Here is a 72089-nt window from a genome sequence, read left to right as displayed (position 1 = left end):
ACCTGCAGAAGCAGGGGAAAGAATTTGTGCTGTTCCCTTTCGCCCAGGAGGTGGAAAGAATAGAAAAAAAAGAGGAAGCAACGGATTGACGGAGTAATTGTATTCGTGTTCGTAAATGTGTAATTAATTTTGATCTCGGTGCGTAGTTAATTAGGAGAGAATTAGATTTGATGCCGGTAGTGGCTTCTCGTGACTCTCGCCGATCTGCAATTATGATTTCCCCCTACCTTGTGCCATTTTAAGTGTTCTTCCACCACAGCATCTTTAGGTATTCATCGAGGAAAGCGCTTTCGCCGATGGAGCCATAAACTGGAGAAAAGGTATGAGTGGACTTAAATTCTGTTATTAATAAAGTACAACTTGAAACAAGGGAATTAGGGCCGGTCGGTGAGTGGGAGGGAGAAGTGCCCACTCGAATTGGCTTCTTAACATTACGGAGTCAGCAAGCAAGTTAGTTTGTCCATTTCGGACTTATTTAGTATATCGTTTGTGTGACACATAGCCAAGTATTTGTAGGAATTTTATACATATATTTCATTTAGCTACTCTTTAAATGTGGGTGATTATATTATGGTATTTGCGGGTAATATTATTGTTTTAGCCAGTAAGTGAATAAACTTTATAATGTATTAATCTACCGTTTTGCTTACGCTGGAGAATTCCCCACGTAGGACGCCCCGGACAAAGGGGCCATTCCGTCATTAAATCGAACGGTTTGGAATGGCCATGGTAGGGTGGGCGACACGACCTCGACAACAACAGAGGCGGAGTTGAGATACCTTTCCAGCACACATCCACAATTCTATCCAGGGATAAACAGTGTCTCCCGGTTAAGCATTTTCGTCGTGACACGCTACTTCATTCGCGGTATAATGCGTATAGGCCACCAGCAGTAGGGGGGGGCAAGAACATCACTCCAATAGCCGACGAGCAGAGGCCGGAAACACAAAGCGTGTGCTCCCCTTCGCTGAATAACAGCTAGCCTGGCAGGATTTATATACACAGACGTGCGTAGGTGACACGTTACAACCTACAGTAAAATTTGTAACGTTTTCCGAAATAATTAATTTGTGAAATTTTTTAACAATTGTAGTCTGCGAAAAAGTTCGTTGTCTCAACAACGCTAAGGGTTAAGAATATATACAAAAATTCGTCAGTGAACAACCTTCCGCATCCACTGACGATAGCGGACAACACGAACGAACTTCGGCTCCCGACGAAAACACCTTATATTATTCCATCATGGGCAGAATCAGATTGCAGGTGCGTAACTTTTCGGCTGATCTAATTGCTGAAAGCTGAAAGCTCTTGCCACCCTTTATCTCTCTCCTTAAGTGGCATCAAATCTTATCATTATAATTATTATTATTAATTAATTATAACATCACTACAAGTACAGTAGCCAAGCGGAGGTTTTTTTAATTTTTTTTCCGTGTATTTCAACCACATTTTTGTTGTGTATTTTATTCGTATTACTTCTATTTTATGAAATATTATTATATTTTTTAATTATTAATTTTTTTTTAATAAAAAACATTGTGTTGTCTTTCGAGCGTTTACTGTACTTGGGGACATAGTATACTATATTTGTTTGAGATGCCAAGCTTTTTTGGCACCTATGTATTTCACAATAAAAAGAGATTTGGGTTAAACTTTATAATATATAATATATTTAATCTTGGTGGCTTAGCGGAAGCCGATTGCTTGCTATTGCCAGATGTACTTTATGCGAGATCGATATGCAACCAATGCGCAGAGGGGTTAGCATAGAACTAAACTATAGACGACGGCGTTAGATCAAAGTGACTGCCGAAGTGGCGGCAGCAGATCAAAGTAGTTGCCGAAGTGGCGGCGGCAGAGAGCCCCTTTAGCGAGAGAGCGCAGCAGCTCTGCAGAAAGTCAACGTTTTACAACATATGTAGGCGGCTCTCTATGCTCATACAATAATAATGCTAAAGTTACGGTTATTCCTCAGCGGCTGGCCCGAACATACTCCCCCCGTTGGGAGCTAGTCTCTCAACAGATTCCTTAAGGGGCAGCAAACATAGCCGAGTGACGGCCCTCCTGATGTTTCCTGAGGATGTCTTCAGGTCAGCGACGCGACACACTCCGTCCTTGCCGAAAACGACATCGACCACTCTAGCCAGTGGCCAACGCATTGGAGGAAGATTTTCGTCCTTCACCAGAACGAGGTCGTTCTTGCAGATGTTTTGCGCGGGGGTGCGCCACTTCGCGCGCTCTTGCAAAAGAGTGAGATACTCTTCGCGCCAACGGCTCCAAAATATTTGTTGTAGTTGGGTGACCCGCTGCCAGCCATCCAGACGATTGTAGTTCAGCTTCGTTAGGTCAGGCTCGAGGATTTGCTCATGGGGGCCGCCTAAAAGCAGATGAGCAGGAGTCAAAACGTCTAAATCATCAGGATTTTCTGAAAGCGAGAGCAAAGGGCGAGAGTTAACAATTGCAGTGATCTGACAGATCAGAGTGCGCAGCTCTTCAAAGCTAAGCACAGATGGTCCAACTGAGCGGTACAGGTGATATTTTGCGGTCTTCACGGCCGCTTCCCACAACCCGCCAAAATGCGGAGAGCGAGGTGGAATGAAACGCCAGTCGATCGAGTCAGCCAAGCAGGATTCGTGGACCTCCTTCATATGCGGTTCGCTCAGACAGAGCTTCTTTAGCTCCAGAAGCTCGTTCTTGGCGCCAACGAAGTTTGTCGCATTATCCGACCAAATTTGACTTGGCCTTCCTCGAGTGGAAGTAAAACGCTTTAGTGCGCCTAGAAACGATGCAGTGGTCAAATCCTTTACGAGCTCCATGTGTATAGCCTTGGAAGTGAAGCAGATGAATACGCTAATGTAGCACTTGATCGGAGGCCTTGTGCGGATTTCTGATCGGTAGAAAAAAGGTCCACAGTAATCTACTCCAGTGACTTCAAAAGCTCGAGATCCTTCCAAACGCTCCTTAGGTAGGTCTCCCATGATGTGTTCGACCATGCGCGGCCTAGTCCTGAAGCATCTCACACATCTGCTGACGACCCTTGACACTGCCTTGACACCTCCAATGGGCCAATATTCCAGCCGAATTTTGGATAGCAAGGCGCGAGGTCCGGCATGGAGGTTTCTTTCATGGTAATGTCTTATCAGCGCAAAGGTAATGGAATGTCCCTTTGGCAGAATGAGCGGGTGCTGAGCATCAAATCCTAGCGATGAGTTGCCAAGACGACCTCCAACTCTAAGTAGTCCAGAATGATCGATGAAAGGGTTGAGCGAACTAATAGAACTGGATTTAATGACTTGACCATTGCGCCGAATCTCCTTTATGTCCATCCACAAATTTGCCAGCTGAATGTGTCGAATTAGAAGATGCGTTCCTTGCCGAATATCAGAAACGGTGAGTCCTGGATGCCTAAGACGATGTATAAATTTATGCATGTAGGCGAATGTGCGCTGCATGCGAAAGAATGAATTCGCAAATTTGCATCCGGACGTGAGATCGGCATGTGGAGACGTGATTAGCAATCCTCTCTTGCGAAGCTCCAAAGTTGCTATGTTGTTAGATGGAGATACAGGCCACTTATCCTTGGAGCATAGCAAAAAGGATGGGCCGTGAAACCATAGCTCTGACTGGATAAGATGGTTGGGAAGCGAGCCTCTCGAGAGAATATCAGCAGGATTTAAAGATGTGGGAACATAGCGCCATTCCATGTCTGCCGTCAACTCCTGAATTGATGCCACTCGATTTGCCACGAAAACTTGAAATTTAGCTGGCTCGTCCCTAATCCAAGATAATGCTGTTGACGAATCCGACCAGCAATAGAACCGACCTGTAAAGATTCCCATGTCCTTTACATTCTGCATGATTTTCGCAAGCAAATGGGCTCCACTTAATTCCAGCTTAGGAATCGATATAGTCTTTAGCGGCGCCACTCGCGACTTTGAGCACAAAACGTGGCTCGAAGACTGGGCTTCCCTGGACACGATATACACGCAAGCGCCATATGCTTCTAAGCTGGCATCACAGAATCCGTGAACTTCTGTAGCCACACTAGAACGAAGAACCAAGCGAGGAAATGAGATCCGAGAAATGCTTGCCAAACTATTTCTCAAGTCCATCCAAGTTGAATGCAACGCTGAGGGTAGGCTTTCATCCCAATCCAAATTTTCTCTCCAAAGCTGCTGAAGGAAGATTTTGCACCTGACAATGACTGGATTTATCAATCCAAGAGGGTCGTAGAACCGCGCAATCGTAGATAAAACCGACCGCTTTGATGGCTTTGAGGTTGCGTCCAGTGCGGACAAGGCAAAAAGCAGCTGATCCGAAGCAGGGTCCCACGCTAAGCCGAGAGTTTTGGCTATGTCGCTTCCATCATTAAACTTTAGGAACTTCTCTATGTCATCTTCAGGGGTTCCCTCAAGTACTTCCTGGTGACTGGAGCACCATTTCCTAAGTCTAAAGTTACCACGGGACAGTAAAGCTGATGTTTGGTGCATCTTTTCCATGACCTGTGCGACCGAATTACCGCCCGAAATAAGGTCATCCACGTAAAACTCCTGCCGCAGAGCAGCTGAGCCAAGAGGGTAGGATTCACCTTCGTCGATGGCCAGCTGGTGCATTGCGCGGACCGCTAAAAATGATGCAGCCCTCGTCCCGTATGTGACGGTGTCTAATGTGTAGACTTGAACCTCGGACTCGATGGAATCTCGCCATAGGATGCACTGATACAAATTGTCGGGTGGAGACACTCGTACGCAGCGGTACATTTTACAAATGTCCCCAGTGAGAGCGACTGGATATGTTCGAAAGCGAATCAATATGTTGAACAATGCAGGCTGAATAACAGGGCCTGTCATCATCACATCATTTAGAGAATATCCAGTTGATGTAGCTGCGGATCCATCGAAAACGACACGGAGTTTTGTCGTCGTACTGTCCTCCTTTAGGACACAGTGATGAGGCAAGAAATATTTGCAGAGGCTACGGGAATCAGGGTTGACTTGGTGCATATGATGCAAATCAATATACTCCCTCATAAAGGCGGAATACCGCTCCTTGAGTGTAGGATTACGCTCCAGTTTTCGCTCCAGACTGATGAACCGTCGATAAGCCTGAGCATAAGATTCTCCCAAACGATCAGAATTGTTATTTAGCGGTAGACGAACTGCATACTCCCCGGATGGCAACCGTGAAAGGTGGCTTACGAAATGTGCTTCACAATCGTCTTCTTCTTTGGTATTCAACCCAGCCTCCACACAATCCTCGACTTCCCAAAACATACGAAGAGTTTTATCCAACCTTGCTTCCATCTCAGCTATCGAATCTGGACAATTGTGCGTGGCCAAAAGCGCCGAGCTTGATACCTTCTGTCCACCACCAGATACGATCCACCCAAGCCGGGTCTTCTGCAGAAGAGGCAGTCCATCAGTGAGTTTGATTTGCCCTACGCAGAGGAGATCATAAAAAACGCTCGCACCAATGAGAAGATCAACCCGTTGAGGATTGAAAAATGCAGGATCAGCGAGCTGAATGTTAGATGGAATACGCCAATCGGATACATTTACTGCCATACTTGGTTGAGAATCGGTAATCGTGGGGGCGATGAGAGCAGTAAGTGTAGTTGTGTAAGCAGAGGTGCGAGAATGCATACAAATGCTTATGGTGGATCCCTCAGTAGAAACGCTGGTATCGCCCAGCCCAGACACAAGTGCAGACGATTGAGTTCTCCTAAGCTGAAGCTGCTGGGCGAACCTGGATGTGACGAGATGCAGCTGCGATCCTGAATCTAAGATGGCACGACAAGGAACTAAAACGCCAGACCGATTCTTCACGAGAACCACGGCTGTAGCCAGAAGCACGACATCAGAGTGAAGACCTTGGGCAGCAAGAGAGGTAGACGAAGGTAGAGACGAGCTGCTAGCAGAATTTTGAGCAACGGAAAGAGTGTCCGGTTGAACGGCCAGATCGGGAGGAGTAATACCTGGGCAGCCTTGTGTTGTGGGCTGCATACTAACGAAGTGCAACAAACTATGATGCCTACCGCCGCATACTCGACATTTTCCACTATTGCATGCGCGGGTCCGGTGCCCCGGTTTTAGGCAATTGAAGCATAGGGAAAGCTTCTTCACTTCTTTGTGGCGCAGCAACGGTGAGAGATTTTCGAATATCTTGCACGAGTATATTCCATGGCCCGCTGAGTGGCAAAAGACGCATACAGACGGGTCGGCGGAAGAGTTGGAAGCTACAAACGTTTTCTTAACATGCGTATATGAATGGTTTTTTCCCACCTGATCGCTACTAGCGTGTGTCGCTGTAGCATATTCCAATCGCTCCATTTTCTGGCAGCGTTGCTGCAAGAATTCGAAGAATTCCTCTGCGGTAGGTATAGCATCCGACGATGTGTGCTCCTCCCATTTGGTTTGCGTCTTCGAATCCAACTTCTGCAGCAGCATGTTGATAACCATGAATCCCGAAATCTCCTCAGCAGTTCCCAATGTCTGCAACGCTCGCATGTGTAAATTGACTGCATCCGAAAACTCCCGAAGCCTTTTAGCAGAAGGCGATACCCTCTTTAGCCCAAGAATCTTCTTGATGTGTGCCTGGAAAACAAGTCTTTTGTTATTAAAGCGTTTATTAAGTATATCCAGAGCCGCACGATAATTGGCACTGGAGAGCTCCAACGATCGAACCGAATCCAAAGCCGCATCAGCGAGGCAAGAGCGAAGGTGCTGGAATTTCTCGATGTCACTGAGATCCGCATCCGCTTCAATCACCGATTTGAACATTGCCATAAAATCCGAGAACTCGACGTATCCACCAGAAAACTTCGGCACCTTCAGCTCAGGAAGTCGCTGCTTGTGAGCCATGATGATGGTACTATGTCCGGAATGGCTTGGCAGAGTCGTAGAATTGGCAGCGGCGTGTGACTGGCCTACTTCAACAGCAGCCAGCAACTCAGCTTTCAACGATATGAAAAGAGTATCGAAGATTTCGCGCAGCTCACTCCCAATCTCGTTTTGATCGAGAGCCTCCAACTCATTATGGGCCTTATTAAATTCCGCTCGAATTTCTGCCAACATATCAAGGCGCACCTCGACTTCCGCGGCGGTCAGCTTGTCGATTTTATTCCCCGCGAAGGATTCGCCAAGCCTGTGCAATCGATCATATAATGACTGACTTTTACGTTTATACAGACTCAGTCTGGAATCAGCCACCACAATATTTCCGCCCGCGCCTGTATTTGGATCGTTGTCCATGTTAACCGTTGTGCAATCGACACAACAACGGAAAATGAAATACCGCTTAAGCGACGATGTATAGACGCGAGAGCGAGAATGCAAGACACGAAAAGTCAAGAACCGCGGCTGTAGCTGCGCAGAGAATGAGAGATTCGACGCTTAAAGTACCGGAATTTGTCTATAAATATTCCAGCCGCACTCTCACTGAATTTGCACTTTAAACTGTTTTTAATGTGCACACAAATGTATTTGTTGGTAGTTAAACTACCCAACAACACAATATTGTATAATTAATAAGTGTTTTAACGGAACGCGATTAAGCAATGGTTTTATATCACGTCGGGGGGTCACCAATGTTTGAGATGCCAAGCTTTTTTGGCACCTATGTATTTCACAATAAAAAGAGATTTGGGTTAAACTTTATAATATATAATATATTTAATCTTGGTGGCTTAGCGGAAGCCGATTGCTTGCTATTGCCAGATGTACTTTATGCGAGATCGATATGCAACCAATGCGCAGAGGGGTTAGCATAGAACTAAACTATAGACGACGGCGTTAGATCAAAGTGACTGCCGAAGTGGCGGCAGCAGATCAAAGTAGTTGCCGAAGTGGCGGCGGCAGAGAGCCCCTTTAGCGAGAGAGCGCAGCAGCTCTGCAGAAAGTCAACGTTTTACAACATATGTAGGCGGCTCTCTATGCTCATACAATAATAATGCTAAAGTTACGGTTATTCCTCAGCGGCTGGCCCGAACAATATTTATTATTGACATATAAAAAAGGTCAATAATAAAACTTTTTTCCCAATTTATCTGATATTGCCTTCCAGAAAATAAATTATAAATTAAACGATTTGAATGAATTTAAATAAACCTGCTTATTTCCCCAAAATCAGCAAACAGCTTGCTGAAAAAACAAACATGCTTGATCGATCAAACTAAGCTGAGCTAATTTCAGCGAGCTTTTTCAGCTTCCAGTTCAGCTCGGTCTGCAATGTGCGCACTTGCATCGGTGCTAGTGTTGTGTTGCTCATGAGTGAGTGAACAAAAAAGAGTTGTTCACTTAAGTGAGCAACTGAACATGTTCCTTCCAAGTTGTTCTTTTTTGTTCACTTGTTCTTTGTTGTTCACTTGTTCTTTTTTGTTCACTTGTTCTTTTTTGTTCACTTGCTCTTTTTTGTTCACTTGTTCTTTGTTGTTCACTTGTTCTTTTTTGTTCACTTGTTCTTTGTTGTTCACTTGTTCTTTTTTGCTCACTTGTTCTTTGTTGTTCACTTGTTCATTTTTACTCACTTGTTCATTTTTACTCACTTTTTGCGCAATTTTACTCCTCAAAGGGCTTTTTGCGATCTGGTAGCTTTGCTTATATTTGCGTTTACTTCACACTTTTTATATTACGGGCAAAGCTGTTTACAATTTTGAAAAATTCACTATGTCGCTAATTCGGAAGTACAGTGAGATTTGGAACCATTTCGAGGAAGTTGGAAGCCAGGAAGCCAAGTGCAAGTATTGCAAATCAATTTTGAGTTGCAAATCTTAAAGCAACTTAAGCCGCCATTTAAAGAGCAAGCACCCGGCGTCTATGGAGCCCGTTATCCGGCAAAACACCGATGGCCCGATTTTTGTGCAAAGTGCGCAACCAAAAATAACAAGCTTTGCTGAAAGGCCTGTACCAGCGAGCAAAGCGCAGCAGATTGATCTGCAACTTGTACGGATGATCGCCAAGGGTCATCACGCCTTGCGCTTGGTCGAAGAACCAGAATTTAAAAAATTTATTCACGATGTGTCGCACGCCCCAAACTATAAGCTTCCGACGAGGAAAACATTAACCAGCTCCTTGATTCCCAAAATTCGTGACGAGTACAATGGGACGATAATAGAAGAACTACGTGCGGCCACAGCGGTGTGCTTAACTACGACGGTTGGACATCTATAACCAACGAAAGTTATCTGGATGTCACAGTACATTTTATCGATGAGGAATCAACGATGCTGACCTCCTATAAAATTGCTTGTCAGGCCTTTGAAGCGTCGCACACTGCTGCGAATCTGTGCAGCTTTTTGGAAAAAATTGTGAATGAATGGGATCTCAAAAACAAAGTCGCAGCAATAGCATCCGATAATGCACACAACATTGCTCTTGCTATTAGAACCGGCAATTGGAGTCATATACGGTGTTTTGCTCATACCCTAAATCTAATTGTCCAAAAAGCTCTAGATAAAATGAGCAGTGTGCGCAGAAAAGCTAAAGCTATATGCGAATATTTTCATCGCAGCTCATCAGGCTTAAAAAAGCTTAAAGATATGCAAGCGCTGCTTAAGTTGGCTGACCTCAAACTAACACAGGATGTGCCAACACGTTGGAACTCAACGTACAAAATGTTTGAACGGCTGTCTATCCTGAAGGAGGCAGTCGTGGCAGCTCTGTCAACAAGGACAGATTTAATTTTGTCACCAGAAGACTGGGATGTCATTGATGGAGTGCTTACCGTATTAAAGCCATTTTATGAAGTTACAGAAGAGATCTCAGCTGAAATAAACGTAACATTATCAAAAATAATTGCTTTGACTGGATTACTTCAAAGAAAAATGGCTCAAATATATCCAACAGTTAAAAATAACCTAGTTGCCGAAGTAATCAATGAAATCATAAACGAGATGGACGGCAGGTTTAACGATTTCGAGGCTAATATTTTGTATGCGGAGAGCACTGTTCTGGATCCCAGGTTCAAAGGACGCGCATTTAAATCTGCGGAGGCCTTTAAAAAGTCAGTAGCGGATATCAACAAAAAATTGGCTCAAACGATACGGTCACTCCCAGAACCTCCACAAGAAGCTATAAGCAACAAAAAACAAGAAGAGGACACAATATGGGCTGAATTTGACACCACTTTTCAGCAAGTAAGCCAACCCACCAACAATACGGCAGCATCCATAAGAGAAATGGATAAGTACCTGGCTGAGGAGTACATCAGCCGAAAAGATGATCCATTGGTATGGTGGAATCAGCGGAAAGCGCAATACCCGCTACTTTATACCTATATGCTGAAGCGCCTCTGCTTAGTCGCCACCTCAGTGCCATGCGAGCGCATATTTTCAAGTGCAGGCGAAACCATACGTAAAAGGCGATCCCTTTTAAAGTCAACAACCGTTGAAAATTTAATTTTTTTGCATAACAACATGCAAATCGGAATGCTTGTTTGCTTGATTAACATTTTTTTCTCTTATAGCGCTAAAATGAAGAAAACGAAAAGTATAAGAATTCCTATTAAAGGATCCTTATTTTTATGTTAGTATAAGAATTCCTATGAAAGGAAATAAAAAGTTTGTTTTTTTGTTATATACATTTTTTGTTTGTTTTTAGTTATGAATCTTTGATGAATATTGAAATGTAACGTATTTTATTTGTTTAAAAGTCTGTGGTGCTTAGGGTTCTGTGCATGAATAGTGAACAACTGAGCAAGTCAGCAACTGAGCAAGTGAACAACTGAGCAAATGAACAAGTGAGTAACTGAGCAAGTGAACAACTGAGCAAGTGAACAAGTGAGTAACTGAGCAAGTGAAGAACTGAGCAAGTGAACAAGTGAGTAACTGAGCAATCTAAGAGAGCAAGTGAGCAATATGAGTGAGTTGACTCACTTACTAAAAAAGAACAAGTGAACATGTTCACCAAAATGAGCAATGTTTACGCAACACTACAGACGACTGACAACATAGAACAAATATTTCTATGCTCTGTAAATGCTTTATGTTATGCATAATTTATTCTTCAATAATGAGTTTTTTGCGGACATTATGGAGTTGGATCTGGATGGATCATGTAGCTCCAGTACCTTTTCTGGCAACAAGGGCCCCGCCACAGCGAACCAAAAAAGACGACACTTCTTGGATGGCAGAGATAGCCAGAGAGCGACTCGAAGAGCAGAAGGACCTTCAAAGGATGAAGGAAGAACATGAAATGAGGCAGGAAAAGATGGTCGAGGACCTCATCAGCACGCAAATTTGTTTGCATATTTTGCTGTTGAACCACGGCCGAAATAACTGCTAGATCTTCATCATCCATTATAAGAACAAAAATTAATAAATCTTCCGCGCAAATTTGATGCACTTGTTATTGGCATCAGCTGTTTTTGACGGATGGTGGATGGTGCCAGTGTGAATCGGAGTTTCACATCTGTCAAAAAATCCCACCACTTCCCCGGGATGGGCTCAGTGTGCACAGCCTATTAGCTAATACCAGATTAAATTATTTAATTAAGAACATGTTGAATTAAAATCGTTTATAGCGGGATTTAACAGGGAGCCTTATTTTACGAAGACCATTTTATGTATCGCAAAGTAAAAATTGCACTACGTCACTTATCAGTTGACATCAAGGTCAGTGATGATCGACAACTATATATACATACATATATATATGTACATACAGTGGGGAGAAAAAGTGAATATGTACTCATAATCACTGACTTTAGCCGCCCATAACAAACAAACGAACAAAACCAAGCAAACCAATTTTTTTCCCCATATAAATACTTGTATTCTTAACAAAATAAACAATAATTACAAGAATGAATAAGAATTTTTCAAAGAAATAAAAACAAAAAAACTCGCATGTACTTTGCACTTTTTATAAAAATTTAAGTAAATCTTAATATTAACATTTTGTGCATAGACCCATATTAGGTATTACGTATTGAATACGGTTTGGAATTCTCTATCAAATTCCCAAAAATATCTTTTGGAGTACGATTGCATTTCGCATCTACATGTCTTCAGAGATCGCCGAGGTTAGATGGTGCTGATTACTTCTGCCCAAGCCGTCGTTTCACGATTGACCTTAGATTTTCAATCGGATTAAGTTCGGTTCTTTGAGATGGCCACTCCATCAACTTCGGATCCCTGTCTTGTTAAAAAGTTATTTAAATTCGGGATAAATGCACAAAATGTTAATATTAAGATTTACTCAAATTTTTATAAAAAGTGCAAAGTACATGCGAGTTTTTTGTTTTTATTTCTTTGAAAAATTCTTATTCGTTCTTGTAATTATATATGATTTTATGATTTTCTTTAATTTTTTCTATAAAGTGCAAAAGTAGTGAGTATTTATATGGGGAAAAAATTTGGTTTGCTTGGCTTTAGTCAGTAGCGAAAGTCAGTGATTATGAGTATGTACTCAATTTTGCTCCCCACTGTTCATATGTACCTACATACATATGTATGTTGTATATATACGATTGTGTGTTTAGAAAGACGTGAACACCGGGAGTGATCGACGTAGTAACATTAAAAATTGTGCGCTAGACTCGCGAGGTGGCTTTTTAAAGAGTGATTCGAGTGATCGCGAAAAAATGTCCGAGTTTGATTTAAACAATCTTAATGAATGCTTGGAGAAGTACTTGCCAATTGATAAACTAACCGAGGTCAAACGAATTTTGTATGGTCTTGAAGAAGAGTGAGTACATCTTAAAAACAAACCTTTTAAGCAGGACGAAAATAAATTAGACGAGTACATCTTGAAAAAAAACAGGATGAAAATAAATACAGTGAAAAATAGTGCATAAACTGTTTCCTCCAAAAATATTTAGGCGTTAAAGTAATTTACATATGTACATGTTACGTCCAGATTTTTTTGATTTCAAACTTACATACATCTATACATGTACATACATACATAAATATACATATGCCACAGATAGGCATTCCAACTGTAGTTCGTTCTGTGCAACCCCCGCATATGTATCTTTATAAATAGAGATGTGTACAACATAATTTTAATTATAGAACTAGCATAAACGTATGTACATATGTACATATGTAGATAGTTGGATTTGTTCGTAAGTATACACATATGTATGTACATACATATCATATATAAATACAGTAACGAACTTAAGTATTAGCACAGCAATACAATTTTTTTTACTGCTGTTTTAATAGCTTTCTCTAGCAGACTCCGGTTTTCACTTACTATTGAGTTCGGCGGTTTCCGCCACAACCAATCGATATTTTTTTAATATATCATCATATCTTGCAAAGAAAAACATCCGACTCCGTTGTTTCGTAAAAATCCAGAAAACGGCCAAAACGAGCTTTAATTTTTTGAACTGCTTGTTTTGAAGCAAAACGACAAGACATCTCATATGCAACATCTGTGTGTTTAGCATGTCTGGCCAACGTGTGAAACAGTTGAAAATTAAATTGCTGATGGTATGAAAATTAATTTTTTGCACTTACATTTTGAATTAAATATGGCGGGAAACAGCTGTCTTTACCCAGTTATTCTGTTTCACGCATGTCACGAGAAAAATCTGAGCTCTTACGAGCACACTTGTGCTGTTATGAACAAAATTCAGAGCCAAATTTAAGAGGGAGCCTGATGTAGCGAAATAAAAAAGTAGCTTACAAATGTAAATGGAAATAAATATTCTAAAATTAAAATAAAATTGGTCTTTAGGTAGAGAAGGAATAAAAGAAGTTCAAGAATTTACCTTAGAACATAGGTTCCTCTCTTTCTCTTCAGCTTACAAGCTGAAAATTAAGGTTACGTTGGCTGTGGTACGAAAAATCTCAACTCCCCAAATTAAACAAACTAAAAGTTTACCAGAGCTTACTCAGAGTCCGTCAGACCTGTTTTGGCTGAACACGTAATTCGTAAAAGTAAGTGAAAACCGGAGCCTGCCAATTTTTATATGTTACATCAATTCATATACCGAACAACCGTTTGACCAAACCTCTTAGGGCTCGCGCACACTGTAGCTGAAAGCGGAGCTGAAATCAAAGCTGAAAGCTCAGCTGATCTGAGAGCTTTTCTCAGGCAGAATCAGCTTGCAGGTGCGTACATTGTCGGCTGATCCGATTGCTGAAAGCTGAAAACCACTGCCTCCCTTTGTCTATCTCCTTAAGTGGCATCAATAGATATCATTATAATTATTATTGTTATTTTGTAAATGAATTATTACTTCACAGCACGTACAGTAGCCAGACGTACAGTAGCCAGACGGAAGTTTTCGTATTACTTTTTTTTTTACGAATTATTACATTTTTACATTACATTGGTAATGGTAAATATTAAAACTGTTTTGCCCAATTTATCGCCTTCATAGAAATTATAGAAATAAAACTATTATTCAAATATTTTTAATAGTCCCGCTTATTCCCTAGCGATGGGTTAACCGTAATTTCGCTTAAAAATGTTTTGCAGCCCATTTTCGATCACTTATGAACCAATACACTTGAACAAAATCAGCAATCAGCTTGCTGAAAAAACAAACATGCTTGATCGATCAAACTAAGCTGAGCTGATTTGAGCGAGCTTTTTCAGCTTTCAGCTCAGCTCAGTCTGCAATGTGCGCACTTGCACCGGTGCAGTGTGTTTGTTTTTTCAGAGCTGAAAAATAAGCTTTCAGCTCCGCTTTCAGCAACAGTGTGCGCGAGCCCTTAATGCCGCATTTTGCCGTTAAATTCCATTTAGTTCTTTGCCAAATGCCATTTTACCGTTAAAGACTAATTATTTAAATACAAACTTATGGTTATTTTTGTATAAAATGAAAGGGCTGTATTTCGAGTAGCGGAATTTTATCCATACATTTTTACAAAAAATACTTTAAAGACTATTGAATGTACCTGTACATATACACCAAAAACACAAGGAATGAATAAATAAAAAAAAAAATAAATAAATAAACCAGATTTTAAACATTTTTTTCAAATAAACTAAACCTTGAAAAAAAAGGTAATACAAAATTTTAAAAAACCAAATCTATAAAAATAAGTCTCTTTGCTTCACAGCGTCAAAAATAAGTTCAATTTTCTAAGTTCAATTGCCTAATTGTAATTTGTGTCATTGCACACTGGGCGGAATTCCCAAATAAGTGGCATAAAGTCGAATAAAGCAGATATCGAGCTGAAACTTGGTGTATTTAATAAATATAGCACTCTAAATATTTGAACAAAATTTTAAGTTCATCTGATCACGCCTACCGCAATAGCCAATATATGGCAACAAGGCGTATACGTGATCACAAGGGAAAGTCATGAGAGCTATAAAAAAGTACTAAAATTTTAAAGGAATTTATTATTCTGTTGTAATTTTGATGTAATAGTGGTAAATATAAAAATATAAAACAAATTTGTTGATAAACAATTCTTATTATGATAAAATTCTTTTTGTACTATTTAACTATTTCTAACAATTTAGCTGATCTAAAAGTTCAAAGTACCGCCAGAGCCGCAAAAAGCCGCAAACCGGATTATTACTTTATTTTTCTACTTTATTTTAACATACATTACATAACGCACAAACACGCAGAAGGTTAGTTTTTACTCCACACAAGACGAACTCATTGGTTTGGTTTTCTTTTTTTTTGGACAATACAAAACAATTAACCTATATAACATATAACACATTTTAACACAAAATGTTTTTTGTTATTCAATCTACATACCCTGGCCTTTAAAATCCATATTTCACAATATTTTATTTTTGCAATGTGTGAATTTGCCAAGCGCTCAAAGTGAATAAAAATTTCCCGCCAATTTTGTCGCAGGAATCATCTGACTAATCAACTGACTTTGAAGTTTGATCAGAATGACAGGGTTGCATTTTTAGCAAAAAAATTTATTGATTTGTAATATATAGGGATTCTACTTTCAATATTTTGAAATATAATTAATTCGCTTCTAGCTCTTGCTTAAGCCGGTTGTGTTTTTTTTCTTGCTCCCGCATTCTCCGCCCTTTGCCTAAATATCATACAACATTGTTGTGACTTTGTTTTGATATATTATCGCATCTCTTTAATTTGATTCTACTTTGTGTTAACCACCAGTGTTTTGTTAGTAAACAAGTGTTTAATATAAATTCAATATTGCAATCGTAACGCATCGGACTCGTGCAGGCAATTTGTTATTGTTTTTTTGCTCAGTCTGCTTTTCGTTATCGCTTCTTCGGTGTGCACTGTTCTCGCGCATCAGCGTTTGCATCGCCCACACTCTCTCGTGAGCATAAGCGGGCTGCTCGCATTGTTGCTCTCCCTCTCTGTGGACTTTTCTTTTGTGTCTCTGCTTTGGTGAGTTTACTGCTCGTTTTCTGCACTTCGTTGGATCATCTGTTTTGAATTATTGCTGCTGCAGCTGATTGTCTGGCTCGCTCTGCTGTCTGCTCTCCTACTTTACCTGCGATCTAACTCCGCTCTTTTATTATTCGTGCACAGTGATTCTACTGCTGTCAATAATGGCAATCGTTTGTAGTGCAAAGAAATGTGAATTCGGTGGTGTTATCATTGGTGATTCATTTCTTAGCTGCTGGCTGTGCGACAATTTTGCCCACATAAAATGTGCTGGTGGTGGAAATTTTGGCCGGTTGAATGATCTAATCTCGAAACGCATGGGCCTATCTTGGTCATGTCTGGCTTGTCGGGAGATTGAGGCCGAAATGCGCACATTTATGAGACAGACTCGAACTGGGTTTCTGGATGTCCGGAAACAATTTGTTGCTCTCAACGAGAATTTTCTTGCCCTTGAATCACAGTTTCTTGGGCTCAAACTCTTGAGCGAATCGCCTAGACGGAAAATTCCGCATAATGATACCAATCTCTTGCAATCTAATCCGATTGGTACGCCTGCCTCCCACCTTAATCCATCGGCAGCATTTCCGTGTAGTCATGCCACGCCGTTGTCTGTAAATCCGCCAACGGTGGCTCCGGAGTTCTTTACACCGAGCAATGTGGCCGTCATTTCTGACGCGGTGAGTGCTCCTAGTGCGGGTGTGCTGGTTGCTGACGACGTCTTGCCAACTCCTGCTCCAATTCCTGCTCCAATTCCTGTTCCAATTCCTGCTCCAATTCCTGCTCCAATTTCTGCTCCAATTCCTGCTACAACCATTGCTGCCAATTCCTCTGCCCTTGGACCGAGATCTCTTTTAGGAGTGGCTCCACCATCTCGATCTCGCTCGGGACTTCAACTTAGAGCAGTGGTCCCTCGGAAAGCAATATTTGTTTCTCGTCTTATTCCTGAGGCTACAACAGAGGATGTTAAACAACATCTCTCCTCTAAACTTAACACCTCGCCTGTTGATATAGTTGTGACTAAATTTACATTTAAACATAAGCGCAACATATCATCATTTAAAATTCTTCTCCCTGATTCTTTACTATCCAGTTCTCTAAAACCGTCAATATGGCCTGAGCATACAATTGTGCATGAGTTCCTTCTCAAAGATTCGAACTCGAATCCTAGAATAACTGAACATGCTCCAAAAAACTGAAGTACTATTTTTCCATGCACTATCAGAACGTTCGCAGTTTGCTGGGAAAATTGCGTCAAATTCATACTAATAGCGCGTCCTTTGATTTCGATGCCATCGCGTTTACCGAAACCTGTCTTAACTCCTCTGTCAATGATCATGAAATTTTCATTGATAGTTACACTATTTATAGAATGGACCGCCCATCTTTTGCAGGTGGGGTTCTGATTGCAGTTAAATCTGTTTTCTCATCTGAGTTATTCCCATTTAATAACATTCACGGAATTGAATTTGTTGCAGTAAAAGTTCGTGTTGGCTCCGCATTTTTCTATTTAACCTGCTCTTACATTCCTCCCAGGTCTGATGCTGAGCTTTACTTACACCACCTCTCAGCAATTAATATTGTTGTTTCTGCATTAGGGTGCCATGATCGAATTATTGTCATGGGGGACTTTAACCTCCCATTTCTTTCTTGGCTGCCTTGTGATGACGCTAACCTATTGTTTCCCAATTGCCATAATGACTTTATCAATGGGCTAACGGATAGTTCCCTTGTCCAAATTAATGCCGTTAAAAACATGAGGGACAGACTTCTTGACCTCGTTTTTGTTAACGATGGTTCTCTTGCTACGGTATCTAGAGCAAGTCCAATATCTCTCCCTGAAGATCCTTACCATCCAACTTTGTTGATATCACTGGAGCGTACACAATCTGGATGTGTTGACAGTTCCATGGCTCCTTGTCACATAAAGTGTTTTCGCAAAACAAACTTTATCGATTTAGATCTACATCTCTCGCGTGTTGATTGGTCGTTTCTTTATTCATTACCGAACATAGATGCAACTGTTGACTCGTTTTATAGTTCTATTTACTCCGCCCTAAATACGTTTGTTCCTGATATCACTGTACCTGTATCGTCCAAGCCTCCTTGGTTCTCCAAGTATTTATCATACTTAAAAAATAATAAATCCCGGCTCTATAAAAAGTACCAGAAGTCGGGCTCCACGTTGGCTTTAGCTCTATACTCCTCCGCTCGCTCTCTGTTCCTTGCCGTCAATAGTCAGTGTTATAATCATTACCTTTCACAATGTAGTAGAAACTTTCGTAGTGATCCTAAAAAATTCTATTCGTTCGTTAACTCTAAGCGCAAGTCAAACGTTTTTCCTCCGTCCCTTCATTACCAGAACAAAACAGAAGCTTCTGCTGTTGGTATTGCAAATTTATTCGCTAACTTTTTCCAAACAACGTACTCGTCTCATATTTACAACGCATCCACTCCGTATCCGTACCAGCTACCTCAAGCTAACAGCATTTTTCTGCCCTTTTTCGAGGAAAGCGTTGTTCTGGAAGGTTTGTCATCTATGGACATATCGTTTTCTGCGGGTCCAGATAAGGTACCAAGTTGCATCTTAAAACACTGTGCCCAGTCCCTTTATAAACCCTTGACCTTTCTCTTCAACCTCTCTTTGGAACAGTCTTGTCTCCCAGTAATTTGGAATGAGTCCTATATCATTCCGCTTCACAAAAAAGGTTCAAGATCAAACATTGAAAACTATCGTGGTATCGCAAAGCTTTCCGCCATCCCGAAGCTTCTTGAGTTCCTGGTCACCCGGCAACTGCAACATCTTTGTTGCAGCCTGATATCTCCGTCGCAACACGGTTTTTTCAGACATCGTTCAACATCGACTAACCTTCTTGAGTTTTCTAACCTAATCCACCGTGGTTTTCAAATTGGTTCGCAGACGGATGTAGTTTTTAATGACTTCAGCAAGGCATTCGATTCTGTGAACCATGCTCTGCTTATTCACAAGCTCTCTTTATTAGGGTTCCCAACGAATCTTCTAGATTGGATTTTGTCCTATCTCTCTAACCGCACTCAACGTGTTTTGTTTTCTAACGTGTTGTCAAATACTGTAAATGTTACTTCAGGTGTGCCACAGGGAAGTCATCTGGGCCCGCTTCTGTTCATTTTATTTGTGAATGACCTTCCTCAAGTCATAACATACTCTACTGCACTAATGTATGCTGATGATGTCAAAATCTGTCTTTCTTACTCTGATTGGTATTTGCACACACGCCTTCAACTTGATCTAAATGAACTACTATTGTGGTGTTCAACTAATCTTCTTTTTCTGAACCTTTCCAAATGCAAACTTATGACATTTTATCGTCGCGCTCCTCATTTTGTCCCATATGTTCTAGGAAATCATGTCCTTGAACGAATTTCGAGTTCAAATGACCTCGGAGTCCTTTTTGATCATAAGATGTGTTTTAACGCCCATATAGCTGCAACTGTAAATAAAGCTAAGGGTGTTTTAGCGTTCATCAAGCGTTGGTCCAAGGAGTTTGACGACCCGTACGTTACAAAACAACTGTACATCTCGTTAGTACGTCCTATATTGGAGTATTGTTCTTGTGTGTGGAGCCCGCAGTATAAAGAACAGCAGGCTGTTATTGAATCCGTGCAAAAGCAATTTTTAAATTTTGCCCTTCGGAACTTTAACTGGGACTCAGGTAGAATCTTGCCACCCTACCGGTCTAGGCTAAATCTTATTGACCTGCCGTCGTTGCACCATCGCAGAATATGCAATGGCGTAATGTTCGTGCACAAGCTCCTTCTTGGGACTGTTGACTCCCAAACTCTCTTGGGTCAGATTGACTTGGCCGTTCCATCTAGACCTACCCGTACTTTTAGGCCTATCCGTCTACCCATATGTAGATCTAATTATGCTGATCATGAACCTTTTAGGGTTTTATGCCATAATTATAACTCCCTCTGTCAAACCCTATCCCCTGAACTGTCTCTTAAACTAATTGCATGCAATATTTATAATCATTTAAATTTAGCTAACTTTTAACTTATCTTTTTCCGCCTTTAGTAACTAAGTACCATTATTAACAGATAATTGTTAATTAAATAAATAAATAAATAAATAAATAAATAAATAAATAAATAAATATTTGCTTCGACAGAATTTTCGACTTTATGCCACTTATTTGGGAATTCCGCCCAGTGTGCATTGGTCAGTACAATAACATATTGCGTTTTCCTGGCAACAGCTGACCCAGCCCTATTGTACTTATAACATGCGCGTAACAGAACTTATGGGTAAAGGCAAATGTTTCCCTCCAGCTTCAAAATGCAACAAATTTATTTTTTAACCATTAGCAATTCACGATGATAATGATAAAATTAAACATATTGATGACAAAACTTTGTGAAAACAGAAGCACCTAAATATGAAAACGAAACGTTTTGACTGTAAACGCAAAATGCAAAAGTAAGTATAAAACCAGAGCCTGCCTGATTATGTCATTAATATGGAAATCATCTATTTTTATTATCTAGTGTTGTGGGCCATTGTGATAGTCAGCAATTACACCAGTTTTTTGAGGAACAATCGCATTTTCAGAACAATTCGGTTATTATTGACTCAGCTTTAGAGCTGTGTGTATAGTGTGTTCTGTTAAATGGGAAACCTTTCTTATTTTCGTAATATAACTTACATATGTATAATTCTGTCACTGAATATTTACTGCATAGGCATTAATCTGATAGTGCCGCACTGTGATGAGATGGTATGGCAACTCTTGATGATTGATTGAAGATAGTCTGATGTCTGGTTCTTCTGTTGCAACATTGGTGGCTCCGGTGATGTCACCGAATCGAATGGATTTAACTCACTGATTTTGATGCTGGTAGTTGACGAAACTCACGCAAAATTCGCTGGCTTTTCGGTACTCGGGAAACGTATTGCATACGTATTTGCATTACAGTTGTGAAGCATGCCGATGGTCATATTTATGGGGCAGACACGAAGGGGCTTTAATGAGCTGACCGTTGGCTTCAAAAACCAATACGATCGGCTCTTAGCCACGGATACCTATTTTAGCGATTTTTAACTGCTGATCTGCAAATGCTAACAGTCACTCAACCGCTCGTTGCCGTAAAACTGACTGCGACCAATCAAAGTGTGCAGCAGCTGATGTCGTTTGCCACTCCAAGGGCAACGACAGATGATACAAATACGGTAGCCGACTTCATCACCTCGGCAGCATGCACACAGAAACGTCATTAGCGTCCGTGTCCGTCAAGTCCGCCAACTCCATAACTCTCCCATATTAAAATAAGACAAATGTGCCATCCTCATTTTCCCGTGCTACTTTCACCAGTTCAAAAAACTAACTTCCTCTCTTGTTGTACCTTTTCAGAATGGTAGAGGATTACGCAGTAAGCTCAGCACTCTTTTTCGGGAAAGTGTCGCATTTTCATCCCACGTTATTGTCCGAAGTTTTGGCAGGTCACAACTTTTAGAAATGAACGTTCGACTCGACGTGCTGGAGGGGTTATCATTAAAGTGAACTTAAGCTTTACGTCAGAACATTTCACAGTCCAGGCTAACAAAAAACTGGAATTCCTGTGTGTACGATTGATTCATTATTTGCTCGTATACCACCTTCAATTTCTTCTCAATTTCTCAACCTTCTCAACTTACGAGCAGCATCTGTTTGTTTTAATAACTGTTTCTTCCCCGCTATCAGGTAAAGGTCATATGATAGTTCTTGGTGACTTCAGCTTGCCAAGTACTGTTTGGTCTAAACGAGTCTAATAACCTAGTGCCCTTTTCACGATATGACTTTGTTGACGGCTTGCTTGACCTGTCCATGTCTCAAGTCAACCATTTAACAAATTCTTTGGGTCGATTGCTTGATCTGTGCTTTGTATCGGATACTTCCATAGTGTCGCTCACCGGAGCCCTTCCGCTCAATATATCAAAGACGCCTACCATTCTACTTTTAAAGTATCGCTTGATAAAGGACCAACTGTATTGGATCGGTCGAGTAGGCTATCTGAACGTGTCCGCCGCTTTCGTAAGCTCGAAGCTTAATAAGCTTAATGTGAAACTTAATAACTTTATTACGGATTTTTATTTGTCCGATCTGTACTCGTGTACTGATGTTTAGAGAGGCACACACAATTTTTACAGTGTACTTAACACATTTTTGTGTCCCGCTTTACTGCTCGACTAGATTTGGAAAACCCTCTACACCAAAGAGTAATCCAGTCTAAAAAACTTAAAATCGAGACTATCTCGCTATATAAAAGCTCGGTCAGACTTTTCAGTTCTTAGTGCTCAATGCTATAAGAACTACCTATATCGATGCAGGGTAAGTTTTTCACAGTACCCAAAACAGCTATTGCCGCGCCGGGCAACGCCTTCGAATCCGGGGCCGTACGTTTGATAAGCCTCCCGCGTTTATTCTTCAAGTTTAGCTTTATTCAGGTGTTTCATTTACAAGAATCGGGGTAGGGGTATTAAAGTGTGGGGAGAGCGAGCTAAAAAACTTTTCGCCGCTTCCTCTCTTTTCGTTCTTGTTCTTCCTTGCCTTGCTTATGTCTGCCATTCGTCCACATTAACTTTGCTTAGTGCTGTGAATGTATGTGCTTACTCTAGTACTCTAGTAGACTGCTATTAGTAAACCTCCCATCCTTAGTTAATCGTAGAAAAATGCTTGGTGTTATATTATGCACTTGTTCAGGGGTGACATAGACAGCCCTGATCTGTTGAGCAGCATAAACTTCATGGTTCATATTAGACTTACTAGAAATTTTACACCGTTGTTCCTTCCGCTTTGTAGATCGAATTATTCCTTGCATGAACCGTTTAGGGTCTCATGCTCGGATGATAATTCCCTCTAGCTTATTATATCCACCACTTAATCTCTTCCTCTTATTAAATTACTGATCCTTACACACCTTCCTAGAAATTAGTATTTGTAGTGGTATTTGTATTTTGAATGCATGCCTAGTTCTCTTATTAATTTTAGTGCTAATTTTCCTCGAATATTAGTTAAATAGCTATCTTTCCTGCATACTGCCTTCTGTGCAGTAATTGCATCGCCTCTTGCAAGATGCAGTCTGACTAATGTAACAAAGCGTAGATATACGAATTTGAGCCTTTAAGAGATACTTCCTTCTGAGTTCCAAAGTATTCGTCTTCATAAACACTATTCAGTAAGCAAAGTTTGTTTTTTCATTGTTGGGACAGAAATATAAATAGCAACTTTGTGAAATAGGAAGGCCGTCGGAATCGGCCGATTATATAGCCATATCATATAGGTTCTACCTTTTTCCTGATATATATATCATGCTCTAAATTTATTCAGACTTAACTAACTTAAACAATTGATATATCATTTTGTTAAATTTGATGTAAAAACTATTATTGCCGCGCTGGGCAACGCCTCCAAATCTTGGGCCGTACGTTTGTTAAGCCTCCCGCGTTTAATAGGCCTCCCGTTGTTTATTCCTCAAGTCTTGGTTTTATTCAGGTGTGTTCAGTTACAAATATCGGGGCAGGGTATTAAATTAGCGGGGGAAGCGGGCTAAAAAACTAGTACCGCTTCAGTTTAGCTTTTCGCCGCTGCCTTTCTTTTCGTTCTTGTTCTTCCTTGCCTTGTCTATGGCTACCATTCGCCATGGTTAAGCCTTTGCTGAGTGCTATTAATGTTTGTGCTGTTAGGCGCAGTGATATTTAGAGCTGCCACTGCGGTTTCTGCCGTAACATTCCCCCCTTCGCAAACTTCGTCGCTTTTCGTGATGTTTGCCAAACTTCTGGTTAAGCCTTGGTTCATGGGTGGATTCGTTGTCTTCACGTCTAAATTGGAATGTTTAACTATCTGGACTGTTAGATGCAGTGCGGATTACCACGCTGCGGACGATCCCGTCCTTGGCTACTCGAAGGTCCATCATGATGCCTTTCCTCCACTGCACCTTGGGGCTTGTTTCGTCCGCTAGAACTACGACATCTCCGAGTTGGCTAGGGTTGATTGGAGATCCGTGCCATTTGGTTCGTGGCGTCAGGCACGGTAGGTATGCCATCAGCCATCGTTTTCTGAAGCTGTCCACGATCTGCCTTGCACGTTGTCGGACACGATTCTCTTGGGGACTCCTCGACGGGCATGAAGGCGTCTGTTGACTGGGAGTTTGCCAGCTCGATGTGTACTGCTCGCACGGTGAGGCACGTGAATAGTACTTCCCATCGTTTTTCGCGTGGTCTTCTTACGTTTACCTGCAGTGTTCCAAAGTAGTCGATACCTGTGTTCGTGAATGACAGTGTTAAGACCTTAAAAGAAAAGTTTAGAAATTTGTGAGTTAAGTTGTAAATTCAAACTAAATTGTATTCTTAAAATCAGAGGTAGGAGGTACAATTTGGTAGTCTATAATTATCGTTAGACCTACGCAGAGGATACACTTTACTGAGGGTGTCTATTTGAGTACATGCTTACATTAATTTTATTTTAGGACCGCATTTGTTAAGTGTTTTCTCCACTTGTGTTTTGTTGTCGTATTAATGGGTTACAGATCTCTGTTTACACCAGTGCAGTCATAACTTGTCTACTTTATGTTATTTCTTTAGAGATCGGTGTAGTTACATGAGTTTATGTGTACAATAATCTATTTATATTTAAACGTTCTGCAAGGGGCCGAAAGTGGCATTGTATTGACGATATGTTCATGTTTGAACATTCTGCAAAGGGCCGAAAGTGGCATTGTTTGTATTTTGATTCTTGTGAACCTTTTTGTGCACATTTTCTTTATAGCTATAATTACAATTAAAGATAATCATTTACAGTCTATTACAGTGGGTAGGGAAGTGCTATCGCTTGCAGTCTTCGTGCTACTTTAATTCTTCTTATGGCATAGATTATTAATATTATCATTATTATGATTCCGATAATCAAGGCCGCATGTCCAGATACATGATGGAACTTAAGTCCTTTTAAGTCATGATGACCTTCTTTTAACAATTTTATTTCGTTTCTTAACTTATCCATTTCTTCTGTATGGTTAATTAATGGTACTGTTAATGGATTCCAAACAATTTTTTTACTTATATAAAGGATGAAATTGGCTCGTAGCTTTCTGTTTAAATACTGTGATGAGGTACTAGTAGCCCATAAACTCATAGCCCATAAACTCATAGCCCATAAACTCAAATGGTGCTCGCTTCTTTCTTTTATTATCCTGAGTCATGAAAAGTTTGTTATTTTCCTCCAGGTCTGCAATTTGTCTTTCCGTATTATCTAAGACATTATTGCATTGATCTTCAAAAGTATAAAGTTTACAACACACAACTCTCATTTTCCCAATCAATTCTTTCCTCTTTTTTAACATTTGGAAATACGGGTCCATGTTATAATAAACAATTAAATCCCAGGATGAGGCGACTATTTCAACATCCCCCATCGGGTCCAAATATATCGAAGTGAAACTGTTCATTTTTATAATTGACCACTTCGCCGTTCCTCTAGCAGCAATGTTTGCATTTGAAACTTGGCAACATAACACAAGCATTAACAATGCTGCCATCAGTCCTAGCTTGGACATTCGAGGTCTACTACGCGTACTTCTGGTCTCTTTTGGAGTCATTCCTGAGTCTTGCTCTTCAGACTCAATTCCAGCTAATGGACAAATTTTAGTTATAGGTCGTTTTATCAACCCGTCTTGATGTTTTATAGTTACTACTCTGACTCTATCGTCCCTACCTTTATGTATTTCTTCTATTTTTCCCAAGGGCCATCTAGCTGGGTGACAGGTTTCATCTTTTATTAATACAATCTGTCCTGTTTTAATATTCTGCATTCCTATTTTCCATTTATTTCTTTGTTGCAGTGTGTGCAAATAATCTTCTTTCCATTTAATCCAAAATTCTCTTTTCATTTTCTGAATTAATCTCCATCTATCCAGATTCCCGATTTTTTCCTCTGAAATTGTCTCCATCGGGCCAAATATTGGCCTTCCAATTATAAAATGACCTGGTGTTAATACATCCAGATCGTCAATATCATTTGTAGCTGTATACAAAGGGCGTGAATTTAGTACCGCTTCAATTTGACATAATAGAGTTGCCATTTCCTCATAGGTCAAATTATTGTCCCCAATTACCCTTTTTAAGTGATATTTCACTGATTTTACCCCAGCTTCCCAAATACCTCCGAAGTGAGGTCCTGCCGGGGGAATAAAATGCCACTCGATCTGTTCTCTTTCCAATATTGGAACCACTTTTATGTTGTCTTTGAGGGCTTTTTGGTAATTAATTTTCTTGATAATTAAAGACGTCAAGTGACACTTATCTAAAATCAAGGGATGTTTAATCTCAAATTCCGCGTTGGAGTTTTGCAATCTACCTCCAACTCGTAACAATCCGTCTTTATCTATGAACGGATTTAAGCTTAATAGTTTATTTTTTTAACCGATACTCAAAATGAGTATTGGGGTATATTAGATTTGTGGTAAAAGTGGATGTGTGTAACGTCCAGAAGGAATCGTTTCCGACCCCATAAAGTATATATATTCTTTATCAGCATCAATAGCCGAGTCGATTGAGCCATGTCTGTCTGTCCGTCTGTCCGTCCCCTTCAGCGCCTAATGCTCAAAGACTATAAGAGCTAGAGCAACGATGTTTTGGATCCAGACTTCTGTGATATGTCGCTGCTACAAAAATATTTCAAAACTTCGCACCGCCCACTTCCGCCCCCACAAAGTGCGAAAATCTGTGGCATCCACAATTTTAAAGATCTGAATTGGATCGTATTATTATTATAGCCAGCATCAAGAAAACAATTTCATTTTTTCTCGCCCTGTCTCTCTCTAACACACACGTGGCATAGGCGTCTTTGCTTAGAGTAAAACATTAGCGCCTAGATCTCAGAGACTATAAAAGCTAGAGCAACCAAATTTGGTATCCACACTCCTAATATATGGGACCGAGACGAGTTTGTTTCAAAATTTCGCCACACCCCCTTCCGCCCCTGCAAAGGAAATTCTTTCTTTTTTGTAATAATTCACAAAAAATGTTATTTTTTGCTATTACCATTGTTGTGCCAACAACTAATTTTTCTTAAATTTCCTCTTTTGGCCAATGTTCCTTAGATTTCGCCAACCATTGAGGCCCTTTCCACCAAATCTTAAAATCTTTTAGCTTATCTGCACTAATGCCCCTTGATGCTACATCTGCTGGATTGTCTTCAGTTCTAACGTGTCCCCATTTAGTTTCTTTAATCTTTCTTACTTCGTTAGTTCGACGCCTGATAAACTTGTCTTTATTGGCTCCATTCTTAATCCAGGCTAGAGTAATAGTAGAATCACTCCAGGCATAACACTCTACATTACTTCCAACCGCTACTTTCACCCGTTGAATTAATTTTTTCCAGAAGATGTGTTGCACAAAGTTCTAATTTTGGAATAGTTTTCCGATTCTTCTTTGGATTAACTTTGCTTTTGCTGGCTATTATAATTGTAGAACTATCTACCTTGGCATACACTACGGAAGCATAAGCCTTTTCGGATGCACCGGCAAACCCATGAATTTGCATCGACTTATTGTGCTGAGAATTTAGCCATCTCGGTATCCGAATGCTCTCTAACTCTGTTAAACTATTTTTAAACGAATTCCATTCCTGGAATGGATATCCTGTTCTGATAATTCTTCATCCCAATTGTTGTCTGCTAGCCAAAGTTTTTGAATAAACAATTTTCCGACAAGTGTCACTGGAGACAACCAGCCTAAGGGGTCATATATGTTGGCTAAGGTAGATAATACTATTCTTTTGTTATTTTTCTTAATTGGTTCATAGTGGAAATTGAACCTAAACTCGTCTTTAACCGGTTCCCATTGTAGTCCTAATGTTTTGACGGATTCATTCTCCTCAATGGTTAATACTTTATTTTCTTGGTCATCTCTAATACCTTCTATAATTTCTGGGATATTTGTTATCCACTTTCTCAAGTTAAACCCAACCTTATTAAACTCCCGGGTAACTTCCTTTCCATGCTTTTTAGCATCCAGTATCGTGTCGGCACCTGTCATCAGGTCGTCCATATAAAAATCATTCTTTATGATTTCCCTAATTGCTGGATTTTTGCAATTATCTGCTATTGCAACAAGCACCCTGGTTGCTAAGTAGGGTGCTGAAGCTGTACCGTACGTAACGGTTGTAAGTTTATAATCTTTTAACTTTTCTTTTGGATTATCTCTCCAAATTATATGCAAATATTGTTGATCGTCTTTATCAACATTAATTTGCCGGTACATTTTTTCAATGTCCGCAGATATTACAAATGGCCATTTACGCCATTTCACCATAATATCGAAGATATCTTTTTGGACCCTTGGTCCAACCCACATGATATCATTTAAACTTTTATTGTTTGTGGTTTTTGCTGAAGCATCGAAAACCACCCTCAGCTTTGTCGTTAGACTGGAATCTCTTATGACTCCTTGATGGGGTAAATAATATTTCCCATCTTCTTTGGACTCTACCATATGTCCTAAGATTTTATATTCATGCATGAACTTTACATAATTTTCTTTTAATGTTTTATTATTGCTGAGCTTTCTTTCTAAACTATAAAATCGCGCTATAGCTTGGGGTTTTGAATCTCCTAGATCCTTTTCTTTTTTAACTACATATTTTTATTATTATTATTTTAACTACATACCTACCATTCTCATCTATTCTTGTTGTTTCCAAGAAATGCTCCTCGCACACATCTTCTTCTACGTCATTCTTTTCACTTTCCAATTCCCAGAACCGCTCTAAGTCCCCAACTTCAATTGTTGTCGCCACAATAAATTGATCACCTTTTGATTTGGTGCAACCGGATATAATTCATCCGAATTCTGTATTTTGTCCAAGTAGACCGTCTATTTTTACTACTCCGTCTTTTAAAATATGGGTATACAAATCTATCCCAATTATTACATCTACCCTACTTGGTTTGTTAAAGTTAGGGTCTGCCAACACATAATCTTTCCACTTAGTTTTATCAATATTGAAAGACTTTAATGGTAAAGCTTTCATCAATTTCTGAAGAATAATCGCTTCAACATTTAGAGGACCTTTATTATAATTACGAGTTTTTACCGATAAAGTAACTTTGTACTTTGTCGTACTAAGTTTAATATTTGCGCAGCTTCTTCTGAAATTATGGTAAATTCGACCCACAATCAATGAGAGCTCTAAGGTTTTGATAGCCACCATTCCTTGCCCTTACTTTTATAAGTGCTGTGGCTAAGAACGCTTGTTCTTTTGTCAAGCAAGTGTTAACATTTTCCCTCTTTTCGTAGGGAATATGGAGCATCGTATGATGAGGTTTTTTACAAATCCCACATACAATTTCAGAAAAGCATTTCTTATACATATCATGCCTACAGCATTTTGTGCAAAGGCGCTGTTTTTTAATAAACTGGCCTCTATCTATCGGACTCATTCCCTTAAACTTATAGCAGTGAATTATGGTATGTCCTGCCATTTTACATAACGGACAATTTTCTTTTATTTTACCATATTGCACTACTTTTTTCAACGGTTTCCACTCTTTATCCTGCGACGTGTAACGAGAAGTGTACTGTTGTTCTAAAAATTCCATCACATCTGGCAATGCTTGGATCTGTTTTGTCCTTTTTATATGACTTTCATATAATTGTAAGGTATCTTTGTTGAATTTTTTCAACACAATGTGCGCGAAAATCACATCAACTTCTTCTGTTAAATGTGACTTTAATTTAATTAAATGTATTGAATCATTTATAGAATCAGAAAACCATTTAATATGTTTCGCTGAATCGTGATCTAGCATTGGTAAGTCTAGTAAACGATTCAGCTGATCCGAAAAAATGTTTCGCTTATTTTCATACCGCTTGGTCAACAATTCCCAAGCGGCATTATAATTCTCCAGCGGCCCAGTTAAAAGGTGAGCTACCATACTGCGTGCCTCACCCTTTATCGCGATTTTCAAATAATTCAATTTTAGAAATGTACTCAGACTATCTCTGTTATGAATTAATTCACAAAATATTTGTGAAAAGCCGTCCCACTCTTTTTCTTCGCCTGAGAATGTGGGTACCTCCACTTTCGAAAGATCAGGCAAATCGATATCTTCTTTTTTTACCGTTGCCCTTTTAGTATCCATGCTGTTTTCTTCAGCAAATAGGTTGCTCAACATGCTTTGAATATCAAATTCCAAATCTCCGATCTGATTGTCGAAGCTGTCGTTTGTTTCATAGCTATGATAATACTCCTCAATTTTTGAGCTCAGTCTTTTACTGAGGAACCCATTTTTTTCTTTTCTCATTCTACACTCTCCCATTTTAGCCTGATCAAACCTCTGCATGGTTTGCTCTAAATATGTCCTCAGGTTTTCCAATATTCTGACGATTTCCTCAGATACTTTTTCTATGCTATTGTTAATTTTGGGCTCTATGTCTTCCTTCAAAGTTCCAGTCTCCACTGATTGTAACTTTGTTTTTTCTACCTTCCCTTTCGTTAATGTTTCATTATTTTTTGACTCTACATACTTTTTATGTATGTCCTCTATATTTTTAATCATTTTTTCGTACTGCTGTCTCTTATTGTAGTCATGATCGACTACTCCATATGTTAACAGTGCAGTATTATTGCCTGTAACTTTGTTTTTAAGGTCTCCTAACTTTTGGATTACATCGCTGGTCAAATGACCAGCTTCAATCTTTTTAATCTCCCTTGATATCGCTGCTTGAGCCTCTAATAGCTTAATTATTTGTTCCGACAACATCTTAGTTTAATTTTTTTTTTACTTTTACTTAATTAGGCTTAAAAACAATTTGAAATATGAGACTTAGCTGATGAATTCTGCTTCTGCTGTTGTTGTTACTGCTGCCTCTGAAGTCGCTGCTGCTGATACCGCTGTTGCTGCTGCTGGTGTTGCCTCTGCTTAAGTCGCTGCTGCTGATATCGCTGTCGCTGCAGTTGTTGATGCTGGCACAATGGGCACACACACAATGGGCACCATTTATATATTTCTTTTTTCACAGTCACAGTTATTTGCCACTTTTTTTTTTCAAGTCTAGCCATTAAGCACTTTCGATGTTTCGGATTATTTTTTTTTTTTCTCTTTCGATGTTCCGGCCTCGAAAACGCCACCGTCGCGAAAAATTTTTATTTTTCAATTACAATAGATATACATATTTCGTTATCTATTAAAATACAGCCTGTACAGCTCGTATTTTTCAAAATTATTAATTGAAACTTTCGTTTCATTAATTTATTTTATACTCTGTTCCTTCCTATAGGAGGGAAATCAAAGTTTTTTATTTTGCTACCTTTAGCTGTCAGTGGACTAGACACTTGTTCAGTCTCAAGGAAGCTGGTTTAACTCCGTGCTCTTACCACAGGGGGGAAACAACGGAGAGTCTCGAAGGACCAAAATGTTAAGACCTTAAAAGAAAAGTCTAGATATTTTCGAGTTGAGTTGTAAATTCAAACTAAATTTTATTCTTAAAATCAGAGTCTTATATGTGATTTGACAATGAGGTAGGAGGTACAATTTGGTAGTCTATAATTATCGTTAGACCTACGCAGAGGATACACTTTACTGAGGGTGTCTATTTGAGTACATGCTTACATTAGTTTTATTTTAGGACCGCATTTGTTAAGTGTTTTCTCCACTTGTGTTTTGTTGTCGTATTAATGGGTTACAGATCTCTGTTTACACCAGTGCAGTCATAACTTGTCTACTTTATGTTATTTCTTTAGAGATCGGTGTTGTTACATGAGTTTATGTGTACAATAATCTATTTATATTTAAACATTCTGCAAGGGGCCGAAAGTGGCATTGTATTGACGATAATATGTTCATGTTTGAACACCAATATAATTTTTTGCGTCAGACTTGCTACCCTTTTTATGGAGAGGAATTATAAACGATTCCTTCCAGATGGGGGGGAAGCAAGAAGAATCAGTGGGCAGGGTGAATAGTTTAAGTAAGGGTCCACACAGAACATCGGCGAAGTACCTGAGTACACAACATGGAACCCCGTCTGGGCCCGGTGAGAGCACCGGCTTAGCTAGTAAAAGATCATGAAGTAGAGAACATTCATTTAACAAGGGACTGAAAATGCCGTTCGACCTCGGTAAACCGTGGGAGTACGTTTGTTCAGAGTAGCTTTCCTCAGAATATGTGGTTTGAAAAAATTGAGCAAAAATGTGAAATTGAAAAGTACCTTCTTGAAATTTTGTAGAAAGCCTTGATTTTAAGTTTTTTAGACTGGATAACTTTTTGTTTAACCATGGGGGCTTTCCAGATCTATTCGCAGAAGAAAGCGGGCACAAGCGGGGAATTCTAGTTGCTGTTGAAGTTACTGTTACAAAAGTATTTCACAATTTCGCCCCACCCCCTTCCTTCTGTAGCACCTACAACTTTGAAAAAAAGAACAATTTAATTTGCAGTGGCTACGCCGCGCAACTCCCGCACACAACGTTCCCCCTCGTTTTTAAATTGAATAGGTACTCGTCGCGAACGTACGATTTTTCAAAGTTTTTTTTGTTTATTTTGATCTCCTAACATTCTAACATAAATCCGAACAAATTTGTTTAAAAACAAGTTAGTTGGCTTTTAAGAGAGACTTGTAGGAAAAACTTTTATAAAGAATCATCTTTCTTATTGGAGTAAGTAGTTAAGGAACCCATGACTATAAAAATACCGAAAAAGCGATCTTTTGATCGTTATGTGGTTATGAATTAGTGGACTGTATAATCGTTTATATTTTGAGCTTATTTAGTTTTATTGATTATTTAATATTGGTGGTTATAGTACAATTATATTACAAGAACATCGGGGGGTTCGATTCTGCGGCGGTACAAAGTATGCGTGCGGGCGGCTTCGTCTAGAAGGTTCTACTGACTCAACTCCGCGAAAAGAAGTCGAGCAAAAGGGAATTGGAAGATCACGCGATCCGACTCGACGCGACGGTCTCAATGCAAAACAACGGAACGCATCGCTGTGGGCGTGTGCAGCTGCGGGTCTGGCCATGCGTGTGAGAACATTACAGCTATGTTCTGGAAACGAGCAAACAACAACACAGCTATGCGTGTAAAAATAGTTACTTAAGCGGTGTACTACAATCATGAGCGTGTAAATAGGTCAATCGCAATATACATGAACATTGGATTAAAAACTACGAGGCTCATTTCTCAACAAGATGTAATATATATAATATAATATAAGAATATAGTATAAAATTATGTGTTTTTATTGACTTTTAATTTTTTTTCCTCGGTTGACATTTCCATGGAATATTTCCTGTATATAGAAATATGCATGTGCCTTAGAAAAAAATATCAAAAAATCTAGCTGTTAGAAAAACGATAATAGACAAACTTTTTTAATTTGAATTAAACTCAACAGTATCATGTCTTTTCCACAGATTACACTAATTTTATAAATAATTGTTTGGCCCAGGAACCATTGATCCGCAAGGGTATCAGAGGCCGGGTCCGAAGCTGGTTTTCCTTTTTTTTATGATTTTAAATTCACTGTTGCCTCTACGTCATATGCATCCTAATTATTTCTTATAGCCAAATACTTGATCTGTCCGATAGTGCAACAGCAATAGCACAGAAGCATGGATTTGAAATTAAGGGCTATCGGTTTACGGCACGAGAGGAGCAAATACGTAAGCCACGGGTGGTGCGAGTCGGCGCCATTCAGAATTCAATAGTGTTGCCCACTACAGCACCGATTGAAGATCAACGCACTGCGATCTGGAACAAGGTGACAACAATGATAAAAGCGGCAGCAGCGGCTGGATGTAATATTGTGTGTACCCAAGAAGCTTGGAGTAAGTATCTAATCGAATCTTTAGCTAATTCAAGGACTGCCACTATTTTAGTTTTGTGCAGCAATGCCGTTTGCCTTCTGCACACGTGAAAAATTTCCCTGGTGTGAATTCGCCGAAGAGGCTGAGCATGGCCCGACGACAAAGATGCTCGCTGAGCTGGCTAAATCCCACAATATGGTTATTATTCACTCAATCCTGGAACGAGACATAGAACATGGTGAGACCATTTGGAATACGGCCGTAGTTATCTCAAACAACGGACGATACTTGGGGAAGCATCGTAAGAACCACATTCCCCGAGTGGGAGACTTCAATGAGTCGACCTACTATATGGAAGGTAATACCTTTCATCCGGTGTTCGAAACCGAGTTCGGAAAGCTGGCTGTCAACATCTGTTATGGGCGCCATCATCCACAGAACTGGATGATGTTTGGCTTAAATGGCGCAGAGATTGTGTTCAATCCCTCTGCTACAATCGGTAGACTCTCTGAGCCACTATGGAGTATTGAGGCACGGAATGCAGCAATTGCCAATAGTTACTTCACGGTTCCGATCAACCGAGTCGGCACAGAGAAGTTTCCCAACGAGTACACGTCGGGAGACGGTACCACAGCTCACAAAGAGTTTGGTCCCTTTTACGGTTCATCGTATGTTGCTGCGCCGGACGGCTCCAGAACACCGGTAGGTCATATCAAAAAAAAACTTCGTCATTATCATAACAACATTTTTACAGAGTTTATCGCGAGACAAAGATGGCTTGCTGGTGACTGAGCTTGATCTCAACCTCTGCCGTCAGATTAAGGACTTCTGGGGATTCCGAATGACACAACGCCTTTCCCTTTACGCAGAATCTTTTCAAAGAGCATCGAAGTCGGACTTCAAGCCGCAAATTATCAAAGAGTCTTCAAAATTAAAAGATTAAAGAGACTAAAAAGATATTCTTTGGGATGTGAAAGGTGACTAGCGCAATAAACATAAGTGTAAACTTGTAACGCTAGGATAAAGCATGAAAAAAAAAGAAGGAATCAAAAGCTGATTTCATGGGTTTTCCTATTCATCCAATTTATTTTTGTCAGTGTGAAATTTAAGCACATTGGTTAGTCTACGTCTTACATCTTTTAGTCGGTGCTTTGTACAAAAAATACGCGGTATTTTCTTTACTCTTAAACAATTTTTCTATTTGGCTTTTGAAATTTTTTTTTTCTAATCGGGTTCAAGTCATTTTTTTTGTACATGTGCTGCGGCAAGTTCAGATGCTTCGATATCTGCTGGAGCAATATATTAACTATAAACTATAATTTTATACTGTTCATTAAATTAAATTATTTTTATATTGTTGATTAAATTAAATTTTTTGTAATTGTGTTTGTTTACAGCTTCAAGATTCCCTTATATAATTTAACAGAGCACATCTAGATGTGCTTTACAATCAAATGTAAGCGTTTCCGTCGAAACGTATATACTGTTACTGATGACAGCTATTATACTGTTTAGAAGCAAAGCTATGATCGTAGCGGACGCTCAGGAGGAGGGCGACTGTTGGAAGCTGCCGAGCTTTTTCGGCAACTTTGACTCCTCATTTACAAATTATAAAATTTCTCCGTTGTTAAGGTTAAAATTTTGCGTTTATTGTTCGATGTTGTCTGTCTGATTTTGCTAGAAGCCGTGGCCGTGAACTTAGATTTAGGTGTTAGGCAATTCGGCGATGAAGAGGACTGTCCGACTGACTGACGGAATGCTCAAAGCAGTGGACTATAAGTAGTATCAAAGACTATAGAATACGAAGATGTTTTAATGAGCGACCAAAAAGCTGTTCTATGGCGGGTCCTAACATTAGAACCCAAAAGGCACGAGGGAGCGCGCGGGGTTTCAATTCCCTTTTCGCCTGTACTTCGTCTCTACCGCGACCCCGCTGCCCATCGGTTTCGTCTGTTCGGCAATTCTGGACTCTCGAGCCTCAGCATCGTCGAAGCGGTGGTCGCGGATCGCCGATGTCTTTGGAGCGGCACAGTGGGACCTTTGGCCGTCTCAGCTTGCTAAATTAGTTAGTGAATATGAGTTCAATAAATATTTGCATTGAGTACTTACATATATATAAACTTTGAGTGCTTATATCTCCTAAACTAAAACTATCTTGAAAATTTTATTGGAAAATTCTCTATTAGATGCGTACATTAAATTTATCTAAAGCACTCATACAATTTTTTTACTATTTCGTCCCCACTGTGCCGCGCCAAAGACATCGCGACTACGCTGCCCTACGGTTTCGGCACGCAGACGATTCATATTTTGTTTTTGTATTCTTTCTCTCGAGACACACCGACTCGACGCTGACCGAGGCATTGACGAAGCCGCGTAGCGTAAAAGAGAATTGAAGTAATAGCCCCGCGCGCCCGTACCATGAAGCGTCAAACGAAAATTGAAAAAGAATTTGTTCCTCATGCAACATCTTGGTATTGTATAGTCTTTGGTAGTATGAACGTTAAATATGTGTATGCGCTTATTCACTGAGAGCGTACATGGGATGAGCGCGATAATAAACAACTTAAGAGGGAAGTTCTTGACGTGACTTATTATTAACGACTAGCTATTAACGACTGCTGTTCCGAGCAGCGACGCAGCATAATAAAGTCACTTATAATCAAAGCTCGCAAATAACTGTTGACACTTTCGGCGTTTTTGATAAAAACCTCTCATTGACGGACACATTGAGAAAATGGACTGAAAAGACCCGATCAAATCTGTTTTTGCTATACTCGCCCTTCGCTCAAGCAAAGACCGATTTTTTCACTTCTCTTTGGTTCCTGTTTTTCACTGAGCATCTTGTCGCGAGCGAACGAACAAAGTGTCTTTTGTGTCTGTATGCGTGCTTGTACGTGTGATGCTTATGGCAACTATCAATTTTTGTAAATTCTATAAGGTTTGACTATTGGAGCTTAAAATTAATCGTGAAAAGCAAAACGAAAACGTCCGTTTGCCAATTTCGCAAATAAATATACATATTACAATACAATAGCCCAAAAGATGCGGAAAACATGAATAAATAAACATATACACGAAAAAAAACTAAAAACACTTTACTCAGACACTTTTTGGTTCTGCTCATCTAAAGACACTTTTGCTGTGAGCGCTTGAGCAAAGTGTCTCTCTAAGTTGTTATTGTTAGACACGATCGTGTGTCGGGCTCACCCGAAAACCCGAAACACATAACAGAAGCGAAGAGACAAAAAGTGTTCTGCTCAGTGAGAGACCGTGTCTTTGTGGTCTTTTTCGGTTTTGTCAGTGACGAGACAGCAAAGGAAAAAAGTGTTGACCGTCGTTTGCGAGCTATGCTTATAATTGAAAGTCAAAGTTGCGCACAAGTGTTTTCCGTCGGTCTATCCGGTTTTCTTGAGTCCCGCTTTCTTGTCCGATTAGATTTGGAAAATCCCCTTGGTTTACCAAAGAGTTATGCAGTCTAAGAAACTTAAAATCAAGACATACAAATTTCACGAAGTTGGTTCTCCTACTTCTCAATCTCGCTATATAACAGCTCGGACAAACTTTTCAGTTCTTAATGCCCAATGCTATGAGAACTACCTATCTCGATGCAGGATACGTTTGTCTCAGCTTCGTAAACAGTAAGCGTAGAACGTCCGCACACCCATCCTCGCTATCATTTCGTAATACGTCGGCAAAAAATGATCAGGCAATTGCCGATCTTTTTGCCCAATTTTTCCAAACCACCTATTCTGAGGAAAGCTACTCTGGTCATCCCTACCCATACGGTATACCGAAGTCGAACGGCATTTTCAGTCCCTTGTTAAATGAATATTCCCTACTTCAAGATCTTCGACTAGTTAAGCCGGTGTTTTCACCGGGTCCAGACGGGGTTCCAGGTTGTGTACTCAGGTACTTCGCCGAGGCCCTGTGTGGACCCTTGCTTAAACTATTCACCCTGTCCATTGATTCTTCTTGCTTCCACGCGATCTGGAAGGAATCGTTTATAATTATAGAGGTATAGAAAAGTCATCCGCTATTCCCAAAATTTTTGAGAAGGTTGTAATTCCGCACTTGCCAAGTCTCTGCAAGTCACTTATATCTCTAGCTCAGTATCGATTTGTAAAGCGGCGACCCACCCCCACGAACCAACATCCTGAGATGGATTTCTAGTTATCTTTGTTCCAGGTCTCAAAGAGTCCTCATCAAAAACTGCCTCTCTTCACCACTAAAGGTTTCATCGGGAGTACCACAGGGTAGCCATCTAGGCCACTTACTCTTCAAACTCTTCAACATACTCTCGAGTACTTATATATGCGGATGATGCTAAACTTTGTGGCCAATTGAAGGACATTTCATTTCATTCTCGCTTGCAATCCGATATCAATAACTTTCAGTCATGGTGTTCTGCAAACTTGTTACACCTTAATGCCTCGAAATACAAAGTAATGACGTTTCATCGTTCTAGCCCCTTGTTTGCCCCGTATACCCTATGTTGTGGTTTCCTTGAGAGAATTACCCTGGTGGATGATCTTGGTGTTATATTAAACGCCAAGCTAAAGTTTTCTGAACATTGCTACCATGGTAAATAAGGCCATGGGCGTGCTTGGGTTTATAAAGAGGTGGTCAAAGGAATTTGACGGCGCTTTTATAACAAAACCCCTATACCTCGCTAGTTTATCCGATCTTAGAATACGGAGAATGTGTATGGTGCCCTCAGTACAAAGTACACCAGGTACACACCACCACCGTATAAAATCAGTACAGAAAAACTTTACTCTTTGCTCTGCGGCGCCTTACTTTAGTACACTGCTATTAGTAAACCTCCCTTAGTTAACCGTAGAAAAATGCTTGGGGTGATTTTTGTGCAAAACTGGATCAGGGGTGACATAGACAGCCCTGATCTGTTGAGCCTGTAACGAACCTAAAAGGGTTCGATGCAATCCTTCCCCAAACGTATAATAATCATAAACATACTACTAAGTTACAACGCCTCTCCCAACATAGATTAATGCGTATATTACTTACACACGAACACCCCCCCTCCACACATAACTACTCGAGACGCGCCGACTCCAACAACGCTGACCAAACCAGGTCACGCGGACTTCCCCCACTCCAGACCAAGCGCCCGATCCGGTGCCATCGACCAAGAAAAGATGACACTGCGGAAGCTCGCGACGAACGCCAACGGCAAATACGCCAAGTAGCCAAACCACAAGAAGTAACGCCAGCTCAAACCACGATCGCCGAATCGGCGAAAAGCGAGCCCTACGTGGAAGTGCATTTTGGATCCCGCTAACAAAGCAATAACAGGCGTATAAATAGACGCCGGCCAGAACCAGAAACCCGACTTCGAGTACGGACGTTGGATTGACCCCTGGACGTGACTGAGCTTACCTCAGCCTGAAATAGGACCATCACAAATGGCGCCCAAGCAGGGACCTGAGGAAACGTCGACAAGGGTTTGTGGACTAAAGACCCACGGCCGCTAGAGTACCAAGAAAACAACACGAAAAAAACCCCGACCTCGCGCAATTTTCAGCAGTGCGGGTTGCGTAACGAGCCTACGAAAGCGCGGCGTAGCGACAGAGAAATTCGAAACGACCGTAGCGATGCTCGACCCAGTGCCTCAGTGCCGGAAAAGCGCAAGCCAAACGAAATAGCAAACGCGAGTAATAAGCGGAGAAATGGAATCCTATATAGAGGAACAGCCCGGCGAGTACTACCCCGGAGAATTTTTCGCTAACCCTGGGGTGAGTACCGGCTGGATACATAAACGGCGCCGAGTGGAGCTAGAGTCCTTCGCGGATGAATTCGGATTCAGCGGAGAAGCTGACCTCGCCTGGCCGACGGTTCAGCACGCGATATAGCTCAGATCTTGCTATCGCGCGTACGACTAGACGAGCGGAAGGTGCAGATGCCGCTCTTAGTATTACCGAATATGCTAGAGCAAGTCATCGTGGGGATGGATTTCCTATGCGCCATCGACACAACGATACAGTGTGGCAAGACACGCCTCCATCTTCAAGGTCACCAACGCCCCCAAACGCGCCGGTGATCACAGCCAGCCAAGTACACGCCCCCAGGACCCACGAACTCGAGACCCCGCCGCCAACGAATCCTCCGACACGACACGAGCACAACGAACAAAGGACACAGAACCCACGGCCACGACGAGGACCAGCCTCCGGCCCACACCCAGAAACCCAAAACCAAGCAACGCAACGAAGAAAGCGAGCTGGTCCTCTGAGGGCACCGACGCGGTTCCACCAACGAAGGGAAAGGAACCCAGGTCGCCCCTCCAGAAGACGGTACGGCCCCACCGGTAACAACCGCCACGCAGCAGCCAGACGCTCGAGGTACCAACTCCGACCGCCACCCTGGCCCAGGACTGCAACGACAACGCCATTGACACAAGTACGACCTCTACGACGGATTCCGACCAGCTGCTCCCGCGTCCTCTCAGGCAGGAACCGGGAAAGGCGACCAACTCCACACGAGGCGCCAATCGGAACCCCGATGCACCTGGAGCTAACACGCCATCGATCGTCGCCGACATCATGGAACGCCTCCCAGGCAACCCCTCGCTCAGCGCAGGAATGCGGACCAGCCTGGAGCCATGTCCGAAACTTTCATCGCCCAAACTAGCCGTCGCTTCAACACTAGGATCACCACCGAGACCCACACGGGCACCCCACCCATGGTCGACAAACCCGCGGTAGCCACCCACATAAGCGAATACACTCGCGATGTCGAGCGCACTCGACACAACGATTCTCCCCGAGAACCCCGACAGCACTAGTAACCTAGGAATTGACAAACAGCACGAAAATGATCCGGAACGAGTCCCCGACCCGTGGCTTCCCGACATCGCGCCAGGAATTCAGGAATGTCTGGACGAGGCGAGCCAACACTCGCAGACCTTCGACAGAGGCTCAGCTTACCATTATTACGAGAATTGAGCTTGAAGAATATCACCCACATCAACGACCTGAGGGAATTCCGCGATCACGAGCAAGAAGATCCCAGTGACCTACCAAACAGCGCTGACGCCAGCAAGAGAAGTAACTTAACGCTCACTTGACGTCACGACCACTCGCCCCACAAATTAGCTGACGAAGCGAAGAGAACGCGAAAACCCCAACGCAGACCACAGAAGAAACATGACACCGAGCCACAACGAAGCCTTCTTTTTAAAACAAGAAAAGGTCACGCGGATGACCCAACGTCGCACCCATAATGCGACGTGGAAGAAAAGCTTGCTTCGCAAGTATAGACTCGAAAGGCGATTTCATTGATCATGTTACGTTCGCCCTCACTAGAAAAAACTACCAGAGCCCGACCAACAGCCCACGAGTCTTCGTAACTCTCGCCGGGGAAGAAAGGGGAGGGTGTAACGACCCTAAAAGGGTTTGTTACAATCCTTCCCCCAACGTATAACAAGCATAAACCTACTACCAAGTTACAACGGCTCTCCCAACATAGATTAACGCGTATATTACTTACACATGAACACTCCCCCCACACATAACTACTCGAGACGCGCCGACTCCAACAACGCTGACCAAACCAGGTCACGCGGACTTCCCCCACTCCAGACCAAGCGCCCGATCCGGTGCCATCGACCAAGAAAAGATGACACTGCGGAAGCTCGCGACGAACGCCAACGGCAAATACGCCAAGTAGCCAAACCACAAGAAGTAAGGCCAGCTCAAACCACGATCGCCGAATCGGCGAAAAGCGAGCCCTACGTGGAAGTGCATTTTGGATCCCGCTAACAAAGCAATAACAGGCGTATAAATAGACGCCGGCCAGAACCAGAAACCCGACTTCGAGTACGGACGTTGGATTGACCCCTGGACGTGACTGAGCTTACCTCAGCCTGAAATAGGACCATCACAAATGGCGCCCAAGCAGGGACCTGAGGAAACGTCGACAAGGGTTTGTGGACTAAAGACCCACGGCCGCTAGAGTACCAAGAAAACAACACGAAAAAAACCCCGACCTCGCGCAATTTTCAGCAGTGCGGGTTGCGTAACGAGCCTACGAAAGCGCGGCGTAGCGACAGAGAAATTCGAAACGACCGTAGCGATGCTCGACCCAGTGCCTCAGTGCCGGAAAAGCGCAAGCCAAACGAAATAGCAAACGCGAGTAATAAGCGGAGAAATGGAATCCTATATAGAGGAACAGCCCGTTGAGTACTACCCCGGAGAATTTTTCGCTAACCCTGGGGTGAGTACCGGCTGGATACATAAACGGCGCCGAGTGGAGCTAGAGTCCTTCGCGGATGAATTCGGATTCAGCGGAGAAGCTGACCTCGCCTGGCCGACGGTTCAGCACGCGATATAGCTCAGATCTTGCTATCGCGCGTACGACTAGACGAGCGGAAGGTGCAGATGCCGCTCTTAGTATTACCGAATATGCTAGAGCAAGTCATCGTGGGGATGGATTTCCTATGCGCCATCGACACAACGATACAGTGTGGCAAGACACGCCTCCATCTTCAAGGTCACCAACGCCCCCAAACGCGCCGGTGATCACAGCCAGCCAAGTACACGCCCCCAGGACCCACGAACTCGAGACCCCGCCGCCAACGAATCCTCCGACACGACACGAGCACAACGAACAAAGGACACAGAACCCACGGCCACGACGAGGACCAGCCTCCGGCCCACACCCAGAAACCCAAAACCAAGCAACGCAACGAAGAAAGCGAGCTGGTCCTCTGAGGGCACCGACGCGGTTCCACCAACGAAGGGTAAGGAACCCAGGTCGCCCCTCCAGAAGACGGTACGGCCCCACCGGTAACAACCGCCACGCAGCAGCCAGACGCTCGAGGTACCAACTCCGACCGCCACCCTGGCCCAGGACTGCAACGACAACGCCATTGACACAAGTACGACCTCTACGACGGATTCCGACCAGCTGCTCCCGCGTCCTCTCAGGCAGGAACCGGGAAAGGCGACCAACTCCACACGAGGCGCCAATCGGAACCCCGATGCACCTGGAGCCAACACGCCATCGATCGTCGCCGACATCATGGAACGCCTCCCAGGCAACCCCTCGCTCAGCGCAGGAATGCGGACCAGCCTGGAGCCATGTCCGAAACTTTCATCGCCCAAACTAGCCGTCGCTTCAACACTAGGATCACCACCGAGACCCACACGGGCACCCCACCCATGGTCGACAAACCCGCGGTAGCCACCCACATAAGCGAATACACTCGCGATGTCGAGCGCACTCGACACAACGATTCTCCCCGAGAACCCCGACAGCACTAGTAACCTAGGAATTGACAAACAGCACGAAAATGATCCGGAACGAGTCCCCGACCCGTGGCTTCCCGACATCGCGCCAGGAATTCAGGAATGTCTGGACGAGGCGAGCCAACACTCGCAGACCTTCGACAGAGGCTCAGCTTACCATTATTACGAGAATTGAGCTTGAAGAATATCACCCACATCAACGACCTGAGGGAATTCCGCGATCACGAGCAAGAAGATCCCAGTGACCTACCAAACAGCGCTGACGCCAGCAAGAGAAGTAACTTAACGCTCACTTGACGTCACGACCACTCGCCCCACAAATTAGCTGACGAAGCGAAGAGAACGCGAAAACCCCAACGCAGACCACAGAAGAAACATGACACCGAGCCACAACGAAGCCTTCTTTTTAAAACAAGAAAAGGTCACGCGGATGACCCAACGTCGCACCCATAATGCGACGTGGAAGAAAAGCTTGCTTCGCAAGTATAGACTCGAAAGGCGATTTCATTGATCATGTTACGTTCGCCCTCACTAGAAAAAACTACCAGAGCCCGACCAACAGCCCACGAGTCTTCGTAACTCTCGCCGGGGAAGAAAGGGGAGGGTGTAACGACCCTAAAAGGGTTTGTTACAATCCTTCCCCCAACGTATAACAAGCATAAACCTACTACCAAGTTACAACGGCTCTCCCAACATAGATTAACGCGTATATTACTTACACATGAACACTCCCCCCACACATAACTACTCGAGACGCGCCGACTCCAACAACGCTGACCAAACCAGGTCACGCGGACTTCCCCCACTCCAGACCAAGCGCCCGATCCGGTGCCATCGACCACGAAAAGATGACACCGCGGAAGCTCGCGACGAACGCCAACGGCAAATACGCCAAGTCGGCAAAACACAAGAAGTAACACCAGCTCAAACCACGATCGCCGAATCGGCGAAAAGCGAGCCCTACGTGGAAGTGCATTTTGGATCCCGCTGACACAGCAACAACAAGCGTGTAAATAGACGCCGGCCAGAACCAGGAGACAGCTTACCCGGCTCTGAGTACAGACGTTGTACCACAGCTTACGCACAAACCCGGCTCTGAGTACAGACGTCGTATTAATCTAAGAATTTAAAAGTGCTAAAGTATTTGTAATAAAGTGTCTAATTATCTAAACAGTATCAAACTGCGTAACTTCATTCCAAAAAGCCGAGAACCCGACACTACCCCACCCCGCATCCACATACACCATTTAATACATCACGAGCATCACTCGTCCTAGCCCCGATCCCGACGTCTCCCTCAAAGTTCCATATATTTCTATAATTTTTTTGTGGATTGACCCCTACGTGACTGAGCTTACCTCAGCCTGAAATAGGTCCATCATAAGCCTCATAAACTTCACGATTCCTATTAGACTCACTAGAAATTTTATACCCTTGCTCCTTTCTTTCGAATTATTCCTTGCATGAACCATTTAGGGTCTTATTGTTACATAAGTACGTATCGGCGACCATCTATTGTTAATAAGTTTAAAGACCCCGATCTGCAGTAGGTACAATCGTATCTTCCTGTCCCAATTTGTCTTCGCTTGTGTGAGCAAGTATGTGGTTGTGGTAGCTATTGTTTCTCTATCTAAATGTATTTGGGGAATGGATACACTTGCAAGTCTGCACCCATGTGCGAGAACGCATGTGTACCTTGAGACTCGACTTTCCTTTGAATGATTTCGAGCAGTGAGCGCAGGTGTCAGGTCGTTCACCTGTGTGACTACGGGTGTGTATAAGATATTTAGATTTATCGCTGAGAGATTGTATGCAAAAAGAACACTTATTCGGTCTTTCCTACGGAGTACGGATGTGTTCCTGGAGATGAGATATTTCTTGATATGACTGCGAGCAGTAGGTACACTTATATGGTGTTGATGGTCGTATTGGTATTTATTTATTTATTTCCAGAAAGTGGCGGTGCCATCCTGTTAGCGGGCACGGAAGATGGGTCCAGAGGAGGGTCAGCCACATCCAGCTGAGTCAGAGGAGCGAGGCCCATGCTTAGAGCCTGCCTAAGCTTCGAAGTCCGAATCAGTAGCACATCATACTCGTCCAGAAAATAGGGCAGGGAAGCAGCCGTGAGAGCCAATCTAGGCGACGACGCTGAAGAGAGTGTTCCACATAAGAGCGCACGACGGCCTGCTTACTCTTCCCAAATCTCGAGAGTAGCGACGCGTCGCTGGAGGCTGCGGACGTAGTGCTTCGACCAGACTTGTCAGAACCGCCGTTTGAGCTCTGAGAGCAGTTGCCACCTCTTGGTATAGGTGGTACCGTTGCTCCGTGCGTCTGCCTCGAACCCTTGCGGCAGCGAGCGAAGGGCCTGGCCGATCAGCAAGTAGCCTGGCGTGAGTACCTCTCCGTCGTTGGGATCTGTGCTGGCCAGAGTGAGTGGCCTGGAGTTCAGTATAGCCTCTGCTTCGGCCAGCACCGTCCGAAACTCGCTCTCCGTGAGCGCGGCGCGCAGTGGCGATTTCGACGAAAAGAGGTGGCAAAAGTCGGAGATTTTTTTTTTAGCGCTTTGGATGCAATGAATATAAGCATCTAATGGAAAACTTTCAAGAACTTTTAAAAATCAAACTTTCAAAAAATTCGGACTTTTAGTTTAGAAGATATTTATTTATAACATTATGAGCACTCAAAGTTGAAAATTGTTTCAGTGCGCACAATTGTTTTAACTTTTATTTAAATACTGCATCTTTCAGGTGGAAAAACGGTAAACTATGTAACGTATGATTCTGTTTTTGGTATCTTTTATTTGTTGCATTAATTCTTAAGAAAACTTTTTAAAAATATGGTCAGTTACATAGGCAGTTGTTTAGAAAAACTTGTTTTGCCAACCATCTAAAATTTATGCTATTTTTCAACTTTGACTGGACTTTTAAAAAATATATCCTTAAATTTTCCCGAGATTTTGTTTATATGTTCCTTGAACTATTTATTACCTAATTCTAAAAGCCCTTTCTGCGCTTCGGAGCCGTTTGGCTTCTATACCGATTTACCTGTCACAACCTCGCGCGAAACTGCAAGGAACAAAAAATACCCGCAGGTTTGGTGAATATGCCTCGAAGACTTCTGAGCTGTTACTGGAAAAATATCCTGAAAAGAAGCTAGCTCCCAAACTTCATAAAATTCTGGCACATGGTCAAATTTTAATAGAACATCAGAGCCTACCAATTGGAGAGATGTCAGAAGAAGCCCAGGAAAGGAGAAACAAAGATTACAAAAAATACAGGAATATGAATACGTGCAAGACATCACGAATTAAGACCATAACCAAGACCTTTTCAACATGTTGGCAGCCTCTTTAGATCCATATATTTCATCCATTAGATATGTGAGATCACAAATTAAATTGGAAAGTAGTTATTCTTCAGAAATGATAAGTTTATTAGATATTCCTCCCACTAACCAGGAAGTGGAGGAATTTTTTGCAGAAACAAAAAGAAAATTGTTTTTATTTAAATTTTTTAATATTAGGTTAAGTTAAAAATTAAATAAAAAAATAATATTTTATAGTAAAAGCCAGCATGATTGATAAAAATAAATAAAAATAGGAAAATATGCACCGGCAACAAAGTTCAACTTTAACTCATTATTGTGAAGTTTTAGACACTGTAGAATAATTGACTTAAGCACATTAAATTTTGAAAGATTTTTCTTTCAAACGCAGTTTGTTTCATAAAGATATCTTTATTTGTTCAGAAGTTATTAATTTAGCAAGCTGAAACGGCGGAATTCGCCACTGTGCGCCGTCGGCGATCTGCCGGACGACGATTTGTTTCGCCGACTTGACCGACCCCCCTCGCAGGGGAATGAATTTCCACTGCTGCTCCTCGAACGCTTCCTGCAGCTTCCTCAGCTCGTTCCGGGCCCCGACGAAGTTGGTCGATTTTGACGGGCGGACACGTCCTCGAATCCGAGGCAAGACGTTAATAGGACCACAAAAATCCACCCCACAAATCAGGAATGGAGGACCTTCTCTAAACCTGTCTGCCGGCAGATTTCCTATGATCTGACTCATCAATTTTGGTTTGTAGCGAAAACAATGGATGCATCTCCTAACTATCCGAGTACATTCCCGACGTGCATTTACAAGCCAAATCTCCTATAAATTCCTCAAAAACAGTTCGACTAAGTGACTTTTGGCGGGCAGTAGAATTGGAAACTTGGCCTCAAGTGGCACGGGCGCATGCAACAACCTGCCTCCCACCCTGATAAGCGAACAGATGTCTCTTTTTCGGACATCTTTTGGATATATTTGGCCATCATTTGCAGGCTTGGCGGCAGAGCCTGTCTCTTTTTCAACGGTTTAAACTCCTGCGGAAAGACATTTCGTTGAACCAGCTCCATCAATTTGAGGGAAGATTGCTGCAACAACTTTACAGTCAACTCCGTCGATGTTTAAAAATCGGTACACATAGGCAAATACGCGCAAACGAGCAAATATCTGATATCGGTGTCAGAAGAACTCTGCGTGGAGGTCAGGGATCTCGACAGCCTGGTCGAGAAGGAGGACATCGCAGCAGCGATAGCTGCATCGATAGACGCCCCCAGCGTGGACACCAGCGCCATAAAAAGCCTGAGGCCATCGTTCGCTGGTACGCAACTGGCAGTTGTGTGCCTGCCGCCCGTGCAGGCAAGAGCCCTGCTCATGGTGGGCAAACTTAAAGTCGGATGGACAAGCTGTAGGATCCGGGAGCGGACAGCTCAACGACGATGCTACAGGTGTCTGGAGTTTGGGCACCTAGCAATTAGGTGCAAGAGCGCGGTGGATCGCACCGGATGCTGCCTCAGATGCGGCGGGAACGGGCACAAGGCGGCAACCTGCCAAAGCGATCCGCGGTGTTTCATCTGCACCGCTAACAATAGCAATGAGACGAAACATTATGCGGGTAGCAGGAGATGTCCAGCAGCCAGGAGCGTGCCCAGCTTGACGGCCCTATAATGAAGGTTATGCAGCTCAACCTCAACCACTGCGCTGCGGCTCAAGACCTGCTGAGCCAATCCATAAGAGAATTGGCAATTGACCTAGCCATCCTCAGCGAGCCATATCAAACTAGGGAGTCCCCTGGGTTCATCTTGGATGCCACCAAAAAGGCCGCGATATGGCTATGCGGGGCCACGCCACTACAGCTTTCCCTCTCAAGCGCTGCTGCTGGGTTTGTGCGCGCCAAGGTCGGAGGTGTGTGGATTTATAGCGTCTACCTTGCCCCTAGCCTGACGCTCTCCGAGTTCGCAGGTACTCTAGACAACCTAGCGGCGGATGCTAGAGGACGTCACCCAGTAGCCATTGGGGGGGACTTCAACGCGTGGGCTGAAGAGTGGGGAAGCGTGGCGACGAATGCGAGAGGTAGAGCTCTGCTGGAGATCATTGCGCCCCTAGACATCGCGCTCCTCAACGAGGGAAACCAGCATACCTTCTCCAGAGCAGGAATAGGATCGGTCATCGACCTTACATTTGTCAGCAGCTCACTTTTTAATTCATCGGGCTGGAGCATCAGCAACATCTACACAGGGAGCGACCACAGGGCAATTATATGGGATACAGGCCAACAGATGTCTAGCGTAGAGTCAGCTGCGCCCAGATGGAGATGCTATCGCGCTGAAACGCTCAATACGGTCCTGTTCATGGAGCTTATGTCCAACCTCACGGCGAATGGAAATGCTGAATGCATGGCCAACCATGTCATGGAGCATCTGGAGGCAGCATGCAATGCCACCATGGCGCAGAGGAAGAACTACGGTCGCCACCACCAACCTGTGTTCTGGTGGAACGAGGACATTGCCGCGCTACGCCGGGAATGCAACCAAGCCCGACACCGCTACCAGCGCTCGCGCGGAAGCAATGCCTTTCCGCAATGGCAATCCACGTTTAGGGACTGCAGAAGGGCCCTCAAGGCGGCCATTAGGGATAGCAAGCGCCAGTGCTTTCTCAAGCTATGCGACTCTGCGGAGCAGGACCCATGGGGAAGGGCGTACAAGTTGGTGACGAACAAACTTTGAGCCAAGAGGCAGGCACCCCCATCGGACACCGACACGACACGATCCATCGTGGAGGAACTGTTTCCGCACAGGGCTGACCACATCGGGGATGCCCGTTGCCTCACACTGCAACCGCACAGTCAGGCACACATCGAGGAGGTGTCAATCGAGGAAGTCGAACGCGCAGCCAGGAGCATCAGCCCGAACAAGGCTCCTGGGCCGGACTCTATCCCGAACAGAGCCCTCTTGCTCGCCCTCTCCACGCGTCCGGACATCTTTGCGAAGCTGCTAAATCAGTGCCTTCGCGAAGGAGTGTTCCCTGTGAGGTGGAAAAGGCAGAAGCTAGTGCTTATTCCCAAGCCAGGCAAGCCGCCGGGGACAGCGTCGTCATATAGGCCTATCTGCCTGATCGACACCGCGGGTAAACTGCTTGAGAAGGTGATTTGCGCGCGACTGGAACGCTCCATCGCGGAGGCTGGCGACCTCTCACCGCACCAATACGGCTTTCGCAAGGCCCGATCCACAATAGACGCCGTTCGTAAGGTGGTGGACATTGCCTCCGGTGCAATTGCCGGCACTCGGTGGAAAGGCGGCGGGAAAGAGTATTGCCTAGTAGTCACTCTGGACATTAAGAACGCGTTCAACACGGCGAGGTGGAGCTGCATCCTAAGGGCGCTGGAGAGCTTCGACACACCCAGGTACCTGCAGCGGATGGTAAAAAGTTACTTTGAGAGAAGGCTGCTTTTGTACGACACGCAGGCTGGCACGGAGGAATACGAGGTATCGGCAGGCGTCCCGCAGGGTTCAGTGCTTGGCCCCACTCTGTGGAACGCAATGTATGACGGCATCTTGCGACTCAGCCTCCCCCACGGAGTACACATGGTGGGTTTTGCAGACGATGTGGCTGTCCTAGTGGTGGCAAAAGACCTGTCCGTCGTGGAAACGACCTGTAACCAAACGATAGCGCGCATTCAACAGTGGCTGGACCTGGTCGGGCTCGAACTCGCACCCCACAAAACAGAGGCAGTGTTGGTATCCAGCCGGAAGAAAGTTGAGACGGCCAACATCTCAGTGGCAGGTACCCTGGTCTCGTCTAAGCGCGCTATTAAATACCTTGGTGTCCTGGTGGACACACGTCTCTGCTTTCGGGAGCACTTGGCCTACATGGGCACGAAGGCGGCGACCACCAACGGTGCGCTCTCGAGGCTAATGCTGAACACCCGAGGACCAAAGCAATGGCGGCGACAACTGCTAACGAGTGTCACGAGATCGGTGATGTTATATGCGGCGCCAATCTGGGCAAAGGCCCTTCGAACAGCGAGCTACGCACGGGGTCTGGCAGCCACGCACCGCCTCTCTTCGATTCGGATCACCAGTGCCTTCCGAACGGTCTCGGACGAGGCAGCACACGTGATCGCGGGCATAGCACCCCTGGAATTCCTGGCGGAGGAACGGTCCACATACTACCAGGAAACACATGGCAGAGGAATGGACGCGGCGGCGAAAAGGCAGATACGCTCGGCGTGCAGACAGGAGAGTCTCAGAAGGTGGCAACAGCGCTGGGACGCGACCACTAAGGGGCGCTGGACCCACCAGCTTATCCCGTCCATCGACGCGTGGGTAAGCAGGAAGCACGGGCAGGTCAACTTTTACCTGACTCAGCTACTCAGTGGGCACGGCTGCTTCCGAAGCTACCTTCATCGCTTCGGACACGCGGACTCCGCAGAATGCTCTTGGTGCGGGCACTGCGTGGAGGAGGATGCCGAGCATGCGATATTTTCGTGTGGCAGGTTCGCAGCGCAGCGTCAGCGGCTAGAAGAAGCGCTGGGTGGAGCCGTAGTCAAGCAGATCTTGGTGCCGTGCATGCTCCTGTCCCCGGAAAACTGGGAGGCGACGAGCTGCTTCGCGGCGTCCATTATGAGGGAACTGCGCGCTGTTGAGCAACAGACAAGAGTCCAGTTAGTCTAAACGAAGCCTGCTCATGTGTGAAGCATTGCTTCACGGCCGTACCACACATGTTGGGCTTGCATAGCCTAACCTTTAATATAGTTCGCTTTAAGTATAAAATAAGATGTAAATACGAGCAATTAAATGGAATTAAAAAAAAAATATCTGAATGGGAAATGAGTTCTCAATTAAAAACTGGGCGGACTTTTTTACCTAAAAATCCCTTACATCGGCTGAGATGTTAAAATGGGAGTTTTTTGGCCAACAGTGCTCAGGCTCACATACAAATTCAGAACCATCTAGCCAAATTGACTCAAGGAGTTCAGGAATGTCGTATCCACGAGAAGCCAAGTCCGCTGGATTTGACAGCGAAGGCACATGACCGGATTATATCCCTACTGATAGCTCTTGAATTGTGGCTACACTATTTGACACGAAAACAGAAAGCGAATATGGCGGAGTCTTTATCCAATGTAGCGTTATTTTGAAGTCCGTCCAGAAATAAACTCTCTCGATTCTGCTTTTGTCAAGAACTTGTTTGACGTAGGACCAAAATAGAGCCCAGAGAGGGACGGTGCATAATTCAAGCCTTGGTATGGTTTTCGTCTTTAGTGGAGCAACTCTAGCTTTTAATGCCAACAATCGACAACAGACTTAATCACTTTCGATTGCTCGAATATAAAGGCAACAGCTGATGCTTTACTAGAAGCGTCTGCTAAACCGTGAACTTTAACAGCTGAGCATCCACTGCCAAAAGTATACCTTGGAATGGTCACTGCGTGAAAATTACGCAAATTGTTCTTCAAGACTTCCCAACCTAAATGCAATTCCATCGGAATCGCTTCATCCCATTCCAACTGCAGTTGCCAAAGTCTTTGGAGGAGAATTTTATGCTAATGCTTTGGTCGAATCGGCATCATTGAAATTAAGGGATTTTTCCATGTTGATCCCTTTAGCTAGTTGTGGATGGTTTAAAAACCATTTAGACAGCCGGAATCCAACGTGATTTAGGATTTCGGGCACTTGACTGCACATCACATTCAACGTGTCAATCTCATCGGCTCCAGTAAGCATGTCGTCCACATAATAATCGTTACAAATTATGTCGGAATCGATCTCATGTGCGTTTCTATGACGAACTCCAAGTTCTTGCAAGCAACGGATGGCAAGAAATGGATCTGAAGCCGTTCCGTAGGTGACAGTACTTAAACGAAAAATCTGTACCTCATCAGATGGATTCTCTCGCCATAATATGAGCTGAAAGTTGCGATCGTCTTCAGTCATAGTCACTTGCCTGTACATTTTCGAGATATCTGCTGTTAAGGCAAAGCGATTCAAACTAAATCTGACGAGAGATAATACCAATTCCCTCTGAATAGTGGGTCCCACTATTAAAATGTCGTTTAATGACTGCGCCGAAGTAGTCTTCGTTGACGCGTCGAACACGACTCGAAGTTTGGTTGAGGTATTATCAGGCCTCAGGACGTATTGATTTGGTATGAAATAGTGCGGTCCTGTAGGAGTAATATTGGCTGTTGGAGACATATGAACGAGCTCGAGGTACTCCTTCATTAAAACAACGTATATTTCGTGAAGCGAACTGTCTTTCAGACTTCTACGCTCTAACGAAAAGAATCGGTGCTTAGCCACATTGAACGAAGATCCCAGCATATGGGGATCAGATTTAAAGGGCAGGTGAACTTCGAACCGCCATAAATTTAAATTAGAAACACTTTTCACAAAGTGTTCCTCACCAGAAATTTGTTCTGCTGAATATTTTGTTAATTCTATATTCTTTGAAACTATCTATCTAACTATCTAGCTCCCAAAGCCTTTCAACAAGGCCTCCCAGCTCCATGTCTTCCTTTGACGAAGCTGCGACACAACACGCAGCTTCTTATTGTTGTTGCTTACATCGCTCAGAAACTACCCATCGCCCGGAGCACAACAACTTGAAGAATGAGTCTGATCCAAGAAACATATTTATCTCTTGGGGTCGATGGAACGCTGGATCTGCTAACTCCACGCTCGCCGGAATTTTCCACTGGGAAGAGTATATTGTAGTCGACACTTCACTCCTTGAGACCGAGCTTGATTTTTCTACCGATGTTACTGTCAGCCAACGACACCCTTGACGATCTTAGAGACTGCGCCAGGCTTTCTGTCATGAAATTGACCTGCGAGCTTGAGTTCCACCTGACCTTGCGAGTCTGAGCTCTGATTTACACTCGAAACGCCATATCTGTGCAATAGTGAGTGGTAGCCTGTGAACAAACTCTGCACCTAGAGGATGTGCACCGGGAAACCCTATTCACAGATTTAAAGCAATTAATACACAGCTGCTTGCCGTTTGCGAAGACGAGCCCCAAATCCATGACAATTTACAATCGAATGGTTGTAGCCACAATATACACACTTGGGCTCGATAAATTTTTCAGCCCTTGCGAAAGAAAAAAACGACCTTTGCAGTATTCCTCTGCTGAAAGGTGTTGGTGTCGCCTATGTAACGTTTTTTCGCAATCAGATCAGATGAGCTTCCTCTCATCATAATCAGCTCCTCCTTATATTTCGATTTTGTCATGGCGTTAGCCACCTCACGCTCGTCTCCTAATGATAAAAGTGACTCAAAAATTGCTGTCACGGAATCTATAACTAATCGCAGAGAAGAGGCGGACGGCTTTGTCATGGCCGGGATTTCAAACAACTTTGCAAGTGTAGTATGCACACATAAAAAGTACATACTTTACCTAGTTTTTGTGGAAGAACATACATTGTAATACGACGTAATACGATCACACGAATATGCCTCGATCTATCATAAGTGGAGCCGTTAAGTTTACATAACTCGACGGCGCAAGGGATATGACCTACTGCATGTGTATACGACATTCTTTCTTACGCTCATCAAGCATATACATAATGCGGCCGCTCCGCTGCCGGCGGCTCTGGCAGCGGAGCTACGCGGCCTTAGCCAGGTAAGCGCCAAATTATAAGATTTCAGATCAGCCAATAAAGAACGGTAAAATAATTACATGGCGACCTTGACTCGCGAGTAAAGTGAGCCAAGAAAACGACAACAATACCCCTCCCTCTGCATTTGGTTCTCGACCCTACAGCGGGTCAATGAGCTTAATCATTTTCATGTGAACCAAATACAGCACATACCTCATCGCGTAACAGAACACGAGAGTTGCAGTGTTGACAAAGACACTTGTCCAGACAGTCCAACAACAACTATGGGGCCGTGGAACGTGGAAACTGCCGCTGCTCAACATAACACCTGCGCGTGTGCCATGTCAGCAGATTAATGCACCGGCGACTGCGCAGCCGGCGGCCGGGGACTTAACATAAAGACTTTAATTTGTGTGTATATTCAGATTCTCTAAGACCTTCAACGAGGAACAATAAATTTCGCTTTAACGGAATAAATAATAAATATTACAATAAACGTCGATTCTACTTTACTGGCGCCCAACGGAATTTTACCCAACGCGAGAGAATATTTAAAAAAAATTAGTAATCTAATGCTTCGAGTTCAACAAAAATAAAAGTAACATAAAGAGTGTTTACCCAATGCGAGTTTTTACTGTTATTTGCCGGCAATCCCTCGCCTCAAAAAGTAAAAACAATAAGCTGAAGGGCAAACCCCTTGCTGACGGTTAAAAAAAACCACACCCGGAAGAAGCTGAAAGGCAATCCATCGCTCCCGCATCAACATCTACAGAAGGAAAAACAGGCTGAAGGGAAATCCATCGCCTCAAGAAGTAAAAACAACAAGCTGAAGTGAAATCCCTCGCTTCCCACATCCACGCCCAAAAAGGAATTAAGAATTGAAGGACACTAATAATTAGATCAAATAAAACACGGTATAAGCCGCAGAAAAAAATGTAAGTGAGCTCTTTTCGTAAAATTTTATTCAAGCATTTTGGTGATCCCGACCCAATAAAAATAAAATAATACTGAGCTCAGATATTTAAAAACAAAATCAAATTCATTAAAAAAGAAAATAAATAAATAAATGAAAATAAAAAATTCAAATAAAATAAGAAGTTGCTAATGGGCGATAGCCCTAGCAGTTCCAATAGTGACCTCAAGTCCTCAAGTCCGCAAGCGGTCCGATAGCTTAGTTTCACTGTGTGGGGACCTGCCCAGGGGATAGCAAGCAAGAACAATCCAATAGCGACGATAGTTTACTTTTGTGAAAGCAACGACCGTTTCCTTGACATCATGGATCCGACAACTTTCGCATCGGCTATAGAGGCCACACTACAAAATAAGGCCTTACAGGCCTGCTGTAAGACCAGGTTACAGCAATTACAAGCCGAGATTGCTCAGTCGAGCACAGGTACGGCTGCCCCGAAAGTTGAAGCGTACAAGGAGATTGCAATAAATCCCGATGTACAGTGTGATTAGCCATTGGACATGGTTAAGTCCGTCCTCGAGTTCGACGGAAAACAAGAAAATTATGTCGCTTGGCGCCAGGCAGCGCTGCCGGCATATACAATTTTGGAGCCCTATGAAGGCATCGCTAGACATTACATGGAGGCAGGCATCATCTGGAATAAAATAAAAGGTCCCGCAAATAACGTCCTGACATCTTTCAATACAGTCTTAAATTTCAAGCCAATCTTGAATAGATTGGATAGTTCGTATTCCGACTGAAATTTTAGAATAGTTTTTTTAAATATGAAATACCGAAAACTTTGGGTGGTTGCGATTTTACGACGATTTAATGTATTTTACGACGAAAAAATAATGGTGCGTGCGTTCGTTTTCAATAGATTTTGTCGACTGTCTATATTCAAAGAATATAGAATTGTCTATCGTACCTACGGTGGCAAAGCGGGGCCAATTCGCCAAGAGCGAGAGAGCGAGCTTTTATTGCGTTCCCGCTTTGCCCTAGCCTAACTTACACTAGACTTCATCAAATTCGATCCTAATCTTATTCTAGTACAAATTATAAGCCAAATGGCGATACACCGGCCCGTTGAAGGCCTGGAAGGCTTCAAGCCAGTGGCAGAAGCGCCAACTTGTGGATTGGCCTCCTGAACGTGGCTCCGCTGCTTGTCCTTAGGTCGACCGCTCTGACCCTTCCGTCCTGCCCTGCGGTTGTTCCGACCACCCGTCCGAGGAGCCACTGTTGAGGGGGCAGGTTGTCCTCGGCGACGATTACGAGGACGCCTTCCTTGATGTTGGGTTCCTCCTGGTGCCACTTGCATCTTATCGCTGCCAGAACATTTGCCTGGCTGACGAGACAAGCCGCCATCGCTTTAAGCAGCTCAGACCCTCCTTGTCCGGGGTCCTGGGTGCTGGGGGTGCGATGAGCGGCCCGCCTGTCAGCAGGTGCCCGGGAGTCAGCGCGTCTCCGTCGCTTGGGTCTGGGCTTAGGGATCCTAGCGGGCGCGAGTTGAGTACCGCCTCGATCCCGACCAGCACGGTCTCCAGCTCCTCTGCGGTGAGGAGAGCGCTTCCAACTGCCCGTAGGAGTAGGCCCTTGGCAGACTTCACACCGGCCTCCCAAAGTTCGCCCATGTACGGTGCTCGAGGCGGTATGAAGGCACACTCGCACCCGCTTCTTGACGCGAATTCGCGCATCGTGTCCGCTTCCGCCTCTATCTTCCTCCGCAGTTCGCTGAAGTGGCGACTTGCTCCGAAGAAATTTGTCGAGCTGTCGCGTTCACGCGTTGCGGACATCCTCGACGACCGACGAACCTTTGGAATGCCAACAAGAAGGAATTAGTTGTCAAATTGGAGACAATTTCTAAATGAACCGCCTTAGACGCAAAACAGACAAATAACGCTATGTTGGACTTATAAGGGGGCCTTCCACGAATTTTCAGAGTCGTATAGACTGGGCCACAAAAATTAACGCCACATACTGAAAATGGGCGGAGAGCACGGAGCCGGTCTGCGGGTAAGTTGCCCATCATTTGGGTCTGGAGTAGAGGCTTGCATTTAAAGCAACGAATGCACGACCTAACTGTCGCCCTGCAGACCGCCTGAGCAATCACTATCCAAATAAGCTGTCTAAGGATACTCACGAGTGCTCGTGGGACGGCATGAAAATTCGTTTTGTGCAGATAGCGAACGTATGTCTGCACAAACTGCGAGCGTTTTGTCAATAACAAAGGAAACTTGGCATTATATGACATAGGAGCGTTAACTAGTCGCCCCCCAACTCGCAACAACGAAAAAAAGCACCAAGTCCCAGCCTCTTCATGGTTGAAGGGATTCAAACGCTGAAGACTGGGGCCTAACTTGGTGCCTTTACGAACCCTTTCAATATCTTCTTGAGACTCATTTTTCTGTGTTATTTTGACTACAGATGACGGAATTTTTTCAAAGCTGAGACTTTTGTCTATGCATTTTCGTATGAAGCGGAACACGAAAACGAACACTCTTAGCAGTTTGAGGTGTGACAAGTATCCCTCGATTACATCGACTAAATAAGCGGTGAGCGGCACATAACTCAAGCCTTGGGAGCGTTTTCGTCTTGAGCGTCTGCTTTCGTCATTGCAGTCAACATGGAGACCTCGAAACGTTCTGCAGTCTTTCTACGGATATAGACGCAGGCCCCATAAGCTCTCATGGATGCGTCGGCAAAGGCATGTACTTGAATCGGTGACATGGGATCAGTATGCACAAATCGAGGTATGGTAATCTTCTCCAACTGTCCCAAGGATTCTTTTAATAAGTTCCATTCTGTTTCCAAGTTCATTGGAATTGACTCATCCCAATCTAGCTTGTTAAGCCAAAGCTCCTGCAGTAGGATCTTCCCCTTAATTACTAAAGGACTTAACAAGCCAAGGGAGTCAAACAGCTTTGATGTCACCGATAATATGTTCCGTTTTGTCGTTCGGAGACCCATAGGTTAGGTTAGGTTAACCCGGACGGCCGTCAGCGGGGCCACGCATATGCCAATCTGGCCCTTAGTTATCCGGATAGGGGGGTGTATGAACCGTCGCGGGAGTGTTTAGGTGGTTTTAAAGTCCCCGAGAATCGAGGTGTTTTTATCATAGGCCAGCAGTTCCTGTGGCGTCCTTTTGGAGGCATCTTCCAGTGATGCCAGCACTGGGGCGCCCAGGTATCTCCTCCTTGCCCTTGAGAGAGCCGGACAGTAGCAGATGAGATGTTCCAGGGTTTCGATAGCCCCAGGCTCATCACATTTCCTACAACTGTCTCTGTTGGACATGCCTAGCTTAGCTGCATGTGCAGCAGCCAGACAGTGACCTGTAAGTATTCCCACTTGCAATCTACAGTCTTTTCGTGGTAGGTGCAGTAGGTAGTGGCTAAGTTTCTCGTTGCGTTCCTTGCGCATTATCTTTGAGGTTCTGCAGGTGGTGGTACTGTTCCACCTGCTATCAGTCTGTGTTCTAGCCTGCTTCTCTAGATCGCCTTGCAGCGGTCTAAGGGAGACAGGCACCTTCTCGGTTCTCCTATTCTCCAGCCCGACGCCTTCCTTAGCTAGTACGTCCGCCGCTTCGTTTCCTTCGATGCCCTGGTGGCTGGGAACACAATAGATCCGCACTGACTTTGTCGTGCTTAGGATGTCTAATGCCTCCCTGCTCGCCAAGACATTTCTGGAACTGACTGCGGACGACTGCATGGATCTTATCGCCGCTTGGCTGTCGACGAATAGGTTGACCGCATCGTGTGCTCCTCCGCTGCCTTCCCGATGGCAAAAACGTCTGCCTGGAATATGCTGCATTGGTCCGGTAGCTTATACGACAGCCTTATCTCAGGGTCTGTACAGTATAGTCCCGCTCCTACTCCTCCGTCCATCTTGGAGCCGCCTGTGTATGTATTGAGGTGCTCCGTTTGGTCTCTTCCGATTTTCCAGTCTTCAGGTCCCAAAGATGCAGTTGTTTTTACGTCGAGGCTTGTTTGGGGGGTCATGTAATCAGTTGATCTGTTCATTTCCCTTCCAATTGAACTATGCCCGTATTCTTGTGGCGACATATTTCCTGAAGCGATGAGGCGTTGTGCTGCCTTTCCTGCAGTCAGACGGGCGTGGATGTTTAGGGGTTCGATTCCAAGTAGGGTTTCGAGTGCTTTTGTTGGGGTTGACCTCAGCGCCCCTGTAATACAGAGCAAAGCCTGTCGCTGAGTCCTTTCCATAAGCTTATGATACGTTTTCTTTCCAGTAGCTTGCCACCACGCTAAGACTCCATACAGCAGAGTTGGTCGCAACACCGATATGTAAATCCAATGCATCAGAGCCGGAGACAGGCCCCATGTGCTGCTGAGCATCTTCTTGGATGCATAAAGCGCAATGGTGGCCTTCTTCACCCTTTCCATTGGGTTTCCATGCCAGTTTACTATCCAGTACTGTAGGTAAGATAGGCTAAGAAGAAATTTTTTTGAACACATTGGGGAAAACGAAAAAATCTATTGAAACGAACGCACGCGCTTCTTTTTTTTCGGCGTAAAATACAATAATTTGCAGCCACCCAAGTTCTCTGTTTTTTCATATTTAGAAAAACTATTCTAAAATTTCATGGCGCCCCCGGGTGGACGCGCTTCTTTTTTTTCGCCGTAAAATACAATAATTTGCAGCCACCCAAGTTCTCTGTTTTTTCATATTTAGAAAAACTATTCTAAAATTTCATGGCGCCCCCGGGTGGACTCGCAGATTAAACGTATCAATAAAAAGTTGAAAGCAAAAGTGACAGTGACACGAGTGGAGAAAAGATCAAAAAATAAAATCTATCATACCTATGCATGCATATGTACTACACCTAAATTGCCAAATTGACCGCGACGTGTGTGCAAAGAATACAGCAAACAAACTGTGCAAAAATTGAAAGCTCGAGTGAGGACGCGAAGATTAAAAAACTCGCAATTATTGTCTTGGGCTGAAACAATTGAACCTCGCTTTTAATTCTTGGCACATACGTATGACATAGTAGAGCTAGATTTGCATGCTGTAGTTAGAGTTGAGCATATATATTAATACATATATACATACGCCTAACCATCTTGGACGCAACACATATAACTCATTTTTAACTGCAATCGCTGTCACTCCTTCCCCTTTCTCGTTTTCGTTGTGTCAAATATATAGTTGGGTCATTGGCCAAGCACGCATACCAATACGCAGCAGCAGTGGTGAATTTTTTCGTGTTTCTTTCGCTCCTCACCGTTGCTCATCGCTGTTTTTTTTTTGTTTGGCGCGCTTGATCCAAACCAAACACCAAGCGACGCGCTACCCTGTTTTCGTCGGGTATATTCGCTCTTACACAACGCTATTACACAACGCTCTACCCTAAATTTGTCAGGTATATTGATTTTTTACCTCGTTTGGGTACAATTACCCAATATTTCATTGACTGCCTCGGCATTAAATACGATTATTAGAATCGACCTTTCGCTTTCAGTTGCTTGTATTGAGAATGAATATGACCTGAAAAGCCAACAATATCTTCCTTGAAGAGCTGAAGAAAAAGCGCAGTTGCCGTGTCAAAGGCATTCGTTTATTAGCGGACCGTTAAGAAGCGGGGTACTCCGCTGGAATTGACGGAGCTCGAGTGCAAACTCGAAACGCTGATGCGTAGCATTGACACGGCACGCGAACTTCAAGAGAAGATTGAAGATATAGACATTGACGATGAATTTGGAGTCGAGTTGGAAGAACTCTCAATTGTCAAAAAGGCACAATGACGAAAGCATTCCAATTATCGAAAAGTTCAACCATTTGTTTTGTGTCTCTCCGGTGAAGCGTTGGGAACAGTTAGGGCTTTCCAAGTAACCGAGACCAACTATGAGCAATGGCTAGCTTAAAACGAGTCTACGATAATGATTTTCTGATCTTTAAAAATCACATTGATGCCCTATTTAATCTTCCCAAAATGACCCAGCAATCAGCATCGTCCTTAAGGAACCTTATCGATACCGCCTAATCCATATATGGTTCATTGTTGTCGATTGGCGATGATGAAAAGATCTCGAATGCGATGGTTATTCATCTCGTCTTGAGCAGAGTCGATCCGATGACCAAAGAGAAATGGGAAGAACAGCTCGATTATGAGAAGCTGCCACTTTGGGCTGACTGCGAAAAGTTGCTTAATCGCAGACATCAGCATCTTTCAGCCGAAAATTCGGACAAACCAAAGCAGGAGCAGAAAGCTGTGCCTGATTCGCGTGTTCAACCGCGAATACCAAAAACCAACAATGCAGCTACTGCAATGCGAAAGACCATTTGTTGACAGATGGCAGTCCATTTGGTCGGCTGGAAGTAATGCCAAGGTTCGAATTCGCAAAAACTGCATCCCTGTACATCAATTGTCTGCAACAAGGCCACTCTATAGTACGATGCAAAGCTAAGAAGTGTCGAGTGTGTGGCTGCTCACAACATACCTTATTGCATAGGTACGCAGTGGCGAATGAAAGTCTGACGTTACCATCACCCCCAGAGAATTCTTCTCCTCCTCCCAATCAGAATCAACTTTCCACTTCGCATGCTCTCCATGCGACAGCTATGGATAGAGTTATTCTGGCTACGTCAATCGTAGGTTAGTTTAGGTTCAGGCGGTAGCCTGGGGAGTGATGAAACCCTCCCAAGCTCACTTGGACCTGTAGAAGGTCCGTTGTGGTGCCGCATGGGCGTGTGCCCCTTCCCAGTGCCTAAAAACCGTGGAGAAACAGGCTATTGCAAATTAAGGGCAGTCCCATCCGGAGGCTTGGATGAATCTGGACAAGGTCCCCGGTTTGATTTCGGACAGGTCCGAAATGTCCGTGAGGAAAGCGGCCCCGAGAATACGAAGACGACGATTTCCAAGGGCCGGGCAGTGGCAGAAGAAGTGGGGGACCGATTCCTCCTCTTCCTCGCGGCGACAACTTCTGCAGAAGTCGTTATGAGGGATTGACAGTCTAGAGGCATGAGTGCCGATCTGCCAGTGTCCCGTAATGGCTCGAGTAACTGCAGAGCACTGTGCTCTGCTGAGTCTATACAGCTCGGCTGGGCGCTTCTTCGATCGATATGGCCATATCAATCTTGAGATTTTACAGGAAACGTTTTGCTGCCATCTCCTATTGGCATTTTGCTCGAACGATTCGTGCGTGAGGAGCCTGCACGTAGCCAGAGGCATCGCTACCTGCTTCGTAGTACCCTGATCGTTCCCCTCGATGTCCCTGTGGCCTGGGACCCATATAAGGAAGAGATCTAACTGCTCTGCGATCTCGTGCAGAGACCTGCGGTAGTCATTTACAGTCGCTGTGTTCGACGATATTGAGCCTAAAGCTTTAATAGCTGCTTGGCTGTCCGAGAAAAAGCACACTAAGTGCGTGTCTAGAAGTTGGTGCGTTAGACCACTGTAGTGGTCCGGGAGCCTGAAGCAATGACTGATGTTCAGCTCGCTGCAGTAGACTCCGCCATCAGTGTAGAAGTCATCCCTAGGTGGGATTGATACCTGGAAAGGCGTCGACAGGTGATCACTAGGGACACAATAATCTGTCCTCTCTGGTGCGGGTGTCTCGTCAGGATTCCCGAGTGCCCAACCGCGGACGCTTTCCACAGTTTGGCTTCTCTCATTCTGAGTGCGGAAAGTGTTGCCACTTTCTTTCCCATGAGGTCTATGGGGAGGAGGTCCAGCACAGTATCCAGGGCTTCCCCTGGAGTAGTGCGTAGCCCGCCAGTTATGCATAGCTCTGCCATGCGTTGAACTCTGCTGAGTTTATTGAGGCATGTCCTTTTGTCTAAGGCTGGCCACCATACCACCACTCCATAGAGCATGATCGGTCGTATGATGGTGGTGTAAAGCCACCGAACTATATAGGGGGTCATTCCCCATTTTAGTCCGATGGCTTTCCTGCAAGTATAGAGGGCTACTGTGGCCTTCTTTACTCTATCCTCTATGCTCAATTTCCAATCGAGCTTTCTATCGAGAATTAGACCAATATACTTGGCGTTGTTGCTGAAGACTAGCGCTTCCCCACATAGTCTTGGGGGAATCAGTGCCGGAACTTTGTACTTCCTAGTGAAGAGCACCAGTTCCGTTTTAGACGGGTTGACGCCTAGACCGCATTTGTCTGCCCATTTTGACATCTTCATGAGTGTGCTTGTCAGGCACTCACACAGCAGTCTGCGGGAATTTACCCGAGAATGCTATAGTAACATCGTCCGCATACGCCACCACGCGGCAGCCACCCCCCTCTATCTCCCGCAGCAGTTCGTTCACTGCCACGTTCCATAGGAGGGGGGAGAGGACTCCGCCCTGCGGGGTGCCTCTACTGACAAATCTGGTGGACGTTGACGTCCCGAGTGATGCCTCAACCGTCCTGCATTGTAGCATCTGATCGATCAGGCTCACCGTCCGGGAGTCAACCCCCAGTTCCGTCAGTGCACCCGTGATGGCGGTCGGGAGGATGTTATTAAAGGCGCCTTCTATGTCGAGGAAGGCTACCAGGGTGTACTCCTTACAGTTTAGGGACGCTTCTATGATCGATGTGATCGTGTGTAGGGCCGTTTCGGTGGATCTTCCTTTCCGATAGGCATGCTGGGAGTCTGAGAATAGACTAGGCGGAATATTTACCGTGAGATGCATCCCCAAAAGCCGTTCCATCGTCTTCAGAAGGAAGGACGATAGACTTATGGGTCTGAAATCTTTGGGGGCAGTGTGCGAGGGCTTGCCTTCCTTGGGGATGAAGACGACTTTGGCATGAAGCCAGGTTTCCGGGATATATCCATGGGAGAAGATTCCCTCGAAGCTTTTTATTGCCCAGGAAATGTTCTCCTGGCTTAGCAGGTTCATGATAACACTTGAGGCAACGGAGGGAGCCGCGATGTAGTGTGGTCTGTTTTCATCGCAGCCAGGAAAGTGGGTGTTAAGGAGAAGATTTAGCGACTCATTGCTGGACGTTGTCCATGATTGGTCGGCGTTCTTCAGGTAGCCCAGAGTGGGTGTAGTCTTCGAGAGAACTTTGCGCAAGCGCGAGCCTTCCGAGTTATTCTCAATGTCGCTACAGAACTTACGCCATGAGGCGCGTTTGCCTCTCCTCAGTTCTTTATTTTAAACTGACAGACTGGCCTTGTAATCGGCCCAGTTCTGCTCAGCGTTTTCAGCCTGAGTTTTATTGAAGAGTCTCCGGGAGGCTTTCCGGAGTTCCCTCAGTTTCGGATTCCACCATTCAGGTTTCTTCCGGCCTCTGCTCTTGCTAGAGGGGCAGGATTTATCGAGCGCCTCATTGCAGGCGTCGGTAAATAGTTTAACAAGATGAGTCGTGGCTTCCCTGGAAATCTCCTCCTCAGGTGCAGTCTCAGGGAGAACACGACAGAGGTGGTCTGAGTACCGAGCCCAGTTTGTCCGCCTAAGGTTCCGAAATTGAGCTGGTCTCGGTAGTAAAAAGAGAATACGGTTTCCACTTACCTGTGGTCCGAGAAGGAGTGCTCTTCCAGGACCCTCCAGGATACGATGTTCCCATGTAACTCATGAGAGGCAAGTGTAAGGTCCAGGACCACCTTGCGGTTTTTAATAATGAATAATGATCACTCCCCCTATTTAAAAGGACCATCTGAGTGGTCAGTAGATAGTTGAAGAGGTACTCACCCCTTTCGTTGGTGTCAGTGCTTCCCCACTGGCAGTGGTGTGCATTACGATTAGGCCGGTGTCCTTGGCCTCGCAGTCGAGATTAGCGCCCTGAGCGCCTGTGGGGGGGGTCTGGTTGGTCGTGACCCATGTACGTGGAGCAGATTCTCGGTGAGCACCCCTGGCCTTCGAGGCTCACTGCTGTTTGGTCTTCATTGCTGAAATTTGGGAGCAAAAATAAGTGCAAATCTCTTTTTGCAAGGATGCAGGTGCGAGTTTTACCTGCGGAGTCAGCTACGTATAGCTTATAGTCAGGAGTCCTCAGACCAGAGACCCTGTTTCCGAGGATCCAGGGATCCTGAATGAGGACTATGTCGGCTCCACCCTTGGCTAGGTGGAGCAAGAGAGCAACGCATGCTGCCTTACAATGGTGGAGGTTTATCTGCAGGAGTATCAGTGACATTCCTGAGGTTCACCTCCACCATTGTCCTGTCGTGGTCGCTCTCCGAAGAGTCCTGGTGAACATTTTTTGGCCCGAGCTCTGCTTGACTCGGGGTCTCAAACCAATTTTATAACTGAGGACTTTGCACAGCGCTTACAGATCCGTAGGGAGGAGTCGTGTATCAACTTGCTTGGGATTGGTGAATACAATTCACAAGTCAAGAAAAAGATACACACGTTGGTGAAGTCGCAAATTACTGGTAGTGAGTTTTCGGTCGATTTCTGGATTTTAAGGTCCATTTCGGGGTATCACCCTGATCAAACACTTAACGTGAATGACTGATTATATATTATAGAAGGACTACTCAGGTTGTGCCTTCAGGTCGGTTTGAAATAAAACTGCCGTTCAAATCAGATCCCAGTGTCTTAGGCATCTCCTTTGAAGTGGCTAAACGGCGGTTTTTATCGCTTGAAAAAAAGATTGTTTCGTGACCCCAAGTTACAGAAAATGTACTTGGAGTACATGGAAGAGTACGACTCTTTGGGTCACATGTCTACCACAGACAACACAATCCCTAAAACTACACATTCAGCCAGGCTCCGTTTTTCACATTCACAAAAGTTTTCCGATTTACTTTTGAAATCACATAAATTGGGGCTCTCTTTTTCCCATTCCGCAAGATTTCTTCGTTTTCAAAACGAAAACATTTTCGTTGACGAAATGAAAAGTAAACGGCTTTTTATACAACAAAACGAACCTTAATTGCAAAAGGAACAAAATAGATGACTTATTGATGCATTAACATAAACTTGATACCTATATCAGGGTAATTTAACTTGTGCTTTCTTTATAAATAATTTTATTTTAACCCAACCTAAAATTTTGCTCGGAAAAAATTGGCCACAGCAACAACAAATTTCGTTTTGGTGTAAGCAGCTGACGCATTCCGATTTGGTTATCGGAACGTTGGCAATTAATAAATTTTTGCATATAACAGCACAAATGTGCATGTAACAGCTCAGACTGTGCTTGTAACATGCGCTTAACAGAACATCTGGGTGAGCACAGCTGTTTCCCGCCCAATTTAATTCGGACTTCAAAATGTAACATATCGATAAAAAAAATATGTGAAAAATGGTACACCTTAAAACGAAAACGAAACGTTTTGGCTGAAAACGTAATCCGCAAAAGTAAATGAAAAACGGAGCCTGCCTGATTATTTCATTCCACATCAGTGTGTGTTGAGGTCCCAAAGCACGTCGACCAAGCTCCGTGTCGTTTTCGATGCGTCTTATAAAACGTTCTCTCAGGTGGCCTTGAACGACATATTGATGGTCGGTCCTACGAGACAGAATGAGCTGTATTCGACATTGCTCCGATTCAGACTACACAGGTACGCCTTGACAGCCGATGTCAAGAAGATGTATCGTCAAGTCTTGGTCGCTGATGCGGATAGACAATTCTAGCTCATATTGTGGAGAAGAGACCCGTCTGAGTCCTTGAGAATATACCAGCTCAACACCGTAACATATGGGACTGGACCAGCCCCATTTTTGGCTATTCGGTGTTTGAAGAGGTTGAGTGAGTCTGCAAAACTTTCATTCCCTAAAGCGGGTGAAGTTATTGACTCCGATTTCTATGTCGATGACATGTTGACTGGTGCTGGTTGCGTAGAGGGGTTAAAGACAATTAATTGGGTTTGAATTGATTAAATGGTTTTCCAATCAGAGAGCACAGTTAAACCCATAAAGATCTCGGACTGCCACACGAAGACTTCTTTAAGTTCCAAATTGACACGTCAGTTATGGGTCTCCGAAGCTGGCAAAAACCCTATAGCTGAACCCTCCACGAGGGTGCCGGCTGGGCAATGGACACTGCATTATCCCGGGCGAGGATAATGCACTGTCGCTTGGCCTGCCCGGGGTAATGCAGTGCTAAGGCTATGGTCCATCGTCTTCCCGATCTAAAGTCGGGGGAACTGAACCAAGGCCATGGCTAGAGGTGCCTGGCGGCCAGGCATAAAATGCTAGGGGGTGGTCCCCCCGAAAAACATTAACCGGTATGGACATTCGGGCCAAATATGGAGGCAGATAAGGAGCAAGCACGGGTTGGGATGTCAACCCAAACGTCGGTGGAAAGCGTGACTTCTACCACCGGCGGGAACGGGGAGGAGCAATCCTCTCTTCGTGTCGCCAGCGGTCACACCTCGGGCATGGCGGGAGCAGGTCATGTCAGCAGTAATACGACTGCCACTAAAACGACGCGTTGCAGGGTGAGCCACGCGGGTGCCGTTGTCGATGCAGACTCGGACCTGGAGAGCGTGCTATCCCTTAGCAGACCGAAGAGGAAAGCCTTCTCCGCTCGCCGGAACCAGGTACCAGCTCCCTGCGTAGGGAAGGGCCGAAGCTTTCCAGGGAGGGGATGAAGGCAAAAGCTCAGTATAAGGCGGCCCTCAAGTTACTGAGCCGGCTCCGGGGTAAGGCGGATATCTCCCAAGAGGAGAAGTCCAAGCTAGCCTGGGCTGAGCAACGGGTACAGGTGGGCCGCGAACACTACGCGCAGTTGCCGCAGATGAAGGCAACAAACGGTGGATTCGCCAACAAGGTGGAGGAGATGTTGGCCGCCAAGAGGCAATGCTCGATCGAGAGTGCTGCCAAAGACACTCCGGCGAGCAAGCGGCAACGCGGGCCCAAGGTGGCCACCCCCCAGCCGAAGACGAGAAAGCCGAGACAGAAGGCCATGAGCGATGTGTCCAAGAGACATCTCATTGTGGCCTGGATCGATCGCAGCGACGAGAACGGGAAGATGACGGCGGCGCAGTGGAAGTTAGTCCACGCGCAGCTCGTCGAGGCACTGTTCTCGCGAATGGAGGAGGACCCTAGCGCTCCCATGCCCACGTTCGATGGACCCGGATGGCTGAACGGGGTCAAAATCCTCAAGTGCAACGACGACCCAACGCGGCAGTGGCTGGTACAGAAGGTGCCCCTACTGGAAGCTCTGTGGGAGGGGGCCAAGCTGGAGGTGGTAGACAGGGAGCTGATCCCGTCCATACCAAAGGCGAAGGTGCTCTTCCCCATTGCTGTCCAGGGGGAGCGAGCACTGAAGCTGCTGCAGAGGCAAAATCCGGACGTGCCAACGGCTGATTGGAAGGTTCTGCTTGCCGGTAGCCCACTACCCAACGAGGGGGGCCAGCACGTTATCCTCCAGATCAGCAAGGTGGCGGAGGACATCCTGTATCCCAAGTTCGGGAAGATGGCGTGGGGCGTATGTAGCGTATACCTACGGCTGAAAAAGCGCCACCCTTGGGATAAAGATGCGCACACCTTCCAGGCAGGCGAGGTCGAGAAGGCCGCCCAGGGTCTTGCGCTGGACGACTCGGAGGAGGAGGAGGACGGTGACCTGACAATCATAGTCAACCCGTCGTGCGAGGTTGAGTTAGCCACCCATGACACTAAGGGTGCTGCAACTCAATCTCCATAAAAGCAAGGTAGCGTCGGCAGAGTTCCTCATTGCCATGGAGCAAGGGCCCCCCAACATAGCTTTAGTCCAGGAGCCGTGGATTGCGTCAGGTAACTCTGTGGCCGGACTAAAGTCCTCAAATTACAGCCTTCTCTACGCAACATCGGTAAGCAGGAACAGAACCGCCGTACTCGTACGGAAGGGAATCCACGCTCATCTTATGTCTCATTACAGCACGGATGACCTGACAGTGGTGATGCTGGAGAGCGAGGAAAAGCGCCTAATGCCAGGCCCGCCCCCCCGGAAGAACTTAGGAGTCTGGTAACAGAAGCCGGCTCCAAAAATCTCCAACTCCTCATCGGAGCAGACGCCAACGGCCATCACAATGTGTGGGGAAGCCCCGACATAAACTATAGAGGTGAGTCACTCCTAGACTTTATCTTATCCACTAACTTAGACGTAGCAAACGTGGGGGAGGAACACACCTTCGTGGGTCCCACCTCGTCAAACGTGCTAGACCTAACTCTTGTCACGGGAAAGAGTACTACGGTATCTGACTGGAGAGTCCTCGAAAGACCATCCTTCTCAAACCATAAGTACATTCAGTTCAAGTCCGAATTCAAACACTCTTCGAAGATATCAGTCTATAGAAACCGCCGGAACACAAACTGGGCAAAGTTTAAAAAGACAGGTACTTCGAAGCTCGCAAATCCGGGCTCAATGAAATCCGCTGAGGATATAGAGAAGTCCCTAAAGACCCTATCCAACGAGTTACTGAACGCCTACCATGCATCGTGCAAACCCTCGAGAACGAAGAGGAGATCCAAGCCACTCTGGTGGAACCGAGATCTCTCTCTCCAAAGGAACAACCTCAAGATCACCAAACAAGCGAACGAATTGATTGTCAATGAGGAATATAAAATCCTACTTAGGAGCTACAAGAAGGAAATACGTAAGGCACAAAGGAACTCGTGGAGAAACTTCTGCTCCGACATCGAGAAAGTGCCCGAAGCCGCTAGGCTCCGGAAGCTGCTTTCAAAGCAGCCCACAGTACAGAGCCAACTAAAACTAGACAACGGACAGTGGACAGAGGGCAGTAATGAAGCCCTAACAGCACTAATGGAGGCGCACTTCCCTGGATGTACCGAGGTCACTGACGCCAAGGAGCATCAGGACCTAGCAACCGAGGAACAGCACCCCGCAATAGGTCTGTTAACCACTAAGAGAATCCACTAGGCCATAGACTCCTTTGCGGGTATAAACACCCCATGACTGGACGGGATATTCCCACCCATGATTCAATTGAACAAAGAGGTTATTACCCCATGGCTCTTCGCAATATACTCAGCATGCCTAAGTACGGGCTATATCCCCATCCAATGGAGAACCTCGAGAGTTGTCTTCCTCCCTAAGGCAGGAAAGTGCAGCCACGTGAGTCCCAAGGATTACAGACCGATAAGCCTTTCCTTTCTTATACTAAAAACACTAGAAAAGCTGTTCGATTTGCACATCAGGAATGAGGTAGGGGGACTGATGTCAACAAACCAACACGTCTACACCAAAGTGAGTGGGCGGAAGAGGTAGGACTCAGTATCAACGCGGACAAGACGCACATCATCCTCTTTACCAAGAGGTACAAGGTACCGATACGCTCGCCTGATTGCGGGAAAGGCAGCACAACGCCTCATAGCATCAGGAAATCTATCGCCACAAGGATACGGGCATAGTTAAATCGGCAGGGAAATGACCAGATCAACTGACTACATGACCCCCCAAACTTGCCTTGACGTCAAAACAACCACATCTTTGGGACCTGAAGACTGGAAAATTGGAAGGGACCAAACTGAGCACCTCAATATATACACAGACGGCTCCAAGATGGACGGAGGAGTAGGAGCGGGACTATACTGTACAGACCCTGAGATAAGGCTGTCATATAAGCTACCGGACCATTGTAGCATATTCCAGGCAGAGGTTATTGCCATCAGGAGAGAAGCAGAGGTCGCTCTTCTCACTGAAAGAGCACACGATGCGGTCAACCTATTCGTCGACAGCCAAGCGGCGATAAGATCCATGCAGTCGTCCGCAGTCAGTTCCAGAAATGTCTTGGCGAGCAGGGAGGCACTAGATACCCTAAGCACGACAAAGTCAGTGCGGATCTACTGGATTCCCAGCCACCAGGGCATCGAAGGAAACGAGACGGCGCACGTACTAGCTAAGGAAGGCGTCGGGCTGGCGAATACGAGAACCGAGAACGTGCCCGTCTCCCTTAGAACGCTGCAAAGCGATCTAGAAAAGCAGGTCGTATCACAAACCGAAAGTAGGTGGAGGAGTACCACCGCCTGCAGAACCTCGAAAATCATATGCAAGGACCGCAATGACAAACTCAGCCACTACCACTCAGCTGCACCTACCACGGAAGGACTGCAGATTATTAGTGGGAATATTAACGGGCCACTGCCTGGCTGCGGCGCATGCAACAAAGCTAGGAATCACAAACAGAGACAGTTGTAGGAAATGTGACGAACCTGGGGCAACCGAAACCCTAGAACACCTCGATTCTCGGGGACTTTAAAACCACCTAAACACTCCCGCGGTTCATACAGCCTCCCTATCCGGACAACTAAGGGCCATACTGGCCTATGTGGGGCCCCCTCTGAGGGCCGTCCGGGTCAACCTAACCTAACCTATCTTACCTACGGTGGTAAAGCGGGGCGAATTCGAACCATTATAATACAGATCATACGCCAAATGGCGATACAGTATTTTATATTCAAATAATACAAACCGGTTCTAGGCCTGTGGTGGCTAAACCACTGGTGGTAGTCCCACTAAATTGACAAGTTTTTGCTTCACGGCTGGCCCCTGACCTCACACCTAATAACGTAATTGCTTTTATTCAAAGCAAAATAAAAGCCGTGGATTTAAGGGTGGAGACGTTTAACTTCCCTTATGCCAGATAGCCTCGTTTAAGATAAGCATCTCCCCAACTCAATTTGGCCGGTGGCCATTTGGCGACCAAATGGTGGTGAAGAAGTTTAAGGCTAAGACGAAAAAAAGCCCCCCATAACTTTTACAAATCATTCCAGTGTGCCATCCTCAACTTTCTCTTCCTCATCTTCACGTCCTGCTTCCACCCTTCCAAAAAACTAACTTCTCTTTTGGTAACCAATCAGAATGCTAGAGGCTTGCGTAGTAAGCACAGCATTCTTTTCCGGGATAGTATTACATTTGCTTCCCACGTTATTGTGGGAGGTTTATTACCGAGGTTTTGTCAGGTCGATACACAACTTTTAGAAAGGACCGTT

At 44.4% G+C, this 72089-nt stretch overlaps 1 protein-coding gene across 3 annotated transcripts; it reads left to right on the top strand.

The window, feature by feature from the left end:
- Positions 1–12448: 12448 nt before the first annotated feature.
- pyd3 (beta-ureidopropionase pyd3) lies at positions 12449–35495 on the top strand. Of its 3 annotated transcripts, none has more exons than XM_033382631.1 (4): positions 12449–12683; positions 33873–34135; positions 34197–34816; positions 34869–35495. In XM_033382631.1, exons 1-4 carry the CDS (start codon positions 12580–12582, stop codon positions 35055–35057), a joined length of 1176 nt encoding a protein of 391 aa, XP_033238522.1. In that variant the 5' UTR covers positions 12449–12579; the 3' UTR covers positions 35058–35495. The 3 variants fall into 3 exon arrangements, with proteins under 3 accessions (XP_033238522.1, XP_033238521.1, XP_033238523.1); XM_033382630.1 differs by having other exon boundaries at positions 12478–12683; positions 33873–34113; positions 34187–34816; XM_033382632.1 differs by lacking the exon at positions 12449–12683 and adding an exon at positions 20730–20752.
- The last annotated feature ends 36594 nt before the right edge of the window (positions 35496–72089 follow it).

This window comes from Drosophila pseudoobscura, chromosome X, assembly GCF_009870125.1.
Source record: "Drosophila pseudoobscura strain MV-25-SWS-2005 chromosome X, UCI_Dpse_MV25, whole genome shotgun sequence".
NCBI classification, from domain to species: Eukaryota; Metazoa; Arthropoda; class Insecta; order Diptera; family Drosophilidae; genus Drosophila; species Drosophila pseudoobscura.
This window is presented reverse-complemented; position numbering and strand designations above follow the sequence as displayed.

Excerpts from the sequence above, each read along its gene's own strand:
- pyd3 (XM_033382631.1), top strand. The coding sequence starts at position 12,580 with ATGTCCGAGTTTGATTTAAACAATCTTAATGAATGCTTGGAGAAGTAC. Across the intron at positions 34,136-34,196 it reads GTGTACCCAAGAAGCTTGGA|CAATGCCGTTTGCCTTCTGC; the intron begins GTAAGTATCTAA and ends AGTTTTGTGCAG. Across the intron at positions 34,817-34,868 it reads CGGACGGCTCCAGAACACCG|AGTTTATCGCGAGACAAAGA; the intron begins GTAGGTCATATC and ends ACATTTTTACAG.